The sequence below is a fragment of the Miscanthus floridulus genome, chromosome 14 (genome assembly GCF_019320115.1).
Source record: "Miscanthus floridulus cultivar M001 chromosome 14, ASM1932011v1, whole genome shotgun sequence".
Lineage (NCBI taxonomy): Eukaryota > Viridiplantae > Streptophyta > Magnoliopsida > Poales > Poaceae > Miscanthus > Miscanthus floridulus.
Genome location: NC_089593.1, coordinates 20845109 through 20917197, shown reverse-complemented (window position 1 = coordinate 20917197; position 72089 = coordinate 20845109). Strand labels below are relative to the sequence as shown.

General features: G+C 45.9%; 3 protein-coding genes and 1 pseudogene across 3 annotated transcripts; 1 reads left to right on the top strand and 3 right to left on the bottom strand.

Moving 5' to 3' along the window:
- Positions 1 to 381: 381 nt before the first annotated feature.
- Positions 382 to 1221, bottom strand: LOC136503161 (uncharacterized). The gene has a single exon (XM_066498327.1). It carries the CDS (start codon positions 1219 to 1221, stop codon positions 382 to 384), a length of 840 nt encoding a protein of 279 aa, XP_066354424.1.
- A 12377-nt stretch (positions 1222 to 13598) lies between these two features.
- LOC136505093 (uncharacterized) lies at positions 13599 to 17587 on the top strand. The gene is made up of 8 exons (XM_066500190.1): positions 13599 to 13755; positions 13851 to 13953; positions 14040 to 14147; positions 14441 to 14526; positions 14912 to 15150; positions 16232 to 16421; positions 16753 to 16936; positions 17052 to 17587. Exons 1-8 carry the CDS (start codon positions 13694 to 13696, stop codon positions 17355 to 17357), a joined length of 1278 nt encoding a protein of 425 aa, XP_066356287.1. The 5' UTR covers positions 13599 to 13693; the 3' UTR covers positions 17358 to 17587.
- A 2055-nt stretch (positions 17588 to 19642) lies between these two features.
- LOC136503160 (uncharacterized) lies at positions 19643 to 26682 on the bottom strand (annotated as a pseudogene).
- A 31757-nt stretch (positions 26683 to 58439) lies between these two features.
- On the bottom strand, positions 58440 to 58793 carry LOC136503159 (extensin-like). Its single transcript, XM_066498326.1, has one exon. It carries the CDS (start codon positions 58791 to 58793, stop codon positions 58440 to 58442), a length of 354 nt encoding a protein of 117 aa, XP_066354423.1.
- Positions 58794 to 72089: the final 13296 nt, after the last annotated feature.

Sequence of the window (72089 nt, the reverse complement as noted above, 5' to 3'; positions counted from 1 at the left end):
ATTCACCGAGAATGATTTTGCCATCGAGACCTCTCATCTGCTTGCCTTCAAATATCATAGTTAAACCAAGTAAAGGACAGTCAGGTATTGAATTCCTATGCAGTAAAGTCAGCTACAGTTGAAAGCAGAGCACTTCAATGAGCTTTGAATTACATGACAATTTTACCAGACAGACATGTCGGAACTATGGTTTATCGAGAAAATTCCTTCGTTGCCCCCTTAAAACTATAACCATCCCTTTCGTTACCATCCAAAAATATATTATCCTTGCCATCCATTTAGATTTTTTCTTCCCTTGGTTACCATTCCCGTCCATTCATACGTAACAACGTCAACTACTCGGTCAATCGGCTGTAGGCACCACCATTAGTCCCCGACCCCTCACAAATCGGAGCCGACGGTAGGGAAATCTGCGCCCGCAGCATCGCGCGGAGGCTCCTGACAACGAGGGCGGCAAAGGGCTCGCCGGACTCCCACACACGCATCGAGATCTGCCCACAGCTGCGGCGAGCCAGCATGGCAATGCGCTAGAAAAGCCCCTTGGCCGCAGTAAGTCCGCCTAGGCTGCTCCGAGCCACCACAGTCACCGCCGGCGACGTCGCGGCCGCCGCCGCCCGTGTCCTCACCCGCGTCCGACGCCCCGCGGTTGCAGGGGCCTTGGCCGCCGCCGTCGACGCCGCGGCCACCACCGTCTGCGTCCTCATCGTGGGTCCGTAGACGCTCGCTCGTGGGAAGATGCATGCCGCCTCGCCGTCGACCACAGGAGCTCCCAGCACCGCCTCTGCTGGCCGCGAGCACCGCGCAGCCACCCCTCGTGCCGTCCCGGCCCAGCCCGCCGTCGCCCTTCTGCAGCTTGTACCTCCCCTCGGGTGTCGCCTCCGCGCGTCCTTGTGTGCCGCCGCGCTGGCCACCGTGGCCCGTCGCCTCCGCGCCAGCCTGCGCGATCTTGCACCTGTACGCGCGATCCGGCGCCTGCAGCCCACGTTCGCGTGGCCAACTCCCGTTGTCCCCGCACGCCCTGCTGCAGCCACCTGCGCCGAAGAATCGTGCGCCACCGCCGCGGCCCTGGGCTCCGTGCGCCTCCGCGTCTCCACGCTCTGGGCCATCCCTGCCCTCGCCGGTGAACGCGGCAGGGAGCGCAGCACGACCTCCACTCCGGTCGCTTTGAGATGCCACGGCCGCGCGCCGAGGCGAGCTCAGCCTCCGCTGCGGCGGGCACATAGCCACCACACAAAGGAGGGGAAGGTGAGAAGATGGTGGGAGGAAGGGGATGATCGTGTGGGCCCGCATGTCATTGAGTGGGGGAGAGGGAATTTGACACCGTGATCTAGAAATTTGATAGAATGGCAACCAGGGGAAGCAGAAACGTAAACGAATGGCAATGAAGGAAAGAGGTATTTTTGGATGGCAATTAAAGGATTGCTATAAGTTACAGTGGCAACCAAGGAATTTTCTCATGGTTTATCAGTATCCGAGTGGCGATTGCTTCCTTCGTCTGAGCTTGTTTGGCTAATAAGCCATGGCTGAAAGTACTGTTGACTGATTTGGTGTGAGAGAAAAATAATGTTCGTTGACTGAAAAGTACGGTTTATAAGCCAAACAAGCCCAAGCGAACAGGGTGAATATATATACATAGTACATATAACTGTATATATAAATCACCGAAAATGTGAAACATCTGCAGTGCAGATTGTTTGAAAAATGCCATCAACATGTTAATTCAGACTTCAGTACTTGATAAATATAGCCACAAATTACAGTTTATCAACATCTTTGGATTATGCTATTCTGTTCGCTGTGTCTTAGGATAACTATTTTTTTTCGAGAACATGCGTTGCACATGTTTCATTAAGAAGAAGTTAGAAGGTTTACACGCCCAACATCACATCACGGCAAGATGCCATGAGCGAAAGGGTTGAACACGAACACAAGCGCTGGGCGGTGGAGCACACGCTGTTGTAACTAAGAAACTAAAGGTGCGACCTAAGAGCTTGCAACGTTGAGGGAACCTGTGGTCAAGACGCCTGCGTCGCCGCCTGCCTCCTGCGAGCACCATGCATGGGGAAGAGTTCTCGCATTGCGGCGCGCTTGAATGAAGACAGCGGGTCTTGGAACGTCTCGTGGTAACGAATGGCGATGGAGGCGTCGAGTGTCACTGGCGACGGGGGCTGCCACTTGTTTAGGAGGACCCGCTTGACCTGCTTCTCTGGGTTGGGGTCACGGTAGACAGACTTCGCCGCAAGCCTATCACTGTGACGTGGAATGAGGTTCTCCACCGGAACGCGTGAGACACGGAGGCGCGGCGACGACTGGATCAGAGGCTATTCAAGCGGCAGCTTGAGTCCGACAATGAACTCCTGGACAGTGATAAATGCACTGTGGACGAACCGACAATAGCAGGCGACATGCGGACTTGGGCATCGGCCGGAGTCGCCGACGCTGGGCTGTCCCCATGAGGCTGAGAATCCTGCACTCTGTGGGCTTGGTTGTCGCACAGGCCCAGATCGAGTACAACGGAGCCCGTAATGTGGTCCGGTTCCCACTGCAGTGCCCCACTCTGTGTTAGCCCATGTCTAGGTTGCATGCTCAATTGGACCATGGTGGGGCTAGCCGAAAGGTCGTCGGACCGGGGGCACGACATATCTGCGGCGGCGACCATAGGAGCCCCGCGCGCAAATGGTAGGAGGAGTGGCGGGCCATGCCGTGATGTCATGGTCTTCAGCCACCAAATGAGCTGTGTCGGGGACCAAATACTGGGGTACCCAAAGAGGAGAAGCTAATAACCATCAAACGTTGATGCTTCCGAACAGACAAGAACGCAACTACACTTCTTGCCCAACGACCAAAGGTTGGCTCCGCCTCGCCCGACCCCTGAGGGCTGGCTCCGCCTCACCCGACCCCCGAGGGCTGGACTCCGCCTCGCCCAATGTCTATGGGCAAACTCTGCCTCGCCCGACGTACGTGGGCTGGCTCCGCCTAGCCCGACCCCCGAGGGCTGGACTCCGCCTCGCCTAACGACTAAGGACTGGCTCCGCCTCGCCCGACGTCCAGGGGCCAACTCCGCCTCGCCCGACGTCTCAGGGCAGACTCCGCCTCGCCCGACATCTGGGGGCAGACTCTGCCTCGCCCGACGTCCGAGGGCTAGCTCCACCTTGCCTGACCCTCGGAGACTGGCTCCGCCTCGCCCGACGTCTGAGGGTAGGCTTTGCCTCCCTGACGTCTAGGGGTAGGCTCCGCCTCGCCCGACGTTTGAGGGCTGGCTCTGCCTCGCCCGACGTCTAGGGGCAGACTCCATCTCGCCCGACATCTCAGGGCAGACTCCGCCTCGCCCAACGTCTATGCGCTACTCCTTCATAACTACACGTGAAGATAAGGCGGGGCACTCAAGTCAACCGCAATACCGAGGACCATACCCTACACGCCTGTAGGAAAGTACCATTAGGATATGACCAGACGGGCGCTTTAAGCCCTTTCAGGCATGTCAGAGCCCAAACAGTGTTGTGGGCATCGATATTTGTCCTACAGTATTATGGGCGCCGGCATTTGCCCTCGGACACGAATCCTGATGGAAACATTCGACAACCACTACGGTCCAGGAGGAAACTCATGTCATCTACAGTAACGACCGTGGGGCCTCTACACCGTCTGCTCTCCGTAGGGTCATGACTCGGCACCCTAGTGCGTCGCACCGCCTGCCGGGGCGGGATGGGACGTGACCACTTACTAAACAAAGCCAGAGCACGGCCCTATTAGGATCACCGAATGTGCTATCCTTGGCACCGTCTGCCGTGTCAGCAGGGCAGGCTCAAAGGAAAAAGGAAGACCCAACACCTTCGAAGGACCTTCTTTGCCTCTAGTTTTTCTTCTTTCTTCCATCTCTAATCCCCGCTCCCCTTGATATATAAAAGGGAGGGCAGGGCACCCCACTAAAAGGACGGATCGATTCAACACACCACGCATCACATAACACATAGTTGAGTAGCAACCAAGCTCTTAGCACCCTTTCAACATTTCCATCAGAGACTTGGGGCATGTCCCTCTCTCGATCGTTTGTACCCCCTACTACAAACCTTTCAGTGCTAATAACACGAGCAACAACAACAAACTGGACGTAGGGACATTCTACCTGAACTAGTATAAACATTGTGTCTTTTAGCACACCATTCGGGCCCAACGCGCAACAAATACAAATTTACTAGTTGGTGTTTACTCAAAACACCGACAAGCTACCCATGATGTCTACGAATGGCCACTTTGCAACACAATTTTCGGTTGCGCTCTCAAAAGCACATCCAAGCAGGACACTGGATTTGGCAATGCACCCTTGTTGCTCAAGGCACCTAGCTAGTCAATGACGCAGAGCATTGGATCTAGCTTGAACGGCCGATCTCTGGAGGCTTTGCGATTTGAATTTCGAAATCATGGAATCCCTCTGGCGACTGGTTGTTGGAAGAAGACACCGGACCTGATGTCTGCAGCTGACGATCCCTACACCTTAGCTGTTGGGGCCCATAGGACCGTAGACCGGTGGCCGAAAGCAACGGGCTGGGAATCTCACCCACGACAACACGTGGCGCCTGCTGGAACATTAGGCCCCACCTGACCCCTAGCTATGGATCACCACCCTCGTCGGAGTCCTAGCTGGCACCACCGTCGAAACCATGGTTGCCTCGAGCAGCACGAGGTTGACTGCGCCTTGGAGGCTCTCACACCCGGTCTAAGTAGAGGCGCTGGGGCGAGCGACCGTGCTTGTAATTCCTTGCCCAGTGCTCCGTGCTAAGGTAGAAAAGGCAGCAAGATGGGAAGGTGCAACGGGCGTCGATGTGGTCCCCAGCTAGATAGTTGAAGCAGAGACCGACGAGCGAAGGCGTACCGGCCGCTGGCAACGACGTTGAGGCGGGGAGTGGCGGCGCCTGTGCCGATGGCTTTGAACAAGCATGGAGCCCTCGGCGTCGACAAGCGTGGCCGCTAGAGGGACATGGTGTCGAGGAAGCACATATGGAGGATGGACGCGCGGCAGCATCGAAGGTCGCCTGGTGTTTGACATGAACCCAGGGCTTGGCACACGACAACGACGACAACGGCCGCCAGGTGCCGATAGCCTACGCCACAAGTCGAGGCATTGGTGCACGGGCACACGCATGACCGGTTGTGGGGCGAGCCGGTGGTGCAGTGGGCACCCTAGTGTCCTAGCAAGGGGACGCCGCTGGAGGATAGTCAGTGTACCTAGTCCTCGCTCGACGCTGGTGGCGCCGCCTCTTGTTGGTGAAGATGACCGGATGCAAGGCAGAGCTTTCCCCCTCGCACGGTGCTACAGGAATGGGGGAGGTCGTCACCTCGATGGCTCAGCGAGCGGCTTCTAGGTATGGCGATTAGGCGGCAGAGGAAGCTAGACAAAATCAGAGTCACCGGAATCCTCCATCCACCGGAGAGCCTTGGATCTGCCTGCAAACTGCTTCGTTGGGAAGATGGGTGTGGCAAGAGGCGACAGGGAGGAGCTCCTACCCATGGAGATCACACCCATCTCGACTCTGGCGTCCACGCAGAGGGAGGTGCTCATAGCTATGGGACCCAGCATCTACGGTGCCGGCAACAGGGAGGAAGCCTGTGCAGCAGTCGTTGGAGCCGCTTCGTCGCCATCGTCTTCGTCCTTGTCCTAGTCTTCCGAGATATCCTCGACAACAACAGCGACCTATCCTCCAGTTGCTGCGTCACCATTGAAAGGATCAAGATGCCCAAGAGGGGGGGTGAATTGAGCTAATTCTAATTTTTTTGCAATAATTAAACCCTACAGTTAGCCCAACTTCACCCCTTGTGCCTAGAAAGTGTTTCTAATGTTCTACCGCACAAAAAGTCTAGCAACCTAAGTTCCAATCCTACTCTAGCATGGCAATTCTATGAATGTAAAGACAAGAATTGAATTGCTCAAAGTAAAGAGAGAAGGAGAAACGCGGCGATGTTTTGCCGAGGTATCGGAGAGTCGCCACTCCCCACTAGTCCTCGTTGGAGCACCTGCACAAGGGTGTAGCTCCCCCTTGATCCGCGCAAGGATCAAGTGATCTCTAAGGGTTGATTCTTTGATACTCCGTCGTGGTGAATCGCCCACAACAGCTCACAACTTGAGTTGGACCATCCACAAGCTTTGCCGGATGATCACCAAGCTCCCAATCACCACAAGTCATCTAGGTGATGGCGATCACTAAGAGTAACAAGCATGAACTCTCACTTGACCACGACAAGCCTAATGAGAAGGGTGGATGCACACTTTGCTACTCTTGCTTTCACTAATGAGGGCTCTCTCTTGGATTCTCAAATCTCAATCACCTCACTAGGACTTTACTCTTCTTGGCACTCTCAAGGATGTTTCTCAGCTGTTGGAATGAGCAAAAAGTACCCCCTCACATGAATAGAGGAAGTATTTATACACCCATGTTCAAAACGAACCGTTATGTGCCTCTGCGGGGTGACCGGACGCTCCGGTCATGTTGACCGGACGCTTTGGTCAGTTCTCCCCGAAACCCAATGATTAAGTTGTGACCGGACGCGTCCGGTCATAATTTTCCCTTTCTGGAACCTTACTGGAGTCGACCGAACGTTGGCACCAGACAAAATCACCTTGATCAAATGAACTGACCGGACTTTGCGCCAGCGTCCGATCACACCGAAACCAGCGTCCGATCAGTATTTGACCCTCCATTCACTTCCAACTCTCAAACATATGTGAATGAAGTTTGCTCCAATTGATCTAAGGGCTTTTTAGGAGCTACCTAGTGCTAGATTTAGCAAGTGTGCACCACACCTAACCCACTAGACTCACCTAGGTCAAGCTACCCGTACATACCCCCTTAACAGTACGGCCAAAGGAAAAACAAAGTCCTAAACTACTCTAAGTGTCTCTTCAACTCCAATCGACACTTAGAACCAGTCCATCCTTAACCTTGTCGCCCATCCTTGGAAAAGCAAAACGATTTCCATCGTAGGGGCATGACAACCATTATTGCCCAATTGATCTCTATTACCATAACCTAACTTAATTGCCTCTGCAAAACATACGTTAGTCATAGTAATCATGTATTGTCATTAATCACCGAAACCCAACTAGAGGCCTAGATGCTTTCAACCGTCTTGGGCGCGGCCTCCTCGCAGTGGTCGAGGTGCGTCGAGACAGATCTAGGCCGAGTCTAGTGGTGGGGCGAGGCTGATGAGGGCACCTGCGCGGGTGGTAGTGGCGGGGCAGGTGAGGGCGCCGCCATCGCTAGGGACGGGGGCCGCGGGATCTCCTGCTCGTGGCGAGCGCGGGAGAGGAGGAGGTGATGGGGGAGCGGATCTGGGAGGGGAGAGGGGCAGGGAGGAGGGGGCCGCACTGTGGTGGCAGCCGGCAACGTCGTCCACTGGTGCCTAGGGGGCGTCGAGGGAGAGGTCCCCAGATCTGGCCTCGCGTGGGAAAGGAGTGGAGGTGGGAGCAGGCTCATGGTTGGGAGGGGAGGAGGAGGAGGATGGGGAGGAGGGGGTGGGCGGTGGGGATGGCGCTGGCACCGAGGCGGCGGCGGTGAGGGAGCCAAGGGCTAGGGTTTGGTTGCGGGCATCTGCGATTGGCGTCTAAGCAAGTGCTTCACACTATGTGTGTGCTCCTCTTAGGATAATTATTGTCTTAGTACATTTTGTGGTACCCTAATCAATATATTGTCATTACTTAGAAACCTAGCAATCTATAAGCTCTCCACTTCATGCAATATTTATAAAGCTCTGTTCTGTGCATCTCTGGCAGCAGTCATGCATTGGCTTATACCACTAGCACTTAAGTTGGCATCTGTCCTAGAAAATGTATATGGATCACCGGGAAGATGAGACATCTACATTGCAAGACTTGAGTGAACCGTGACATCAACATATTAATTGGGAATTCAAGGCTTGATAGATATATAGCTACAAACAACAGTCCATAAATGTTTTTGAAACTTGTGATAGCTTAACGATTTCTCTATTGTTTGTTGTGTCTTAGGAAACCTTTTCTTACATCTTACTCCATCCATCCACAAAAGAATGCAACTCTCACATTTTGATAAGTCAAACAGTTTACAATTTGACTAAAATTATATGAAAAAGTACTAACACTCATGAGACAAAATAAATATCATTAGATTAGTTATAGAATATATTTTATAATAAATTTATTTGAAAATATAAATACTAATACTATTTACTATAAACTTAGTCAAAGTTGAGCTAGTTTAACTCACACGTTTTTCATAATTATATTATTTTATGGGCGGTACCATAAAATTCATATTTCGGCATCACCAAAAAGTTCCACAAATTTTGAAGCCCTCCACCACTCAACTAAGAATCACTTCCACATTTAAGGTCTGTGCATCTCGGCCAGCACACTGTGAGTCCGATGCTAGCGCTTAAGTTGGCATCTTTCCTCAAAATGGGCAACGGCCTTTATGAGGCCAGAGCTGTAAAGACCGGTATCAAAAAAAAAGAAAAAAAAAGAAAGGAAGAAGAGGCTGTTTAAATCTTTGACCAGAAAGGTTGAATTAGGGGGTGTTTGGATCCGGTGACTAAAATTTAGGAGGTGTCATGTGAGGGTGTCGTATGAGCTGTTCGGATGCTAATTAAAAAATAAATTACAGAATCTGTCAGTACTCCACGAGACGAATTTCTTAAGCCTAATTAATCTGTCATTAGCACATATTTACTGTAGTACTATATTGTCAAATTATAGACTAATTAGTCTTAAAAGATTCGTTTCGTAAATTAGTCGCAATCTGTGTAATTAGTTTCATAATTAGTTTATATTTAATACTCCATGCCATGCATGTGTCCAAATATCCTATAAAACAACGACTAAAGTTTAGGAGGAGAAACCAAGCACCCCTTAATCCAGCACGCAGTACTGCCGTGGGTGATCAAATCGCATTGCTATCGTCTCTCCAACCCAAGTACAAAGAACTCAAGGAAATAAGGAGTACTGTTGTCCATGAAAACAATCAATACAAGATGGAACATATGCCCCTTAGGGCCTGTTTAGAATCCAAAAATTTTTGCACAGTAACCGTCACATCGAATCTTGCGACATATGCATAGAGTATTAAATGTAGACGAAAAAAAAAACTAATTACACAGTTGGTCGAGAAATCGCGAGACGAAACTTTTGAACCTAATTAGTCCATAATTAGACACTAATTACCAAATACAAACGAAATACTACAGTGAGCCAAAATCCAAAATTTTTTGGATCTAAACGGGGCCTTAAGATATGTACTACAGTGTAATAAACATGAAGGAAACTCTGGCACTTTATTTCTTGTGAAATTACTCTTCTGATAAATGTGTACCACAGACAGCTGAGCTTGTGCAAGATGAGTAGTATGTATAACCACATGGCAATGTCCTTGAACGAAGAAATCCATTTATTTTATAATTCGTCTTTTTAGCTTGTTTTTTTAGCCGGAATAATGTTTTTCGTTCACAACAAATTAGCCAGAACAGTGTTTCGGCTTGTTTTTGCAGCGAAGCGAACGGAGCCTAGTCAGAATCAATATCTAGAAGATTAGAACCCAATGCAAGAATATTTGCATTAAGAAACAGATAAATACAGCAGCAATCATTTGCAGTACACAATCAAGATAGCTGGAAAAAATTAATTTTGCTAATACCTTGACTCTGGCATGAACGAAGAGGCCAAGAACGTTCAGTGGAAGGAGATCCTGGAGCTGTAGGTGATCGATGGCTTGCGGTCCCATGCATCCGAGTATCGGGCAGATATCTGGACCACAGATGCGGGGTCGTCAGGCACCGGCGGCGTCTCCGCGTCTGCTGCTGGCCTCCAGGCTCAGTCCCTGTGGAGGGCAGACACCCCTGGTCGAAACGGGAACAGGCACAAACACGATCGAGTTAACGAGGCCTTGTTTAAATTCAATGCGAAAAGTTTCGATGTGTCACACCAGGTGTCACATAGGTGTTGCATGTAATGTTCAGATACTAATAAAAAAATAAATTACAGAATCTGTCAATAATCCGCTAAATGAATTTATTAAGTCTAATTAATTCGTCATTGTCAAATTATGGACTAATTAGGCTTAAAATATTTATCTCGTAAATTAGTCGCAAACTATGTAATTAGTTATTTTTAGTATATATTTAATACTCCGTACATGTATTCAAACATTTGATGGGTTATGCAGTAAATTTTAGGAGGAGGAACTAAACAAGGCCTGAGTTAGACATCGTCTGGCTCAAATTCGTAACGAGTTAGAATCAAAAATATTTGTGCTCCGAACACACAGATCAATCCTTCAGCTTTAGAAGATCGGAGCGATTAGCGTCCGGATGTCCGGCGCGAGACCCGCGCGTTTGTACGCTGCTCTTACGCACCGTGCTTGCTCCGTTTCGCACGCCCCACCTGCTTGGATTCTGCGCCGCTCGAACGACTCGCCCCATCCACGCCGTACGTCCTCACACGGGCCCACGTCATCCAAACATCACCGGCATCGAGAAGAGGAGACACCGAGGCGAGACAGCAGAAGGCGAGGAGGGAGATGCAACACATGCTCTACTTTTTAAACATCTAAATGAAACATTTTCAATATACGTTCAAAAACAGTTGAAACACTTGCAACATACGTCTGAAACACTTATAAAAACACCTAAAACGCTTGAAAAACTATTGCAAAATATATACAACATCCAGATAAAACATATGCAACATTTAGATAAACACACTTGCAACATACGCTGAAAAACAACTGAAACATTGGGAACAAAAGCTTGCAACATACGTGTATAACGATTGCAACATATGCAACATCCCGATCTACTTTTGCAACATCCACATGATATAATTGCAACATCTAGATGAAACATGTTAAACACTTGAAACATACTCTTGCAACACGCGTTTCCAGCTCGCAATGTCACCTTGCTGCTTGGATGAATCATGGAGCTCGACGTCGCCGCGTCGCATGGAGCTTGCTGTTGTGCCTCTAGGTGAGGACCTGCTCGGCGACCTAGGTGAGCAACTGCGCGAGGCGCGCGAGTACCCTGGGCGAGCACCTAATCCACGCCCAGGGTTAGCGCACCCTGGGCGCGGCGGAGGACGGGCTTGGCGCGGCGGGGTTTGGAGGCACAGCGGGGGATGGCTGCGTGCGGCGGCCCGCGCGGAGTGGCCTGGTAGGGTCAGCGGCTAAGCGTTGCGCCTTGGAGACGGTCGCGTGCCGCGCCTAGCTGGGCCAGCAGTCGAGCACGGAAGGTAGCAGGCGAGCAGATAGGAATGAGTAGGTGGATGAATTAGTTTTTTTTATTTAGAAACGAAGGAGCGGGTCCGGCCGCTCGAGATCCCAATCGCACCAACAGCTATGTATTGCAGCAGGATCAAGCGGTAGGCATACCGACGCTAAGATGTCGGCAGAGCCCGACGAACACCTTAGATCTCGGAGACGGCGTGGCACCAGCCAATCTGTAGCAGGATTCCGGCTTTCCCTAATTTCTCGTCGCTTGTGCTCAGGCGTGTCATGTTCATGGATCGGCCCCGGAGAAGGAAGGCTGTTACTGAAACTGAAGGAATGGATAGCAATATCAGTGTTTGATAGGCGATAGGCTCCACCGTCTAGTTTCATTGATGTGAAAAGATTGATGAGAGCTTGCACTGTTTTGCCTAAAGTATTTGTGGTGCAGCTGAAATTTCATTCCTAAATTGAAGTAATTTCTTTTATACGCCAAAAAGTTGGAATAAAAGAGAAACAGATTGGGTTTGGCTGTTTAAGTCTGCTGTTCTCATGCATATGCATGTTATACTGACTGTATTGTTTGTTTTGCGTGATGTGTTGCAGATGGATTGATTTCTTCACAGGTTAAAAGTAAGGGCTTACTCTGCCAACAAGACGATAGTTGTCAGATTGAAACAAATGGTTATTCAGGGCCATTCCTTCCAATGGTATGTCAAAAGGTTATATTGCAAGTAAAAATATTACTGGCTGCTTGACCTGCACAATTTGTCGACCCATAAACCCATATACCATATTATAGCTAAAAAAAATGTAATGTGAACTGAGCTCTTAATCCTGCCATCTCCTACTTCTCCCTCCATTTTTTTTTGACGCTGATTAGTTCAGTTTTGAGCTGACCGATGTCAAACAAATGAGAATGGTGGTAGTGCATTATGCTTTGGTTTATTCCCACTGTTTCCAATCCTCCAGAATAATACTGTGTCAAGTAAAAACATACATCAGTTTGACACGAGCAGTCCTTCGAGAGTTACAAAGAGATACAACTGAGACTATTATACTTGGGAGGATCAAAGCCTTAGTTATAGTTTTAATACCTCTCATTACCTCTAAGGACAGTACAAAGCTCTTTGGAAAAAAAAACTATTTAGGGCCTCTTTGGACCACTAGCACTAAAAAACAATTAGCTAATAGCTAATAGCTAGCTACTCCATAATTATTATCAGGGGTCTATTTGGATCCACATCCACATCCACATACTAATATGTTGCTATTTGTTAATAGGTAGTTGGCACCTATTAACACCTATTAGCAGCCCCAAAACTGATAGTTAGCAGTCCCTTAGCTAAGTTAGTTGGTGTATTAGCAGGTCTGTTTGGATCCACTGGTACTAAATTTGGTATTTAACCATTAGCACTAGTGGATCTAAACATACCCTTATTATGCTTGATATGCATGTTCGAGGTTACATTTCAGCACTCTTAGACTATCTGAAACATGGTGCACTTTGTGGAATCACAAGCATTTTTACAGTTCTGATTCTGCACTTATCTCGCATACTTGTGCATGCAGGACATCTGTCATATACATTCTCTAATGCCATTGCGATATGCGTCTAGTGCAATTGTTAGGTCAGTATCAATGGAGTTTTATTAGGGTTTCATGGACATTTGGCGAAATATTATGAAGAGAGATATGATAAAAATTTATGGGATGAAATAAGTTTCATATAGATAAAACTTGTCTACACTGTTTTTGAAAGTCTTGGAAACAGTGACATGAAACGACCTTATGGCTATTACAAATTTAGCGGTAGCTAGTTTTTAAAGATGTAAGTGGATATTAAATATGTATTCCCTCACTCCCGAAAATAAAGACTTTTAACCCATGGTTTATGGTTTGTTTTATTTTATGCGTTTTGCCGAGGTGAAAACAAATTACCAAGAAAACATTACCGACGAGGATTCCCAATATAAAAAATGTATGCATTTCTTCGCAGATGAACTATATAGTTGGCTACTTAATAATGTGCTCAGGAAATATTATCGCCTTATCGGATATCGCGATGTCTGGCCCGATAGGAATAGAATATACATGGCAGCGCAATTTTCGCAGCAACGCATGGTATTTGCAAATTCCGTGCCAAAAAATATATATTGGAAAGAAACAAATAAAAAACACTAAAATATGGGCCGTCTTAACTATTTGGACTGGGCTACCAGAACTTGGGCCTCCACGTTTTAAAGGGTGAAAAGCGAGAAAGCGAAAAGCCCATCAAGCGAACACGTCCCTTGGTGGCGCGAGGGGTGTCCAGTAGTGACGCAAGGGTGCTTTTTTGCTCAAAAAAAAAAGTAGTGACGCAAGGAAAAAGTGAAAAAATATCGCAGAGAGTTCAATTGGCAGTTGCTGAGCCTGAGCGCGCTCGCCGTCGCCGACAAGCCGTGACCCCGCCTCCGCCGGCGGCGATGGGCAACTCGCAGGCTTCGCCGGCGTCCGCCTCCAGCTCCCGCTTCGTCATGGCCTCGAGGTACCACCCCACTAACAGCTGCCTCGGCACCTCCCTCGCTGCCGCGATTCGCAAGCCTTGTCTGGTGATCTCACCACTGGTACGCTTCGTCGCAGGGCCTTCTCGAAGCAGGAGCTGGACGGCCTCCGCGGCCTATTCACCTCCCTCGCAGCGCAGTCGCAGACCAGCGGCCGCGCCATCTCACGCCCCGTCTTCCTCGTGAGCACCGCAAGCACATTCGCTCCTTTGAATTGGGCCTGGATCTGGATTTACGATTTCTAACGGGTTTGGCTCTATTTGCGCAGGATTACTATGGGGTCGGGGGGCCATTAGGCGACAGGCTGTTCCAGTTGGTGGCTAAGGAGAGTGGCGGGAGCGATGGGGTCACGTTCGAGGATTTGATCATCTCCAAAGTCAGTGCTCGACTCAGTTCGATCCACTCTGTTGTTCGTTTAGTTGTCGAGAGCTAGGGTAGAGTGATGTGTTGGTGCCTGGTGGAATTGATTGAAGTTAAGATCGAGACATGGTCACATGGGTGCAATATTGCTCAGTAGATTAGGCTTGGGCTGTTGGGTTTTCTGACAAGAATGGCTATACCACTAGTGCTTTGATCCAATGAGATGCTTCACTGTGAGCTTTTAAGATTTTGTATGTAGTACTTTGTATGTATTCTATAGTTTGACACATTTTTCTTTGTTGCATGTAGGCAACATATGGAAGGGGAACTCGAGATGAGGTTGATGAATTCATTTATCAACTATGTGATGTCACAGGAGATGGTTCCTTAACAAGGTATTGCTTGAGAGAAATTATTTTCTTCTGATACATTGGTGTGTCATGTGTGAATCGTGTCCTTTGCTAAGCTGATTCAATAGTTGATATTGAGTGCTTCAAATTTGAAAATTACCTCAAATAAAGGCATTAAAAAGCGCAGGTGATATGAATGAGGGGTAGGGGTTTATGGTTACCATTGGGCCTTATGCATTTTGGTCACATGTTTTAGGTAGTTTTTTCGCTGGTTGATATTGGCCGAGACAAATTTGTTTGCATTTAGAAGAATCCATACTTTGTGTTTAACAACGCTTATGATTTATTTTTTGTTTGGGATTTTTTTATTCAGGAGTTTAGGCATTAATTGGTATTTACTCTTGCATCTACCTCTCACGTGCACTGCCAGGTCTGATTTGGAATCTGTCTTGGCATCCGTTCATGAAACTGTATTTGCAGTAAAGAAGGAAGTTGGTGAAGGTTCCAACAACAGACCATTTGAAGCATTCATCAACTCTGCAGTATTTTCAAAGGATGCTGAAGGGGTCTCAGAGAAGTCTATGTCATTACCAGACTTTAGGAACTGGTGCATTCTCTTGCCATCATTGAGGAAGTTCCTTGGAAATTTGTTGATGCCCCCTGATTCAGGTCTGTCTTATCCGTGCCATTCTATTAGTATTCCTAAGCAGCATCTCCATCATTTTTGAAACAAAATAATCAGACCCATCTGATGCTGTAGGAGTTGGACTGATATTTTCCATCAGGTCGTTCCTCATTTGTCTTAACATCTAGGAATTCACACCATGATATCCGAGTGATGTTTTTGCACTACTCTCTCAAAAAAGTTTATGCACTTACTCTATAGCCGGAGTGTTAGGAAAAGCTCATAAGCCTGTACAAAAGGATGTAGATGTGATCTTACATCTAAGAAGTTTGTCATGCACATAACTATGTGAAAAATACAAAGACATACAATTGAAGAACTTATACTATTTTCTTGAAAAATGGGACGCCATACTATATTAAGATTATTTAATTCCTCTAAAACTTGTACCAGAAGTAGTAGAGGTAGAAGTTATTATGGAACCATTGCTTTCTAAGTCTCAAAACCATATCGAATCAAATGGTCTTGAGGAATACTGTTTTCGCCTCCTACAAACATTTGAGTCCTCTTTCTCAAGCATGCCTCATTCTAAACCATATTTTTATGCCTGGATTAATGGCAGATACAGATAGATGTTTTCCTGAGTTTCAGAAAGATTCCAGTATGTCTTATTAAGTCATAAATAATGTAATTTAATATATAAATCAATTAAGTAAATGTGCTAACTTTAGTGAATTTGATATTTTCTTACTAGAATCCACAACAGGACACCAATTAGAACTAATATCTTATTTGGTTAAGTGTTTTTATGTGTTTCCTAGATTCAGTTATTAGGACATTTCCTAGATATGGTGCTTGTGCTGCAGGAGTGCCAACATTTGCTTCCTGTTCATTTATTTGATTTGAACCATGAAACATAATTCTTGTCTTACAACACTTTGTCACTTGTGTCATTTCACACTCTTGCCTATTCATTCTGAAACAACTTGAATTGGTTCTGCACATGCTGTCTTTAGTTGTATGCTTATACATCTAGTATGTTTATTAGCATTTGAGCAGTTTAAATGAAATATAATGTACATGATGTATCATGTCATGCTTTTGCTGACTTCATTTCATTTGTAGGTAGACCAGGGTTTGAAGTACCACTGCTTCATTATCCTGAAAACATCTCCGCTGATTTGCTGCTTCTAAATAAAGAGTATGCCTGGCATATTGGAGGAGGCTTTTCCCGACAAGAGGTGCAAGAGTGGAGGCTTTTATATCACAGTTCTCTTCATGGACAAAGCTTCAACACTTTCTTAGGAAAAGTAACGTGAGTACTCTTCAATTTTGTAGATCTGCTGGAGTGAAAGCCACATTTTTTAAAACTTTATTCATAATTATAAAGACATGTTATTATATATAGAAATGGCATAATGAAACTAAGTTCCATCCTCATGATATGATTTCAATTACTTTTCTGTCTGCTTAGCGGCCACATTGATGCCATTGTCATTGCTAATAATGGGCACAAACATGACAATTTTACAACCTATCCTCATGATTCAGGAGAGTCCTTATGCTTGCCCTATCACTGTTCATACTTTCCATTTCTAATAATTTTGGACCTACATATTTCCTTGGATATGTTTCTTGTTTTATAGGGATGGAGATGCTCAGACTGTTCTAATTGTTAAAGATACAGAAGGATCAATTTATGGTGGATATGCATCACAGCCTTGGGAAAGGCACAGTGATTTTTATGGTGACATGAAGACATTCCTCTTCAAATTATATCCTCAAGCATCCATTTTCCGCCCTACTGGAGCAAACAAGAATTTGCAATGGGTATGTTCTGCTCTGTATGACGTATCCGCTTTTTAAATTTTCTTCACTGTTTGTGTTGCTACTAATCATCTCCAGAATATAAAGGGTAGTTTACATCATTAGCTTATTTTGGCAGTGTGCTATAAACTTCAGCTCTGAGAACATACCCAATGGTATTGGATTTGGAGGGCAGCCACATCATTTCGGACTCTTTTTATCTGCAAATTTCGATCAAGGGCACTCATTTACTTGTAGCACGTTTACCAGCCCTCCCCTTTCCAAGACAAATAGGTTCAGGCCAGAAGTTATTGAATGTTGGGGTATACAAATGAGAGGAGCACAAGATGAAAAACTGGAGCTAGTCAAGGGGACAGTCCTCGAGAGATTCAAGGAGGACCGGAATATGCTGAAGATGGTTGGTTTGGCAAATGCGAGTGATTAAGTGACAGAGGATCCCAATGATGTACATGTACATGTTGGAGAGCCTGTACAGCACATGCTCATAAAAACAATCCATCCTGAGACCATGTCTATGTTCTACTGTTCGTATATTGCTTTTGTTGAATTTGTCACTCAAAATATTCGTTTGATCCACACTTTGTAACAAATGACCTACTTTTGCCCCAGTCGTGAAGGGCAGACGAGCTAATGGTGTGTTTAACCTCAGGAATGACGTCATCCAAGATGCGATGGTCTATCATGAGTTCATCTCATTAACTATTAGCATGTTCGGTTGGCTGGTTCGTTTCGTTACTGGTTCGTGAAGAAGTACTGTTGGCTGGTTTGTGTGAGAGAAAAATACTGTTTTGGCTAAAAATTTACGATCATTTACGACAAGCCACAGCCAAATGAACAGGCTGTATAGTGGGATGACTTATCCCTTTTGTCGTACTAATGTGCTTGTGAGGATGAAGTAACGATGGATCAACCCAAGCTATTATTCAGACCAAACTAAAATATGACAATTGATAAGGTAATGGATGATTTTATTCTTCAAACTAAACACCACGTAATCCATGCTCCTTAATTTTGCTTGACATCCGTGTGGTGTGCTTAAAAACCCTAATGAGGAATAATAACTTGTAATCCATGTCATAATGCTCCCAAATTTTGCTTGACATTCTTGTGATGTGCTTTAAAACCCTAGTGAGGAATAATAACAACTTGAGTGACTCGAGAATGACATTTGAGGAGTTTGGTGTTTTCTCTTGCAAAGTTTTCAAAACCTCTGAAAATAAATTTTGAAAAGAGAAGAAATTGAATTGGGAAATATTGTAAACTTAGCCATAATTCTCTTATCCGTAAGTGACCATAGGTTGGATGATACAATGGTAGAACCAACACATGTCTGTATACATATTGTGCCACAGTTTATTAGGGTCATTGCTAAAAAATAATTATAATGAACAAAATGTTAGGCTTCATAACTATTCCATTACAGACTAGAATTATAGTGCACTGAACATCATTTACCAAAAATGACGGAAGCTAGGGTTAGGTGCTATCAATCAAGAAACTCTGTTATTTCACTCCAATGGTTTTGACAAAAGTGTTGTGTAAGCTGCAGGAAGAAGGGATATGCTAATACAATGCACACTTCACATCTCAAATTGCATGGCTAAAGCTCGGGTCTTGCTAAGCCATAAACCACTACAGACCTCTTACAAAATTGGCAACATCAAAACATGGGTAATGCCTAATTCTTTTTTTAGAATTACACAGTACAACATAGACGTCCACAACACACACGCACACTCATCCTTATGAACATATGTACGCAAACTCTATCCCTATAAGCACCTCCGAAGGACTGAGCCGACAGATCTCGAGATTCACGAAGTCACTACTGACGTCTCGTTGTCGATGGAGACGTCGTCTACCATTAAAAGCACAGCGCCTTTAAATAATGAAAAATACGAGCAGCCGTGCCAAGTCAAGGACTTATTCCACCACAGGAAAACTAACCAACTGATCTATGATATTCTTGCTGATGCATTAAAAGAAGATTTTTTTTTTTGGGGGTGGGGGGGGGGGGGGGGGGGGCAGAAACTAATGTTTGGTTTGTGACCGAGGAAATCCAAAACTTATATGAATTATATGAACATAGCTAAAGTTTGCCATAAATAGGCATGGTCTCCGGTCTGTTGGATGGGCGCCACTTATGGTGCTGCGAAACACTTAGTACTTCCTCCATCTACGAAAGAATATAATTATGAGAAACATGCCGGTCAACGTAGCTTAAGTTTGACTAAGTTTAGAATAAAGCATTAATGTCTCTAAATAAATTTATTATAAAATATATTCTATAACTAATCTAATGATATTTATTTTGTTTCACGAGTGTTAATACTTTTTATATAATTTTAGTCAAAGTTTAAACTATTTGACTACTCAAAACGTGAAAATTGCATTATCTTGTGGATGGAGGGAGTGTGACTTTGTAGTAAATGACAGAAAAAAATAATTTACTCTCAATCTAAATTGGTCATTGCCTCGCTGCAGTCTGCACACACTGGTCTTTCTATGTAGAGCGGTTGATGTCATGTCAAAGCACATCTGATTCAAAACAAGACTGTCATGTTTCAAGTTTGCCAAGTAACGTCTGCAACGAATAACACCGCGTGTCCGCTATCCGCCACTGTAAATCAAGCAAAAAGATCCTACTGATCACCAAATCAGCAGAAGAGTGCGCGACAGAACGTCCCTGAACAAGCAATGTAAGAGCTTGCCATTTCAATTCTTTGCCAAAATTTGAAAAGAAGATGGTGTTCAGTTTCCACCTAAACATCCAACTTTACCGATAGAGGGGTACTAATAAATCTGTAAAGATCCACATTACAACAATTTAGTGGTGCCAGAATGCAGCACATCAATATAGATTTGTAAGGAACAATAGTAACATAATACGACAAGGTACTGTGAAAGTCATATAGCATAAGCAATGATAATCTTTGTCAACAACTAGGAATCTCATATCCTTTTGATACTGCTATGGTATGCTGGTATAAACTGGTAGCCAGGTGTTGGTTTGGTTTAAGCCTGGATAAGGGGTATGAGAAGAACATTGTGTTAAATGCATGATTATACCCATTGAATCAATACTGTGACAGAAAGCACAAACATAGTACTTCATGCCATTAATAAAAAAATATAAGCTGGTTCAAGGATTACTTCTAGTTTTGACCATTTTAATGTAAACCAATTATGTAGATTTGCAGCATGCCACCAGTGTCATGAAAAAAAAAATTCCCAAATCCCAACACATAGTTACTTTGGTCGAAACTACATAAACGTATAAATCACTAGTCAGAGTGTCAGCAAAAAGAAAATAAACTCTGATCTAAACAGATTGCATTGCATGATATTATCCTTAGTGCTCGTTCAAACCCAGCAGGCCGGGAGCTCACCACGTGGAAGACAGCCAACAGTGTGTTAAACTAGCTACTTAATCACTGACAACCATTCACCCTGCCGAACTCAACTTGCTACCACTGCATGTTCAACCAAACCAGCATACGGGTGAAGCAGGCCAACGAAGAGAGCTTGGGAAAGGCAGCAACAATATGGCATACAGGGATACGGTGCAGTTGGATATAATGTGAGTAGTGCTGTGCCTCTGTGTTGAATACAGTTATCCAAGGGTATCCAAATGTGAACGATTGTTTCAGGATAATGAGAAAAGGGGGCACTTGATAATTGGTTATTCTGGGACAACCCATGGCTGGGCAGGCCATTGCGCACATGAACCTTACACTAAACTAAGGCATCCACCTCTACTATGGTAGGCTGGTAGCACATAAACAGTAGGTAATGAGGCAAATGGGCAAAATCTATATGTAGGAAGCGCCTTACAACATCACAATAGCATCTTATTAATTTTGTAACCATTCTGCATTCAGTAAGAAAGTCAAGGGTTGAAAGCTCCCATACAAAGTGAGGTCTGGTGAAGGAAATGTCTAGGCAAATGCAGTAATGCACATTATAAAGGCTTGTTTGGAAGAGGGGTTATATAATGCTGCAGTATAATTGTATAAATGACATAAATTTCAACTAAAAGATCTGAAAGTAACATAATGTGACATTAAAAAAAGGGAACGAAACAGTTAATTGGTTGTGCGAATTGGATTTGCATACAAAACAAGGGCTTGCGAGTAGCATAAGAACTGGCATGTAGGATTAAAATAAAGAGGGTATTGGCGAACTAAGCACAGCTCAGCTGGTTGGGTTTCTTGTGGTAGAACCTGCCCATCCAGGTTAAAGTACACTTGAGCAGTGGCAGATTTTCAAGGGGATTCAAGGAGGGGCCAATAGTTTCAAGTTATCTCTGTGTGTAAATCTCTAATACTTCTTGGTGGGGGGGGGGGGGGGGGCACTCTGGCCTCTACATAGCTCCGTCACTGCACACAATTGCTCACATTTTCCTAGATTTATTTCAAGATTTAACAACCTTGTTCTTTCAGTGGTAGCCAACATACTCATTGATTGCGAGGCTCATGTCGTGACTTTGTCAATCTCGAGACATGGGGGTAGGATGTGTATGCGTGCATTCATAGGGGTGAGTGTACGTACATGTATGAGTGTCTACGTTGTGCTGTGATTTAAAAAAATAATAATAAAGAGGGTATTGGCGATTTCTAGTCCAAGATTGGTGAACCATGTGTTGGTATAGAAAACAAGGGATGAAGGACTAGCCTCATTATTGAACTTGGTCTTCATCTTACACAAACCATCCATCAGCATCCCTTGCTCTTCTGAATAGTAGTCCTCGGTTCCTACAAGCACATAATGGAACCATCTTCTAGGTAGCCCAAAACAAAACAAGTAATGGTAGGGAGAGACAGTGCAGAAAGAAAATAAACTAAATACACTTACATACCACAGATCACGAGTGCAGCAGCTGAAGATATAGTGGACGAGGCTACTTGGTCGGTGCACAGCCATACAGGCTACAATTATCAATTGCTGGTGTCAAACTGCCACTACTGAGGTGGTACTGTGCAAGATAGGGTCGTCTTGAACGCTTGTAGACAACATTGTCACCCTTGACTGTAGGCAGGATCTTAGAGGAGACACTTAGGTTCCTTTCTCCAAGAAACAAGGTATTATCTCCAATGTTGGGATAAACCTTTGTAGCACAAGGTCTGCGAGTTTGCAAACTAAAATTTGTGACGCTAAAAGGTCGTTTTGTCCAAGCACCAAGATCTCTGTGCCACATTGTACCTAACCATCAGGATGGATGAGTTTGCCTGTGGGGATTGTGGCAATCAACTTTGGTGGTTGTAGTTGAGGATCTGCACCAGCCCCATCCTGCCCAGGAGGGTCAATAATCTGGAAGACCTGGTGCATACTTTCCCATATTCTGGGAGTACCCACTACGTATAGCTTGCCTTGAAACGACAATGGTGCATAGAGCATTGGGCATCGCCAGCTTGACAGGGTCCATTGCCTATCCTGGGAGGTAGCATAGGCTACACGCCATACGTCATGAAGTGCAAGCATGATGGTCATGGCTCTAGCTTTGAAGGAAACAGAAGCACAAACGAACCTTGCAAGTCTTCTTATCCTGTATGGTGTAGGGCCGTTGGGAATACAAGAGTCCACCTGTGGCTGTGGGAGGAGGGTCCCTAGGGGTGGGAGCTCAGTGATGTCGCCGGTGAAAGGGTGGAGAAGGCGAACGGTGCCTTACTGGTTCAAGTCCCGCAACAGCAGCAGGAGGCCGTCAACTGAGTCAATAGCGCAGTGTCAAGGTCCCTGTGTCGAGGTTGAGGAAGCGGACATACCCATGCAGGTTGGGGTGGCCTGGGTACAGGTAGTGGCCCTCGGGAAGCAACATCCAGCGGCGCGGGTGGAAGTGTGGGTCAGTGACCCCGCGGCCACTCGGGGAGGTGGTGTTGGACCGCCAGCTCGTGCAGACGTCTCGGAAGCGAACGTAGTCCAGAAAGTCACTATCAAGCAGGCGCAACGCCACCATACGAATAAGATCTTCAGGCAGTGATGCCCAGCAAGATCCAGGTCCCAAGGTGCGGCGGCACTTTCATGTGCTGCCCCCAGCCGCCTGAGATGATGACATCTTGAGTGATTGCAGCCCTCGCTCAGCGATCTGATCCACCAAGACAGCAGTCAGAATAGAAAGGTATAAGATTGAAATTCTTGCATACACGACCTGAATACCGAATCAAGCCTCAAACATTGGTGACTGATAGTGGCGGAACTAGAATTTTAACGTAGGGTAGTCCTATGCAATGTTTCATATGCAATTCAGCATAATCTATATTCACAACTCGTTATACAAGTATAAATTTGCCAATTCAGTATGATCCATATTAAAAAAGCACAAGGTGTGGACTTTAAAAGGTCTCAAGTTCAATTCTGACAACAGTACCCATAAAATGACAACAGTATTTTCAATTTTTCATTGTTCCTTAAAAGCAATAATCCATATTCGTAAAGAGCACTGTAATACTTCCAATTTTCCATTCTTTATACCTCGACTATCTGACAACAGTAACATAAAATGGAATTGTAAGGAATTGAACTAAATGCTTCAACTGTAAATGGCAGTGGCTAAGTAGCAGAAGTTTAAAATTGCACCTCACCACTTCATCAATGACCAGATGAGATGAGACCAAGAGCAGTGGAGAGTTGCACTGTTTTTGCCTGACAACTGCAGACTGCAGTCCTTCCGAAGGGCTGTCGGGGCTTAGGGCTGAGGTAGTGAGGAGCCGAGGGGGTAGCGGCCGTGTGCTCGAGGCGCGGCGGCCGGAGACGCGTATCAACAAGCGGCGATGGATCTGTCTTGGACGGAACCCTAGCAGGGTGTGACGGTGGATGGCGGGCACCGGAAGGCGGTTACCGACTGCGAAATGGACCGTGGACTTGACGCAGGGGCGGATCCATTGGACAGACGGGGCCCAGAGCCCTAGAGCACGCGCCGGAGCTGGCGGTAGCGGCGGGAGGCGAGTGAGGATGGAGCAGAGCGGCCGAACAGTCGCGCGCGCGAGAGAGGCCCCGTTGGTGTTGGTGAATCTTACCTCTCAAAAATACTCATTCGGCCTGATCGGTTGTGAGAGAAAAACACTATTTTAATAGAAAAAAATAAGCTAAACAAGTTAAATATGAGATAAGCCGAACGAAACCAGAATTGGGAGTCGATGACCCTAAAAACAAGAGAAAGCAAAAATTATCTTTTTATCATTTTTTTTGCATCATCTTTTTTATCATTATGAAAAACGACACCTATCAAATATCATTCTTAACATTGCCTTTACAAAATTGTCATGATATAGAAGTTTAAAAAAAACATTTGCTATTTTTGCGCATGTGGCGCGTCACGTCCGCTTACCACCGTGGAGTCCAGTCAACGTGTGCACACAAAATGACTCCTTTGCCCCTCATTACTCCAGACGACAGGGTGGAACTAGACCTGAGCATTTTAGGGGGCTGGGATGAAAAAACCAGGCAAAAAAAATCCCGTCCATGACCTTCCCGTCGGACTCAAATTTTTGGGACAAGCTCGAGCCAGGCCTAGGCCTCGATGGGCCACCCGTATAGTTTTACTATAAAATAGCTAAAATAAATATTTTAGAGCGGGCTTGAGAGCTAAAATAAATATTGTATGTTTGAACATGTTGTATTGAGGTTAAATATTCATCTCATATTTATGTATGGATTGCATAAAAAATAGGAGAAATTTTGCCAAATTTTTCTGCCTAAAGTACATATTAATCAGCGTCATTAGTTTTTCTGGTTCATTAAGTAATCAATTTATTTTTTTGTTATGAGTATGCATGTATGCCTCTCGGCCTACCGCATTGGTTGAGATTATCTTTTCTTTCATACAAAAGAACCGAACATGATTATGTACCACATTGGTTGAGATTTTCTTTTCTTTCCTTCCATTTTAGGCAAAAAAGCTGAACGTGATTACGTACATTGCATGCGTGTGAGCCAATCTTGCATGCGAGTGCCCAAGCACTAAGCCACTGAGCAGCAGCGAAGTAGACTAGCGGGCAGGTACGTTTATGTCATCATCTCTAACTGCAGTTAGTAAAATAATGTAGCATCTACAGTGATTTGTCATGTCACCGTCGAATAGACTTTTCAGTGTCCTTCAAAATAGTGATTGAAGTCTGAAATCAAATAGGCTTTTCAGTCATGAAATCTAGGCTCTCTAGTGTCCTACGATGTAGGGTTTTCCAGTGATTCTGAGTAGACTTTTCGGGAGCATTTACAACACAATACAACGGCTAGCAAACCTACCTCCGCCTATATATATGTATTCGAGGATGCATTGCTAACCAAAAGAAAAACCAAATTAGTATTCGGTTTCGTTGGAGTAGGAATATCTGGAGGGTCATCTAGAGGAAAGGGTTTCTGGAGTGGGAGAAGAGGGGGGGGGGGGCGAAGGGAACTCCCATTATGTGGGAGGGGTCTCTGGGGCCCGATTTCTTTGAGAAACTAGTGTATCAGTTTCCCCCCGAGAGCAAGAGTGATTTCACTAAAGAGTGCCCTCTTAGAGGATACGATAACTAGAAGGAAGATTGACAAAATGCATGCATGGTGAGGACTGCTTAGTGTAGATGTTCACCGAGGGGATCGACGGAGGTCATCACTTCTTCAAATGTCCACGAGTATGGGTAATTGCTATTACATTTTGTTTGTTAAATATGTTTCTCAAATACCCTTACAACTCATAGGACGTACTTATTGTAGTCTTCTGAGTCTGAATAAAACTATGGGTTCACTAGGTGGGTCGATTCTCGATCAATTTATCCGCATCAGCAGTACATCTACTACCTGCAGGACCAAATCTTCGATCTACAAAGGGAAGTTAGCAGTAGGTACAAGGAAGACGAAGACGACGACAACAACAATGGTGCAAGTTCATAGGAGGCACTCTGCAAATGATCAATATTGCATCTACCCTAATCACAAGAACAAGGGGCCTTCGCTGTCACCCCCGCTACCACACCACCAACAATGAGAGGCTACTGTGAAGAAGGTGCAACATAATTTGCTATGTGGCTACACTACTAGGATGGCCCTATCTTATTCACATGGTGCATCCATGTGTTTGTTGTTTGGTTTAATTACCTAAGGCATGTTAGGTTTAGTTGAAGGAACTATGTACCCTTGTTTGGTGCATGTTCTCACATGCCATTTCGTGTGCTTGTTGTTGGCTTCAATTACCTAAGGCATGTTAGATTTAGTTCAGGACCTCTGTACCCTAGTTTGGTACATGTTCTCACATGCCATTTCATGTGTTTTGTGTGTTGAATTATATAATGTCCTATTTCGTTAGGTTTTGTTTGCAGCACGTGATCACATTTCACTACGTCCGCAATATTAAACTGAATATTATGACCACAAATAATAAAAATAACTATATAATGAAAAGTCCAATACTATGACACATTAAACAACATAATAATACTAGAAGTACGTGCCGACAAACTAAATAACGTAGTACATGACCTAAGCATTCCCATACTTAAAGTGCATTACATGACAACACAATGAAAAGTTAAACAGTAGACAACATTGTTTATGAATAAACCATAGAACTAGCAAGTAATGAAGACTACTGAGTGCAACGAGGCTACTTTCCCTTCCTCAGGGCATCGAGATTCTCCTCCATCGCTATTTTTCACTCGATGTGCACCCTCAAGCTTCTTCTCCCTCTCCTCCCTGTACGCAGCAACACGCCTCCTTTCCTCCTCTTCCTTGTGCTCCTTTTCTGCAGCCTCCTCTTTGTGTCTCTTCTCCATCATCTCCTTGTCCTCTACCTCCCACCGCAACAGTTCTGCATCTATTTCTTATCTTCAGGCTCGATCTCAGTGTCGATCCACTACTCAAAATTACAGAGCGGTGGAGGGGTCTGCAACAAATGTAATTGTTACAAAACAAAAAAAATCATGTAAGATGTCATATGACACAAAATAATTATTACACAACATCAATTCCTCACCATCTTGTTAATGCGGCGCTGACGAAGTATAGGCTCAAACGCAAAATTGAAACACATCCAATACCTCTGCCTATACGGGTCCTCTTCATCGGACTTGGCTACCTTGTAAGGATCGCCGTAAAAGCACATGGGCACTGGAACACTACTAGGCATTTCCGGTCATCCGGCCATAACTATAATTTAGCCATTTTCATTCTAAGAACCGAAAGCAATTAATATTAAACCCTACACCTAGGGTTTCCCATTTGATCCACAATAATGAACCCATAACATAACAACGTACGCTAAGGTTACCTTGATTTGTTAGCTTTTCCATGCCTTGGCATCCTACGGTTGTATAATATAAATATTAAAATTGTATGAAACCCTAAGTAATGACGATTCTTAAGTTAAAAAATCTGACTAATATATATTGAATCGATGTGAAAAAACTAGAAGGGAGCGAGGATACCTTGCTCTCAAAGATCTATAGATCAAATCAAAGTTTCCAAGGTCCAATATGCCGATTCATGAGGTAGGGCAAAGTAGGGAGAGAAAAAATCCAAGAGGAGGAGAAAGAAGAGGAAGAAGGCCCGGGCAGAAAGGTTGGGCACCGGGTTAAAACACCACCTCGGCACTATAGATCTTGGCATCGAGAACGACGCCAATAACCACGGCGTCAATAACCCCGGCGCCGTGCTGCCTGCCAGGTCAGCCTCCACGCCACCAACGTGGCCCCGACCTAGGCGCCAAATCCTTTGGCGCCGAAACTTGTAAGCTCGGCGCCACTAACGATGGTGCCGAGCTAAGGGTCTAGATTTTAAAAGCATACCTCCAGAGGCATATTTGTAAAAAACTATTAAAAAAGGGCAAAAAAAAAAACAAAAAAGTGGGGTGGGTGTCGTGCCTCATGCTTAGCAATATTACGTAACACTGAGTATTTGATCTGTTTTCAAACATGGGAACTTCGTGTTATTCATATAGGAATTAACAATTTCTTGTTAAGCTTAAAGTATTCAAGCGAAATTTCTTGTTAAGCGATATATGTAAGTGTTACTGTGTTGGAGGGGTTCGTGTATTAATTTGGGCAGCAGCTCCCTATTTTCTCTCTTTTATATCGTATACATATACATGTTTAATATATATTTAGTTAAGACATAGGATTAAGTGAATAATTTAGAAGGATATACATTGGAGAGTAGGTTGATTTTTTTTCCTAATAATAGTAGTAGCAGTTAATTTATATGCAAATATAGAGAATTACTTTAGATTACTTTGAATTCCTATAATAATGAGAAGGTGGTACTTTAGATGCAAATTGAGGGGCATACTATATCGTTTTTTCATAATGACATAGGTGAGTACAACAACAACAACAAAGCCTTTAAGTCCTAAACAAGTTGGGGTAGGCTAGAGTTGAAACCCAGCAGAAGCAATCAAGGTTCAGGCATGTGAATAGCTGTCTTTCAAGCATTCCTATCTAAGGCTAAGTCTTTAGGTATATTCCATCCTTTTAAGTCTCATTTTATTGCCTCTACCCAAGTCAACTTTGGTCTTCCTCTGCCTCTCTTCACGTTATTATCCTAGCTTAGGATTCCACTACGCATCGGTGCCTCTGGAGGTCTCCGTTGGACATGTCTAAACCATCTCAACCGGTGTTGGACAAGCTTTTCTTCAATTGGTGCTACCTTTAATCTATCACGCATATCATCGTTCCGAACTCGATCCCTTCTTGTATGACCGTAAATCCAACGCAACATATGCATTTCCGCGACACTTATCTGTTGAACATGTCGTCTTTTCGTAGGCCAACATTCTACACCATACAACATAGCAGGTCTAATCGCCGTCCTATAAAACTTGCCTTTTAGCTTCTATTGGGTTCATAAACCCGGGGTCCTTCGGGGACCGGCTTCCACGCCAGGGCTCGGCCTAGGAGGATGGCCTTTTTTTCTTCTAGACCGACCCGAGAGTCTAAATTCAACAGACCGGAGCACTTGCTTTAGGCCCTAGTCGCCTTCGGCCCATCTTTCCGACCGGAGCACTAGCTTAGGCTCAGGCCACATGTACCAGGTGAACATGGTAAAGCCATGCCTCTAGTCAGCGAGACAACATTTTTGCAGGTACCGACATCCTCCAGTCTTGAAGAAAGCAGCTCAACCTCCCACATGTACCTGACATTTTGCAATGACATCAATAGTATTGTGGGCACCCACCATTGTCCCGTTCCCGTCGGCGTGGGCAACAAGGCTTAGAAACGTCTATACTCTCTCTCCCTCTCACTTGTAAAGCCATCCCCTTCTTCTATAAAAGGGGATGTGCTCCCTCCAAACATAGACGGTTAACCCAAGTTGACTTCTTCAAGTTTAGGTTCATTAGATCGATAGCTCGCAACCCCTCAAGCACACGCTTGGACACTTCGTTCATAGCATAGCTCCCGTCGATCTCGGCCCTTCCGACTGGACCGACCGGATACCCCATCTCTCTCTCTCATTTGTAACCCCACTACAGACTTCGAGCACCTAGGCTCGGGAATAAAGTCACTGACCGACCCACACTGGACGTAGGGCACGTTGCCTGAACCAGTATAAATTCCGTGTCATTGAGTGCTAGGCCACCTCTGATCACAACGTGCAGCAAAACTACAAATATTTACTAGTTGGTCACTTTCTGTACCGATAGCTTCTATGGTACCCTTTTGTCACATAGGACACCAGATGCCTGCCGCCACTTCATCCACCATGCTTTGATTATATGGCTAACATCTTCATCAATATCCTCGTCTCTCTGTAGCATTGATCCTAAATATCGAAAGGTATCCTTCCTAGGCACTACTTGACCTTCCAAACTAATATCTTTCTCGTCCCAAATAGTAGTGCCGAAGTCACATCTCATATACTCAGTTTTAGTTCTACTGAGTCTAAAACCTTTGGACTCCAAAGTCTCCCACCATAACTCCAGTTTTCTGATTAACTCCTGTTCGACTTTCATCAACTAGCACTACATCGTCCGCGAAAAACATACACCAAGGGATGTCCCCTTGTATGTCCCTTGTGACCTCATCCATCACATAGGTGAGTAATTTATATAAAATAATTAGGATTTTTGTGGAAAAGCTATATAATTAATCATAATGGAAAAGCTATATAATTTGTGGAAAAAACAGAAAATACCTAATGTTATTATTATAAATTATGTTTAGAGTATACTGAATTAATAGCAAGACGCTTCGTTTTGTTTAGAATGTTTATGATTTACCTTTTTTAGTGTGTCTCGTGAGAAATAATGTAGAGAGATTGTAACAGTAAGCTTGTGTTGGGCATAAATTTTGTTTGAAATATTACTGTTTGTTTGAACCGTGTTGTGTTATATATTGATTAATATGAAGAACATTGAACTCATCGACTGTTTCTGTCTTGAACCTGAGTGAAGACCTTTCCGGTGAATCACGCGGTATATTAACTGAAACAGCAACATGCCTAAAGCAGGTACATGCCCGAATAAAGTTAAAAGAAATTACACAACATGGTGTTTTAGAGAGTGACGAAATTATTAATACTCATTTGTTAAACGTGAAGTTTCGGAATCCAATTCATTTCCATACATGAAGCTCCAGAATCACTACACTGAGAGCTAAAAGTCTAAAACTTGTACTCGCACAACAAGAACTCATGAACTATACTCCTATACATGATCTCTCCGTAGTTATGTAAGGAAAACACTCCCTTAATTCTAAATTATAAACTGTTGCTACGCATATAGATATGCATTATATCGAGATACAAAATAAAAATAGATGTATATAAAAAGTAATGATTTATAATTTGAAATAGAGGGCTATGTACTTCTGAAAACGTGACTGGGTTGCATTGTCGTCACAGGCGTCGACGTGACTGCGTTGACCGAGCACGTTGCCTGAGGCAACTGGGCCGTGCAATTGAACTTGCAAAGTTGGTCTGCGCTGGGCTGGGCTGTGGAAACTGGTAGGTGGGGCTTACATATGTCCACCTTTGAACTGGGCTGTGTGGATGAATCATGGTCAGGACCGAAACGACGAACGAGCGCTCAAACACCAATCGATAGGGTGCAACGACGTACAAGACCCAGGGGCTCCCCTACCGGTGCACATAAGCCCAGCTCTGAAGACAGAACACCTATATTACTGAAATATTCTAAATCCTGTCCTTCTATGTCCTATCTGCTGCCTCAGTGTTCTTCAATCCTCGCTCCTTCTTCCTTCCCAAGGCACCGATTGCTCACACCTTTTCCTGGACTGATGCCAATTGGAACTGTCACCTCCGGCTTCCTGGCTGATCTGTACAACTAAAAAAGACCCAAATATCATCGTCATCGCCCCGTTAATCGCCCCCTTCTGTGATTAACTGCGCTAATCACCCCCACCAAAAAAAATTAACGATTCGCCCACGCCCCCGCCCCGCTCGGCTCTCCACAGAACCGCAGTCTGCCCCGTTCTCTCTACCGTGGAACTGCTGCCCGCGCACGATGCCCACCTCCGCAGCGCGCTGCTAATCATCCCCGCCATCGTCGATGACGACGAAGAAAGCCAGGACCAGGAGACCCCAGCCACCTCCGCCGATAGTCTCGAGCAGAGGAGGACCAAAAGAGAAGACGAGGACGCCGGATCTTGGGCCTGCCCCCACCATCGCCTGCTGTTGCCTGTGCTGTCGTTCGTCGCTGCCTTTTCTTCTCCACTACAGTGCGCCTGCTGCTCTCTCTCGTGGCGACGACTGGGCGGCCGCACTACACCAGGTGCCCATGTCTTCATTAGGCCCTGGATCTTAACCTTAGACTTTTCCGACGAGGAGAACCACCAGGTGTGCCAACCCCTTCTCTTCCTGCTGTGCAAAACGGAGCACCCAAACCCTCTATTTTATTCGGATCTGATCTAATTACATATAGGTGTACATGTATGATGCCTGTTAACTTCGAACTCTTTCAAAGATTATCATGTGTACATGTGCACACCCATGCCCTTTTACTGGATCTGCGCAGAGATGTGTGCTTTGCACTGAATGTTCCTAGCCATTCTGCTCTTCATCCTCCCCACCTTGGTGGTTATCTTTCTTTTAATATTTCTTTCATGTGCACTATGTTGCAGGTTAAGCAAACAACAACTACTGTTGGGGCTTCAGTTACTGTTAGCCAAGTTGAAAGCCGTCCACCAAGCACAACAGCACTCGTTATCATATTCCACCAGCATCAAGAATGTCGAAAAGGAGATGGCAAACAAGATTTACGACCTTTGCGGTACGTCAACATTGGGATAATTTGGTTATAGATCTAGGGATATATGTATGAATTGTAGGAGCCCAGTGCAATTACACATTGGTGCAGTGAGTTAAATTTATCTGATATGTAAATTTGTTGAATTCTAGTCATCAAAGAGTCAGATACTGGACTGCCTCCATCAAGCCAATGTGATCTTGTGCTAGACAACCAGATGATGCATTAGGAGCAACCATTGCAGGTAAATCACTATATTGGAATGCACTGCAGGCGATTAGTAGTTGTATTGTGCCCTGCTCTTATGCTTTCTTGATGTTATTCTATCAATATGTTTTGCATCAAGGCCCCCACAACAGTTTGAAGGAGTGGTGAGGAGGATCCATCCAAAGGGTGACCTTCAGCTGCCACTGCCAAGGGAGAGGGAGGGGCGACCTCCTGTTGCCACCACAGCAGATCAAGGAGAAATGAATGAGGAGCCATACCCTAACCAATCATGGCAGACCCTATCCCCTATCATGCTGGATTGGCTCCTTGCATGAGTGCTCGTGGCGGCCTAGTGTGGAGGAGACTGGCAGCAGGGTTTTGAATTTGCAGCTACGCCCAACTGGTTGCTGGCTTTGCAGGTAAACAAAGCAAGTTTAAACATTCCCCATGGTGAAAATTGTAGGCGTCATAGCAATCTCACTGGTTACTCACCGCATCTCTGATCCTGGTGTGTTCAATTAGATAATGACATATCTTTCTATAGATTATTTGCTGCAAGTTGAGGTTCATCAAGATCTCATTATTGTGGCAAACATGAGGTATTAGGGCCTTGTAATCACCAAAAATCACAGAAGCAAAACTTCCAATATTTATGTGACAGATCATCAGAAAGTATCAATGCCTCATTTGTTCGTTGCTTCTTTACAGTTAAAACAGTGACAGGCAACAATTCCACTCTTTTTTGTTGCAACCAAACCATTTTTCCATTTCAAGTAGAAATATAAATTGAGCACCTTATGGTCAATAATACAACTCTCATCCTTAGAAATATAAGCAACTACTCATGAGAACGATCCACCTCATTGTTGAGTGCCTTTGCTTTGGAAGACCATAAGTACTTGACCACATGATATTATGTAGGATTTTTGTAGGGTCAGAAATAAATAGGAAATGAAGTCCAATTGTTGCTCATTAGGACTCTACTGGTTTGGCTTCTAGGTGATCTGCATAGAAAAGGATACAACCCAAAATGGAGTTTCTGCTTGGCATCTATGTTAGGCATAGTTGAAGTTCAGGCCATGCAGATTGTTAGCACAGTTCATATTGGCAAAGTTCAGTTCATGGAGAATCAAAAATCTTACATTAGAACTTGTTTGTGGTTTATGTCAGTTGTGCTTCTTTATTTGGTAAAAAGAAAACTTTCTAATTTGGTCTCGTGCTTGTGGTTTATGCATATCTGTTGTTTGAAAATTCTTAATTGGTTTACCAGATGAAGTGTCATGAGGAGCCACACATATACAAGACACTATGATTCCTCTCTGTTTGCTATTTTTTATGCAACTGTTTGCTGTTTTTAGATGGAGCAGAATGTTTACTTTCCATAAACTAGTGCCAAGTTTGAATACTGATAAATTTGAGTAATTCCGTACTTAGTTCTTTTTTTTTTCCATCATACTTATGGAATTGCTCTATACATCCTTCCGGATCTGGGAGCCTGTTCATTTAGTGCCTTCATAAAAAGTCTTCAGCCTCAAAATTTGGTTGATGAGTGCTGATGGAACATAAGTCCAAGGCTTCACTGCAACAATGGGTAATTGGGTCAATTAGATGCTTAATGATTCTTGAAGGCCAGATCCTAATGGCATTTTTGCATGTGTATTTCTGAACTTCATGGTTCCTGTGTGTGTGGCATGAGGTTTCTGTAGCACTACATAATCTCGACTATTTAACAGGTAAAATAATTTCGTATAAGCTTTTTTTTCTTTTAATACAAATTTTATTTTCTTTTCTTTTAATAATTAAGTTGCCACTTGTTAGAGTAATGATAGGTCTTTGATATATTATGTGTGGAAATTCTCAAATAGTAAGGCATTAGGAAAGTAGTTATGTACTACATTATTAACGTACATGCATAATTGTTTTTTTGCATACATGAATTTCCTATCTTAATGTGATAATTGCAACAATTCAATCTCTCTTTTTGTAGTGGGTAGACTGCAAGAAAGGAACCTACTTTGGTAAACCTTGAAGAGTACTGTAGACCACAACTATGGGACCTTGGCTTTGCTTTTGGCAAATTGAAGATGAAGTTGTAGGATGGGGCAAGGTGCTGAAGGGTGATAAGATGTGCAGGGCTGGTATTTCCTAGATAGTATGAGGTAAAAAATTGCTGTTACATAATGTTTGCTCTTTTATAGACCATAATATAAGGAGATTTTGTCATATATACTAAGGTTGTGCCCATTTAGTTGCTTAGCATAATTGGTCAGAAAAAATGGATATATTGATGTTATTTTTCAACCAAACCGGATTTCAGAGCATTGCTTAAGCAAAAGATGTGCTAGGTTGATTTCATGTGAGCTCTCGCTTTTTAGTAACATTCATCTGGTGTCTCTCCTACCAACAAATTATGGCAAATGCATTTGCACTTTGCAGACGACAGTGGTTTCCTCAACCTCCCACAAGCATTTTGCTTGGTGGTCGAAGCAAGTTAAGATGAGCACTAAACCAATTTGGTTTTTCTTGAACTGAGTAGATAATCTCTTTGTGATCACCACTGCTATGGTTTTATGCATCCTAAGTCAACTATATGTTCCGTTTCAAAAGTAGCTACATAGAAATCTCTTGAGCTCTTGTAACCTAATCACATACTAATCTAATAATCTATCATTTTGACAATTTTGTTTGAGCCTCTTAGTTATATTGCCTTGTTCTATTTTTTTCCCGTAGCAACGCACGAGCACTCAACTAGTGCCTAATTGCATGCCTATGATGACAGTACATCGACGATCTATTCCAACATTCCATCGTCCAATCCGTTTGACGTGTCGCCACCTGTTGCATGCATCTCCATGCTGTCCTAGCTGTTAGTTCGGTGATTGATGTACAGTGTACACACACCAGACTACTACAGAATCGATTTTTAGGGGCGGCTCGTAACCATTTGTAGGGGCGGTTTGCCCAACCGCCTCTACGCAAGGGTCTCTACAAATCATGCATTTGTAGGGGCGGTTCCCAGGCCGCCCCTACAAATCGATTTGTAAGGGCGGCTTGTATTACCAGCTGCCCCTATAAATTGATTTGTAGGGGCGGCTGTAGTACCAGCCGTTCCTACAAACAGGTATTTATAGGGGCGGTTCAATCTAGAACCGCCTCTACAGTACGTTTTCCCGCAAAAAAAATTCAAATTTACAATTCAAAATCGCGTTGCCGAGCGTCCGGCGACCAACGTTCCGAATCGCGTTCGCGTTGGCGAACGCCCGCGACCAACATTCTGAACCACGTTCGCGTTGCCGAACGCCCCGCGACCAACGTTCCGAACCGCGTTCGTGTTGCCGAACGCCCCGCGACCGCGACTACAAGCACAAGAGTATTCTATAAACTATAATTACAAGTCCAATTCACAAGAATATATACAATCCATCATTAAATATATAAATTCCATATACATTGTTATCAACGTCCTAGAGCTAGTCTTTCAGTCTCCCGAAGGTGTTGGTACTGAGGATTTGTACCTAACTCAGACTCTCGGTCATGGTAGGCGCCTCTGACTGTACAATCTGGTCCAATATGAAGTTGCAAAGGTCGCTGACGAGCTCTAAGAGTTGGTCATCCTTGTATGGGTCTCTTTTTATTCCTTTCTCTTCTCTCCACTACAAGAGAACAAGTTTCAGTTTAGTATTTCATACCATGTACGAAGTTTTTATACTACGGGTGAAGAGGTTCAAACTTACCCTTAAGGGGTGTCTCCTGTAGGCACCGGTGTTACTCATCATAGAACATATATAATATCCACAATGTACACTCCTAGGCTTCTGCTTGGGGCACTGTGTGTTTTGCATATAAAAATATTAAGTAATGCTTTTGACAGCCATGTAACGGAGTACCGAAGAAGTAAGTTACACTTACCGCACATAGTATTTTTATAGCCAGCTTTTCCTTTCTTGCTGGATCATGCCTTCCATGATGATTAGTGACATAGAACCTAAATGCCCTGTTCGAATTATTTTAGTAAATACAACTTGTTAGTATCCAAAAGTGAACGTTACAAGTATGTATACAAACATATAAGCTAATGAGGATTATCGATATGTATACGTCTTGAGAATCTATATGAAGTCTTTGTATGTCACCGTGTCCTTATCTAATGAATCAAAGACCCATGCCATGCTCCCCCGACATCGACGGCTATACAAATACAGTGGTTGCTGCATGGATTTAATCATAGAACTAGATAAGCTCTTTTGTATCGAATAAAATATATCGAACAAAGCTTTAAGTATAGAGTTGAACTTACTCGAAGTTGTATGGTAGCCATATAGTAGAGTGTTGTTGGAGATTTTTGAAAGCCAGGGCAATGTATGCCGCAACCTTAAGGGACTCTTTCCTTAGTTTCGCCGTACAGATGTGCTCTTTCTCCCGAAGGGTTTTTCCAGCAGCTAGCTCTTTGGCATCTAGTGTCCACCGTTTAGGGTAATTAAAATTTGTTTGGGCTATAGGTTGAGGGTCTACATACCCGGCTTTTACACTTGGCATTTGTTTGAAAATGTGCACTTGCATTCTACAAATCACGGTGTGGGTTAGTTACAACAAAATTCAAAGATTACATTCATATCATATCGGGAGGACAAGGACTTACATGCCCATGTACGAATTAGATTCATCTCCATTTCTCCTAGGTGAAAGCATGTTTGCATGTCATTGAAGTCAAAGACAATTTTCCTGGCTGGGCTTCCAAATGTGCCAGTGGGGAAGCATGCTTGTATGATATCTATGCTCATTGGGAGAATACGCAAGTACCAATCATGGAACCTTCTCATTCCAAGTGGTCGGCGCTGGATGTCCCAGTTTGGTAGGAAGGGCTTGTCTCTTTCATATGTTTTCGGGCAATCCTTTGACCATTTGATGGCATCGACATTTGGATACTGCTTTGCAATTTGGTGGAGTTTGCTAGTGACGGCCTCCTCAGAACCCCATGATGGGACTTTTTTTTAACTTGGTTCTTAGGCTTCAACTGGTCATGGGAATACCACTTGGACACCGACGAGACGTCTTTGATTGGAACATAAACTGGCCTTATGGTGATTGGATGCTTCTTTTGAAGTTCCCATTCAGGCACGTCCTCATCTTCTTATGCTGCAGCTTCTTTAGGAGGCACTCGTTGTTCATGTATCGGCTGTGCTTGTTGAGAAGACTGTGGTATCTCATAATGCACTTGCTCGGTACGAGCTAGAGAAGGTTGTGGCATCTCATCAGGCACATGCTCGCTAGGAGGCGGGGAAGAATGTGGCATCTCAGGAATGTGGGGGTTATGAGACGGTGAAAATATCTCCCTGACCTCAACAACTCGCTCCAAATTTGGGAGAGGGGGAGGCGGCGAAGAAGCAGTCAATATAATGTCTCGTTTATGCCAGAGGATGAACTGCCCCATAACGTCTCTAAGTAACACCAGTCCCTTGGAAGTTGCGTAGTCTATCCTCCATTGCATGAACTCAGGCTTCACTATATGCACCTCGACCCTAGTGTAGTCCGGTAGTATCTTATTATTGTGGTGTAAGCCACCGGGAGGACGTGCCACACCCATTGCCACCTCCATCACAGTGTTCTGTCGGCCGCTGAGAAACACCAAGGTGCAACTAGTTGGTTCCTGTATGCGATCGACTAGGGTTGTGGCTGCAGTGGAACCTTGGCTGCTAGGAACTTTCGAAGGGCTGCCAACTAATGCCAGTTCTCCCAGCGGCATCACTAATATCCATGGCTCTGTAGACAGTCCTTGCTCCTCTAGCACCTTTGCAACTAGAGCCTTCACTTGGAGCTCAAGACTAGTCTCCCGGTCTCGGCCATGTTTCTTGTACATGTGCCTGTCCTCTTCGAATCCTTGCTTCTAGGTCATCCTTTTCCCTAGCCCCCTAGTGCGGCCTGTGTGCTCCTTGTTTCCCAAGCCAAGGCTAAGCTCGTCCCTCTCTCTGGAAGGATTGAATGAGCCCTTCTCCTTGTCTTCAGCATATTTCAGTATCCTTGATACCACCTCTTGGGTCTTCGGCTTATCAAACTTAAGATTATTGCCGGATAATTCTATACTCCTCGCATATATCCAGTTCCTTGAGCGTACCTTTAAATTTATCACATCGATATTCCCAGCAGTTGCGGCCTCTTCATCCATCTTCCTAAACTATTCTTCCTTAGCATAGTAGCCACCGGGGCCTAGATGATGGTGGTGTTTGTTCCTCTTCGCCAGCTTAGTGTTATGAGCACTAAGCTCCAATGCCTCTGGTGAAGTCTTCTGAGCCACAAGCTCCTCCCATTGACTAGGAGTTATTTTGCTGAACTCGTTGAGGGAGTTAATCCCTTTTGGATATACTTTGTGTTGAGCTCCGACCTCCAATGTCGGAATGACTCTCCCATCATCCTAATAGCATTTTTTACCAATTCGTGCTTACCCTTCGGAAATCTAAAATTAAGCTTCAACTGCCTATCCCATAGTTCATTCTTTTTGTTCTCTGGTACCTCTTTCCAGTTAGGGATTGCTAGGTTTAATTTATCTCTTACTAGGGCCCCGATCGCATTACGAAATCAACCTCTTAATTCCTTCGGCTCAATGATCTCCCCTGCTGGCCTGACCTCCGTTATCACATAGCATGCCTTATCTAGATATAGATTTCCTTTTCTATCCCCTCGTTTCCTCTTAGGCTTGGTAGTCGAGGTTGTGTCTTGAGGTTGTGGAGCAGAGGCATCATGATCCATCTCTGTGGCTATTGCTTCTGCTCTCCTTTCCTCTACTCTATCCTGTCCAGCGAGATGTCATGGACGTCGACGTCGTCTTTTCCGAGTTTTAGGAGGGACCTGTATACACGATAGGTCAAAGTGTTAGCAGAGGTAACATAGCCAAAGCATTAGCAAAATTTACAAGCTAAGGCTTTTTCCCTACCTCCTCGTTTGGGTCAAAATCCTTGTCCAAATCTGACTCTGTTGGCCTCCTTCTAGCTTCACGTGGGAAAGGATCCTCGGGACTTTCATATCCCTCTTCTGAGTCATCATCATCCTCTTCTTCTTCGCCTTCAGCAGCCTCTCCTTCGGGGCCTTCCTCCTCGTCACACTGCTCCTGAGTAAGTATCACTTCTAGATCCTTTTCTACCTCGTTATCGAACTGTTCCTGAGTAAGCTAGTCCTCTAGTGCTTGCTCCTCAAGGGTTGGCTACTCATCATGCTCGGGGCATCGGACTGCACTGTCTGGTGTCCGCGACATTATTTTGCACTTTGTTCTAATAGATGCAAGAAAGTGTGCTTTAGGTACGCGAGAAGGTATAAGAAATAAAAAAGGTCTATAAAACAAAGTAGTCCTATAAAATAACAATATGTCAAAAAATGAGAAGTAGCAGTAGTAGAGGCCTCAGAAACATGTCAATCATCATCTGATCTTGAACTTGGAGCATCAAAGCATCATAACAGAGAAGAGAGGAGAAGGTAATGTAGGGGTGGCTGCTAATGATGCCAAGTTCCTCACAAGTTCTTGATCATCAGCTCATATTCCATATAATGTATGGACTTGGACAATTTCATCATCGACAAAACAAAGAAGAGGAGAGGGGAGATTTGGCAAAAAAAAGCAACAGCTGCTTAACAAACATATTGCAGCAGCTGATGGCAAAAGACAGGACAACAAGTCCTGGGCGAGTCCTGGGAGATTTGGCAAAAAAGCAACAGCAGCCAACAGTTAGTAGCTAGAAGTAGCAAGTAGTAGTAGTAAGTAGAAAGTAGTAGAGTAGAGTAAGTGTAGCAGTAGAGTGGTAGCAGTAGAGTAAGAGCAGCAGCCACTTAGGAGTAGCAAGTAGTAAGAGGAGTAGTAGGAGTAGTAAGAGGAGTAGTAGTAGGAGTAGTAAGAGGAGGAGGAGTAGGAGTAGTAAAAGAGGTGAGGAGAATAGAGAAGAGAGGTGAGTAGAAGGGAGAAGAGAGAAGAGAAATATAGTAATAATAGAAACTAATCAAAGATTATTTCATCATATATAGAAGGCTAGGAGGTTGGAGCTGAAAGAAAGCTTCTTTAGATGTACTATATTATACCACATACAGTGTATGAAGAAGTATGATTGATTATATCAGAAACGAACAAGGAAATAGTCCGTGGCCACACTTTGATTATATCATAAACGAACATACAGTGCCTGCTATATACTTTGAACTTTGAGCAGCCTGCTATATACTTTGAACTATAGTGGGTACTTTGAACTTTGAGCAGCCTGTCATTATTTAAAATAACTCAAAGTAATCTCCACTTATACCCCAAAAATTGCATATAAATTACACACATCCACCGTTATGGAAAATAACCTAAAGTAACAACCTAAATATACATCTAAACTACCTACCATTTGCTCATAGCCCTGCAAGCACCCAAGGAGGTGCTAGATGAAATTGACAATAAGAGGAAACAATTTATGTGGGCCGGTTCTAAATGCAAATTTAATTGGAGCCGTGCAAGAAGGCCAATGTGTTCTGGAGGCCTGGGGATCCTACACTTCGGAAGGTTCACTATGGCGCTTAGGCTTCGATGGCTGTGGCATGAATGGAAGTCAAGCGATAAGCCTTGGGTGGGGGTCAGAAATCCCCTGCAACAGAACTGACCGCCTCTTGTTTGTAGCTACAACAAAGATTACCATTGGGGATGGCAAGAAAACTTCCTTTTGGTATGGGGCCTGGAGTCAAGTACAAAGGCTAAAAGATATTGCGCCAAACCTCTTCAAAATTTCTAAAAGAAAAAATAGATCCCTTTATGTTGCCACACAAAATCAAAACTGGATCAAGGATCTTAACTTGCAGCACTGTGGCTTCAATGCACAACACTTTATCGAGTACTTGGCAATATGGCGTGTGGCAATATTGCAGCACCGCTGATGGTGAATATTCTACAAACTCAGCTTACAGAGCCCAATTCTTAGGGTCAACAACAACCAATTTGGAATGAAAGAAATGCACGAATATTCAATCACAAAGAGTTACCTCATAATCAGCTACTTTAGAAAATAAAAGATGAAAGCAGGATGTGGATTATGGCAGGAGCAAAACATCTAGCAATTTTGATAGGCAGACACTGAGAGTTTTTCTTTTAGCAGCAAGTGGGAAAGGTCCTGGAGAGGGCTCAGGCTCATGCATGCATGCACGGTGTGTGGCTTTAATTTGCCGAAAGAGAAAGAGATAGAGGGCCTGGAGAGGGCTCAGACCCCACCTATGTTATTATAAAGTAACAACCTAAATATACATCTAAACTACCTACATAAGTCATAATAGAAAACATTTCAAAGTACTTGTATATATATGATCCCAAATTATCCACTTCAGCCATTGTTAATATGAAAAAATAACTCAAGGTATGCATCATGTGTGTTACCATTCGTACTATATATACAAGTATGCAAGAAATGATTATCATATCTAGTTTCTCATCAAACACTTACAGAGCTTAAGTTATGTGGTTTCAGCTAAACACATAGCCTAAGTTCTAGGGATTGCAACAAATGCAAGCTGCCTTTTAGTGATGGTGAGTCATGTTATTTCTGACTAATTTATAAAGGTTTCTTTCTTTCCTAAAAAAAGCTTTAGATGATTTTGTTTGCACTATATACCAAGTATATTTTTAAATTCTATTCTTTTAGATAATGAATAAAATATCCGGCTTCGTCCCATATAACCTAGGTGTCGGTGTTTCGTACGAGCACCGGCAAGTAAATTTATAGTAATGCGCGTTAGGCACGGATGGTGCGCTAAAGGACACAAGATTTATACTGGTTCGGGCCGAATGTCCCTACGTCCAGTTTATTGCTGCTCGTGTTATTAGCACCGTAAACGGTCTGTAGTAAGGGGTACAAATGATTGAGAGAGGGACTGGTCCCAAGTCTCTGATGGAAGGGTCAAAAGGAGGTCAAGAGCTTCGTAGCCGCTTGACTATGTGTATGTGTGTGTTCTTGTATTGTTCAGTCCAAAAGTCCCCTTCCTTATGAGAGAAACGCATCCCCTTTTATAGATGAAGGGGTTGGCTTTACAAGGATGAGGGCTTTACCTAATCTTGTGGCCCACGTCTACCCGGCCTCGTTCTTCATCCTGATGAGTGTGAAGGAAGATAAGTGCCTACAATACTGTCGATGTCTGTGTAGAATGTCAGGTTGATTACAGAACGCGGCCCTACGCAGGGTATGGGCTGTAGTATAGTGGTTTTGACTTATTAGCCTCTCCGGCCTTGCTCCGCACGCCTTCTAGTTTCTGTGAGTCTTTGTCGGAGGGACGAGGGGTCGGGGTCCGGCATAATGTCGTGGTCAAGGCCTTCTGACTTGGCGGACCTGAGGAGTCGGGAAGCGGGCACCGCTCCCTCGGGTCCATAGCATGGTGATGGAATATCCGTCGTTCATGGAGATAGCAAATCCTTCTCTGGAGCGTAGTGGTTGTCGTATATCTTCATCGGGTTCTGTGTCCCAGGGCTAAAGGCGGCACCTACAATTCTACAGGGCGAGGAGCATGCACCTGTACAACCTTTCGGGCTCTGCGATGCCTGGAAGGGTCTAAAGCACCTGTCTTGTCATCCCCTGACAGTACTTTTCTTGCCAGAGTGCAGGGTATGGTCCTTGGAACCATAGTTGACCCGAACATCTTGTCTCGCCTTGTACCTATCATCTTGAGGGAACGGGGAAAAGTTGTCAGGTAAGATGAATCCAGTCTTTAGATATGGAGCAGGGTGAGGCTCATTCCTTGCCGTCGGGCGAAATGGAGACCAATCCCTATCTCTTGGGCGAGACCGACCCTGCCCCTCTGGGGTCGGGCGAGGCGGAATCTATCCCTCAGCCCTCGGGTGAGACTGAGCCCGCCCTAAAGGCGTTGGGCGAGACGGAGATTAGCCCTAAGCCCTTGGGCAAGGCAGAGCCAACTCAAAGGCATCGGGCGAGACGGAGTCTATCCCTCAGCCCTCGAGCGAGACTGAGCCCGCCCCAAAGGCATCGGGCGAGACGGAGACTAACCCTGAGCCCTCGGGCGAGGAAGAGCTATCTCAAAAGGCGTCGGGCAAGGCGGAACCAAACTCCTGTTATTCGAACAAGGGATGAAACGATGCTCTTATGCATCCAGAAGTTTTTAACGTTCGGTGGTTATTGGTTCCACCTTCTAGGGTACCCCGGTATTAGGTCCCCGACAATAGCCCCCGAGCCTCTAGGTGATTCGAGTAGAACCGCCTGGAGGGTGTTTTTTTTACTTCATCGAAGTTACTTTGCCAGAGGGTGCGCGCGAGCGCACCCGATGGGTGTAGCCCCCGGGTGATTCGAGTAGAGTCGCCTAGGGGGTTGTATCGGTCCCTTCGCGGGTAAGGCTGAAGGACTTAGTTTTTCGTCAACTGGATGTTTTTCTGAGAGGGTCGTGGCATCCCGTTCGCGGGGAACTCATTTAGGGCTGACCTAACTGGTGCTTGTGCCCTTGATTTTGGATCGTTCATGGACCCTTCCTTAGTTGGATCGGCCGTCGAGCTTCTAGGCCCTAGGTGGGCCAAAGAGAAAAAGGGCCTTCGTGGCTTGCGTTTCCCAGGTGAGTAGAGAGTCCAGATTCGCCTGGGAAAGGTGAACCGTCCACCGTGATTTTTGGGGTGAGGGGATAGGGACTGTGGGCACGTGTCCCATGACGTGACGCGGTGGCGCGCATGGCAGGCCCGGAGATCGAGGCAGACGGTTGCCCTTCTCGCATCCGTCGCCCCCTATAAAACCACGGGGTTTGCCCCCAAGGTTCCGTATTTTGCTCCCCTACCTTTGCATTCTGAAACATCCACCGCCAATTGCCCCAGCCTCCTGCGCCTGTATCGCCACCATCGACCAGCTTGCGCTTGTGTTGTAGCCACCGTCAAGCTCGCGCCTGCCCTCCTCCCCCATTGCTTTAATGGAGTTGTGGGGTAGATCTAGCATCACCTCTTAGCATTTGGAGGGCCTCGTCCACCGTGGCCTTCTCCGCCCACTGTCCGCCATCCCGGAGTGGCTGCTACCTGGCGACGAGGGTGAGCCGGTGCCGCCCAAAGGGTATGTTGTCTCTTTCGCCATCTTTCATGAGTGGGGATTCACGGTACCCACGCATAGATTCCTTCGGGGGCTGCTGGATTATTACAAGGTGGAGCTACAGCATCTAACTCCCAATGGGATTCAACACATGACAACGTTTGTTGCCCTATGCGAGGGTTTCCTGGGGATCGATCCCCATTTTGATCTGTGGTGATATTTCTTTAACATTAGTTTGTCGAAGAGGAAGATTGGGGGGAAAGATGTGAACGCGCCGATGGGATGTGCCAGCATTCATCTGTGCCATACCCGGTCGAGGGGTTACCCATACATGCGTCTAGTGACATCCAACAAGGGATGGCACTCGCAGTGGTTTTATGTTAGGGATGATGTGAGTGCCACCCTACCGAGGTACACTGGACACCTTATTGTAGATGCTCTGGAGTCATGGAGCTAGGGCATCCAGTCCAAAGACAAGAAACACCTCTCCGATCTTCTCTCCGCCCTCCAAGCCCTGAAGGATTGGGGTGTAAAGGGGATGGGGATTATCGGCGCCTATCATGCGAGGAGGGTGGCGCCACTGATAGCGCACGTGCTTCCCCTACATCAGATGATGCCCGGGATGTCGTTCGAGGGGACGGTGCTTGTTGATGTGGCGCTCCCTTACTCGGAAGTGGCGCAGCGCATTAAGGAGGCGACAGAGCTGACGAAGGATTCTGCAGGCAGGGTCCTCGACATTGTGTATCCGGTGCCTGGACATCCCCCAATGCAGCCGGAGCCTGGGTTCTTTGAATTCGTAAGCCTTCTTCTCTCGTGCTCTTTTCTTTTTTCTGAATCTCTATTTTTTGATACTCGCCTTCGTGGCGTTGGAACCAGCCGAGGGGGCTAGTCTTCAAGGACAGTCCGGTTCCGCTACCTAAGGACAAGGCCATGGCGGCGGCGAATCGACTCATGGCTGAGCAGGACAAGAAAGCAAGAGAGCAGATGAAGAAGGCGAAGCGACTGAAGCAGGAGGCACGGGATCGGGGAGAGGATGTGAGCAGTGAGGATAAAGACGACGACGATGATGATGACGATGAGGTAGCCATCGGCATGGATTGGGGTGTCCTAGAGGATGAGGACACGCTGACGAGTGGCCACCCATCCATGTAGGGACCCTTCCCTTTCCACGCGGAGGGAAGTGAATCGATGAGGTTGGTGGAGGCCGGTGAGTCCGCCGCTTCGCACGGTGTGCCGGCCGAGAACCGGTGGACGGGGGAGGGCGGGCTTGCTACCGCCGACCCTGAGGCGATGATGGAGGGGAGTGGCTCTGGTGCCATGTCCCACGAGATAATGGAGGGGAGCGGCTCTGGTGCCGCGCCCCACGAGACGATGGAGGGGAGCGGCTCTGGTGCCACACCCCATGAGACGATGGAGGGGAGCGGTTTTGGTTCCACGCCCGATGAGGTAAGCCCCCCTACCCCGGAGCAGGGGGCATGCTCAAAACGGTCCTGCCCAGATGAGTCGGGGCAGGGATCTGGGGATCCGTCCCCAAAACGCTTCCGTCGGCTGAGGACGTCAACGTAAGCTGTTGATTCCCCTGTTTTCATCCTTTTTCCATTTCTATTTTAAGCTAATGGTTATTACCTTTGTGTAGGTTCTTGCGGATGGGTCACCCCCTAGGGCTGGCGCCCAAGAAGAGTCTCACCATTCAAGTGGGACAGATGGCATCGCCTGGCGTTGTTTCGGGCGGGAGTGGTGTCGACGTTGGATCTGCGTTGGCCAACCCGACGGCGTTTGTGGTGGCACCCACGCTCGCGGAGGTTACTGAGCAGGTGGCCTCCTCCATGGCGGACATGGAATAGCTGGTCGAGGGCCGCATACCGCCAGTGGAGGTGGTCGTGACCATGCCAAGCCAGGATCAGTCAGGCACGGTCGTGGTGGTGCTCGAGGGCATAGTGCAATCCGCGCCACCAGGGGCCTAGGTGGATCCGCCCGTGGCGCTTGAAGCGGCCTAGATGGAGGAGGGTCCAGTCGGAGGGTCCTCGAGTGTGGCGGTGGTGCTGCATAGGGTCAGGAGGGAGCCGCCCCCGGCACCTTTGTCGGGAGTAAGCTGTTCCCCACGCGAGGGGAGCCACCGCTTCAGTGGATGGCCGCCTAGGACCCGACGTCAGCTCTGTTCTCGCTCGATGATCATTCCAAGAGCATGGAGTGGGAGGGTCTTGACATCGGAATTTCGACCATACTGGAGGCCCTAGACCAGGCCAGAGGAGCCCTGCGTGAAATTGTTGTTCCTACTACCTAGGTATTCGCTTGATTTTCTTCTTTCTCCGCATGTTTTTTGTGTTTTCGCATTTCTGATTCTAGTCTTCTTCTTCTTCAGGTTCTTGTTGCTCGTAGCCGGAATAAATCCCGATTCCTCCACGAGTAGAAGGCGGAGTGGGATCGCCTCTCCGAGGAGGCCCGGCTATGAGCAGACATGGTCACACAGCTTGCTACTGCCCAGGAGCGGGAGGCCCAAGCGCATCAAGACACGGAGGAGGCCCACGGGATGTTCGAGGATTTGTCGGCGAGGTCCAAGCTGGATGGGGAGGAGATCGCCAGGCTCCAAAAGGAGTGAGACGAGCTGCTGCAGAGGAATGCCGCAGCTAATGAGAAGGCCGGCGAAGTCCTGAAGGAGCTGGAGATGGAGCGGGACCTCCGGCGGAAGGCCGAGAGTAGGGCCATAGCCCTTAAGCAGAAGGTGGACGAGGACGTCAAGGTGGTCCGCTCTCTCCGGGCGGAGCTCAGTGACACGGTGAGCCGAAGGTTGAGCGCCGAAAACATCTCCGTCAAGCTGGAAAAAGAGGCTGCCTATGCACGAAGGGCCCTTCAGGTTGAGAGCGATGAGCACGATCTTCTGCAAGCTATGGTCAGGGTGGTCCTTAATGCCCTGAAGGTGACAGAGCCGATGGAGACCAGCCCGCTCGTGGCTCGTGCCGCAGGTATCACGGCTTGGGTGGGCCAGCTTGAGGAGAGTGCCTTTCACGCCGGGATCACCTAGGCCTTCACCATCGCCCATGCTCATTACGAGAAGGAAATCAACCTGAAGGTGATGAGCAAAGGCTTCCCATCCACCTACGAGGATGATGAGCTGGAGGAAATGGAGAAGATGGTTGCTCCCCTTGCAAAAAACCTGGCGGATAATCTGAAAGAGATGGTTCTCCCTTCGTGGGAGTAGTTAGTCGAACAATTTTGAGAACAACTTATATGTAATATGTGGACAAGTGTTAGTATTTTTCGAGTCTGGACGCGGTTTCGTGATTTTGCGTCATAATTTAATTTTGTTTGATTTTTTGCGATCTTACCAATCTGTTCCCTCGAATCATGCCGCTGGTCTTGATGCGAGGAGATTGTTTCGAAAGAAAGAAAGGAGGTAGCCGTACCTTAACCAGCCCTCGAGTAAGGTCCGACCCCCTGCATTTGCTGGGGTCGGGGGCTACTGGAGATCGGAACTGTGGTTTTGGTGATAGTGTCGATGAAGTCCTTGGATGACATTGCAATATTCCCCGCCCTGTCTTCCAACAGAAATCCCCAACTGGGGATTCTATGGGCTCGGCAAGGTGGGGCCTTCGAACCTGTGTCCCTATATTGATTGGCTCGAGCCCCCGGGCCTTGTTGGGGTCTGATAGGGGTTGGCCATAATTTGCGTGTTACCTCGTCCTCGATTTTCGCAATCGGAGGGGCTGAGTAAACGACACTTGCCTCGACGGCTCGAGTATCGCGCTCAATGAGCTCACTAACGGGTATGTTCGTGTGGAATCTGGGTCCATCATTTGTTGATGGGGTTGGCAGAGCCCTCTGGTGGCACTCCACAGCTTCTTAACCCGCCTCCCGACAGATGCCCGAGCCGTTCGATAGGCTCAGGCGACCCGATGGCCTCTCCTCGATGGAGATTCTGTGGGTTTGGCTCGGGGTTAGAATCGAACGAGAAAAGGTTGAGACGTCCCTGTCCGCTTTTGAGCGGGGTCAGGCAGGGCTGCTGGGGCTTGTCTCGGTTATCTCTCCCTGGCTCTGTTCGGCATGAGGCGGCCTCGAGCTCTTCATGGGCTAACCTTCGAACCTCGGCCTGTGGTCGCCTATATCGAATGAGGCGACGGCCGTTTCATGATGCGACACGAAGCGTTGGGATGTTTTGCATACGTATAATATAATCGAAATGAAGGCAGGGTCGGTAACGTTACCTTGGCGGTATGAGTGACGAAAAGCTCCTATCAGATGTGTCCGTGCGGGGTTCAGACCCTGATGTTCATGATGAGGTTGGAGTAACCTACATAAGAATCGCTATTCTTTGTTTTTCGTATCTCGGTGGCGGTCCGAGCCATTTAATTAACTTGGGCAACCTGACAGCTTCTCCTTTGGGGGAGGTTCTATAGGCGGACCCCTCTAAACCCTTCTTGAGAAGGCAGACATCGAAGCTGGAGACACAAGGGGCGTTGAGCATGATTTTTCTGGTGAACAGAAACACCATAGCTACCGAGGCGTAGGGTCTGCTAGTTCGTCCAGTTTTACTCAAAGTTTTATAGCCGTATTTCACGTCCTTAGTTTCAAGCGTACGGAGGGGGTAGGGTGAGGAGGATGTCTAGACTGGTAGACATCCTCGGCAGCCCCCGAGTGATGTTCGTGTTCCCGCCATTTGACAGGGTCGGAAGCTCGAGAATGAATTTTAACGCGTAAAGTAAGAAGGCGGAGATGCTTATCTTCCTTTGGATGTTCGTTCGTCGTCTCTTTTGGGCCGAATGGCCAGCCTAGGAGATCCGAAAGGTCCTGTTGTCGGATCATTCATGGTCCTGCATGGGGAGGCGAAGGGTTATCTGCCTATGTGGGTGCCTTAATTGCCGCGTCCAGAGTGGGTCAGTGGCGGGCCATACCTAGGCAGTGTTTAGTTTGACCAAGGAGGGACGCCTCGTCGACCGGGGTGCGTCCCGTCAGTTCTGGCACGTCCCCTCAGGTATCAATGAGCATTGATTCCATATTTAAATAGGGGAAGGGAGATGGTTTTTCGTCCAACCTTTTGCCTTTCCTTAGCTACAGCACCTCCTCTTTAAATAGGGAGGGGGAGGGGAGTTCTCATCCCATCTCCTCTTCTGCCTCTGAGCCGCTATTTCTCCTTCTTCCTTTTCGCCGAATGCGTCCACGCGTCGCGGCGGTTCCTGAGTGAGGAAGAGTAATGCTAGAGAGAGAGAGAGAGAAAACTCACAAATTCGCTCATGAGTCTGGAGCATGATGTCGAGCTAGAGGTTTTCCAATGTAGATGAGATGGTGTGTGCTGCCCTTGCTGAGGAGTCGCTGCCACCGAAGGAGAAGAGGCGCCGGTGGGCGTCGTACGTCATCGACCGTGCCGTCGTTCGCTATGCTCCTCCTTCGGCGGGAGGCATTTCCTGCCTTTACGCCATTGTCAGGGTGGTGGCTAGTGATGATGGCGTAGTCCCCAGACGCCCTGGTGGAGGCGTCGCTATCGGGGTTGCGGCTGACGATGATGGTGTAGTCTCCGGACGCCCTGGCGGAAGCGTCACTGTCGGGGTCTTCGAGGATCCTACGAAGTGGTGGGATGTCGCCGATGGAGAGTGTAACACGGCGGCCGCAGTAGACGAACTGACCTGTGTACATGCTCCAGGCGTTACCGATGGAAAGTGTGGCGCGGCGACTGTAGTAGTACTTGTAGTAGAGCTAAGCAGAGACTGTAATTGAATAACTTTGTGGGGAAGCCCCTGAGTAAACAGTCCTCTGATTTTACAAGTATATTGTTCCTTTTTGTAATGAAATCGCTTTGTAAGTGACAAATTTGTGCAAAAAATGAACAAATTTACATCTTTTGCTTATTGCAAGCAATTTTTTATCTTCCTCTTTTTTGTAGAAAAGATTTTAGTGCTTTCCGACCCCTCTCACGGTCTAAGTCATAATAAACTAGGAATGTGGGCGAACTAATTCTGATTGAGCTAGTGAGCAAAGAGGTTGTAGCCGCTGGGGCGTGGGTGTCCCGTAGTCCTACCAGTCATATTCAGAATTGGTTCCCAAAATCTTAGCCCTTAGGACTCGTTTATGAGAGGAATGGAAAAGTTAGAGAATGTTTATAAATATAACATAGGAGGTTTTTGCAAGCGCAATACTTGTATTATATATGTCACATGTTATGATCACATGCCAGCCCCCGAGTGAGGTCTGACCCCTCACGACTTGCAGGGGTCGGAAGTCACTAAGGATCGGGGTTTTGTTATGACAAAATCTAATAAGGAAGAGCGTATGCTTATTTTAAGGATAGAAACGACGTAGCTGCTCAATGTTCCAGGCGTTGGTGAAGACCTCGCTGTTGATGGTTTTCAACTGGTAGGCGCCTGAGCGAAGTACTTCCATGACGACGTAGGGCCCTTCCCAGGGCGGGGAGAGTTTGTGGCGGTCCTTGTTGCTCTGCATAAGACGGAGGATGAGGTCTTCGACGTTGAACGCTCGACCCCGCACCTGTCGGTTATGGTACCGTCGCAACGCCTGCTGGTACTTAGCCGAACGGAGGAGGGCGACATCGCGGGCTTCTTCTAGCTGGACCATGGCGTCTTAGTGGGTGCCTCGGTCCCTTGTTCATCGTATGCTCTGATTCTTGGCGCTCCATAGTCAAGGTCCGTTGGAAGAATGGCCTTGGAACCGTAGACCATGAAGAAAGGTGTGTAGCCGGTGGCCCGGCTAGGAGTTGTCCTTAGACTCTAGAGCATGGCCGGGAGCTCAGCGAGCCAGTGCGCGCCGAACTTGTTCAACCGGTTGAAAATTCTAGGTTTGAGGCCTTGAAGGAGCATGCCGTTTGCGCGCTCGACCTGCCCATTCGTCTGGGGGTGTGCGATGGCTGCCCAATCGATTCGGACATGTTCATCACAGAATCGAATGAATTTCCTACTAGTGAACTGCGTGCCGTTGTCTGTGATAATAGAGTTCGGTACTCCAAAGCAATGGATGATGTCGAGGAAGAAAAGCACAGCTTGCTCGGATTTGATCATGGATATCGGTCGAGCTTCAATCCATTTTGTAAACTTGTCTATGGTGACAAGCAGGTGGGTGAAGCCCTCGGGCGCCTTTTTGAGTGGCCCAACCAGGTCGAGCCCCCAGACCATGAAGGCCACGTGATGGGGATCATCTAGAGAGCTTGGGCTGGGAGGTGCGTTTGCCGAGCGTAGTACTGGCACCCTTCGCAGGTGCGTACAATTTGCTCGGCATCGGCTACTATGGTGGGCCAGTAGAAACCTTGTCGGAATGTATTCCCAACCAAAGTTCTTGGTGCGGCATGATGACCGCAGACTCCACCGTGGATGTCGCCCAGCAGGAGTTTTCCCTATTCGCTAGGGATACAGAGTTGCAGAATCCCGATGTGACTCCGTTTGTAGAGTTTGCCTTCTACAAGAACGAAGGACTTGGCGCATCGTGCAAGCCGTCGAGCTTCCGTCTTGTTTGTTGGTAGTATGTCGTGGAGGAGGTAGTCGAGGTAAAGCGTTCTCCAGTCATTAGGAGGGTCAGACTCCACTGCTGGGTCCTCTTCAAGCTCCATGACCTCAGGGTCGAGCGGAGCAGTTGGAGGATCAGCCCCTAGGGTCGGACTGGGTGGGCCATCGTTGGCTTGTTCCGACCCCGTGTAGCGTACCGAGGGTTTGTGTTGGTCACTGGCAAAGATGCCTGCTGGGACTGTCTCTCAGCCGAATGCTGCTTTCACAAGCATGTCAGCTGCTTCGTTGAGGTGCCTTGGAATGTTATTGAGTTTGAGGCCATTGAACTTGTCCTCCAGCCATCGGACTTCTTGGCAGTATGCCTCCATTTTGGCATCGTGGCAGCATGACTCTTTCATGACCTGGTTGATGACCAGCTAAGAGTCGCCCCTGACATTGAGGCGTTGGATGCCTAGCTCGATGGCGATTCGTAGGCCGTTGATGAGCGCTTCGTATTCTGTAGTATTATTTGACGAGGGGAAATGGAGCCGAACCATGTACCTCATGTGGACCCCGAGGGGAGATACAAAAACTAGTCCTGCTCCGGCGCCCTTCTTCATCAGCGATCCGTCAAAGTACATTGTCCAGTACTCTTGATCGACGGCTGCTGGTGGCATCTAGACGTCGGTCCACTCCGCGATGAAGTCAGCCAGTACCTGAGATTTGATCGCTGTTCGGGGGGGCATAAGAAATGCCCGAATCCATCAGCTCGAGTGCCCACTTTGCGGTTCTTCCTGTAGCGTCATGGCTACGGACGACCTCGCCGAGAGGGAATGATGTCACTACTATCACGGGGTGTGACTCGAAGTAGTGGCGTAGCTTCCTTTTGGTGATAAGGATGGTGTAGAGGAGTTTCTGGATTTGGGAGTAGCGGGTTTTGGAGTCGGATAACACCTCACTGATGAAATATATAGGGTGCTACACCTTGAAGGCGTGCCCCTCTTCCTCTCGCTCTACTACTAAGGCGGAGCTAACCACTTGGGTGGTGGCCGATATATATAGCAGGAGGGATTCTCCGTTGCATGGAGGTACTAGGACTGGAGGTTTAGTTAAAAATGCTTAACCATGTTAAGCCCTCCTGAGGCTCGGCTGTCCACTCAAAGCGGTCAGATTTCTTCAGGAGTCGATAAAGGGGGAGTCCTCGTTTGCCGAGGCATGAAATGAATTGGCTGAGAGCGGCAAGGCATCCTGTGATCCGCTAAACCCCCTTTATGTTTTGGATCGGGCCCATCCTTGTGATGGCTGATATTTTCTCCGGGTTGGCTTCGATGCCACATTCGGAGACGATGAAGCCGAGCAAGCATGCCCCTCGGGACCCCAAAAACACATTTTTCGGGATTGAGTTTGATGCCATTTGCCTGAAGTTTTGCAAAGGTTTGCTCAAGGTCGGCAACAAGGTGGTCAGCTCGTTTGGATTTGACTACGATGTCATCGACATAGGCCTCAACGGTTCGCCCGATGAGGTCACCGAAGCAATTGAGCATACAGCGCTGGTACATTGCCCCAACATTCTTCAGACCGAAAGGCATCGAAATGTAGCAAAATGATCCAAAGGGGGGTGATAAAAGATGTCACGAGCTAGTCGGACCCTTTCATCGTGATTTGGTGGTAACCGGAGTACGCGTCAAGGAAGCAGAGGGTTTCGCACCCCGAGGTGGAATCGACTATTTGGTCTATTCGTGGCAAAGGAAATGGATCCTTTGGACACGCTTTGTTGAGGCTGGTATAATCGACACACATTCTCCATTTCCCGCTCTTTTTTCGCACAAGAACGGGATTCGCCAACCTCTCTAGGTGGTATACTTCCTTAATGAATCCTGTGGTCAGTAGTTTGGCTATCTCCTCGTCGATGGCCCTACATTTCTCCTCATCGAAGCGGCGTAGGCGTTGCTTTACCAGCTTGGAGCCCGAGAGGATCTGGAGAGTATGCTCGGCGACCTCCCTCGGGATGCCCGGCAAATCCGAGGGTTTCCACGCAAAGATGTCTTTGTTGTCGCAGAGGAAGTCGACGAGCGTGCTTTCCTATTCAGAGGAGAGTGCGGTCCTGATATGGACTTTTTTGCCCTCGGAGCTGCTGGGGTCCAAGAGGACCTCCCTGGAGCCTTCTGCTGATTCGAACGACTCGGTTGATTTCTTCGCATCGGGTGCCTCTTCATCGACCTCTTCCCTAAGGGTGGTGAGTTCTTCGGAGGCGATGACTGCGGATGCGTGTCCACAGCATTCGACCTCGCACTCATAAGCGCACTGGAAGGAGGTGCCGATGGTGATGACCCTGTGGGGGTCGGCATCTTCAATTTAAGGTACGTATAATTGGGGACGGCCATGAACTTCGCGTAGCATGGTCATCCCAGAATGGCGTGGAAAGTCCCTGGGAACCCCCACTACGTCGAAGGTGAGGGTCTCAGTCTGGTAATTGGACCGATCCCCGAAAGTGATGGGCAGGTCGATCTGCCCCAGTGCCACGGCTTGCCTACTAGGCACAACACCATGGAAAGGCGCTCGGATGGGGCAGAGGTTCGTTCGATCGACGCCCATCTCGTCGAGAGTCTTGGTGTACATGATGTTGAGGCCGCTGCCTCTGTGCATCAGTACTTTTGTGAGCCGCTTTGGTCCGACGATCGGATCAACGACAAGCGGGTACCTTCCTGGATGTGGGTTATGGCGGATTCTGACCACCGAAGGAAGGCTAGCATGGCCGGTCTGGCTATATAGACTTTGCGGCACGTGAGCTTCTGGCGACGCTTGGAGTCGTAGACCGTCGATCCTCCAAAGATCATGAGGGTGCCGGTCGGCGTTGGGAAGGCGTTGTCCTTCTCCTCTGCGTCGTCTATGGTGGGAACAGGCTCCTTCCCCTGCTCCCCTTTGTAAAGGCCCCCGGCCAAGTATTTGCGCATGAGGCTACAATCCATATATAGATGCTTGGCCGGGAAGGCGTGGTTTGGGCATGGCCCCTCAAGCATTTTCTCGAAGTGGTTCAGAGTGCCCTCCGTGGGCTTCTGGACACCTTTGCGGTTAGCAGCGGCAACGATCAAGTTGTTGCACCGTTGCTTCTTATTTTTCCTTTTTGCAGGTCGGTTGGAGGCGCCTTCGCCGACGTCCTCATCCCGCCTCATCTTTCTGTTGGAGCGATCAAAGATGGCTCCGACCGCCTCCTCTCCAGAGGCGTGACTGGTGGTGATGTCCAATAGTTCCTTGGTAGTCTGCGGTCCCCTATGTCCTAGCTTGTGGACCAGGGATTCGTAGGTTGTTCCGGACAGAAAGGCTCCTATTACGTTGGCATTGGCGACGTTAGGGAGCTCATTGCACTGCCGAGAGAAGCGCCGAATGTACCCGCGAAGGGTTTCATCAGCCTTCTAGCGGCAGTTCTTGAGGTCCCATGGGTTTCTAGGGTGTTTGTACATGCCCTAGAAGTTGCCCACGAAGATCTCCATCAGATCCGCCCAACTCTGAATAGCATTGGACGGTAGGTGCTCCAGCCATGCTCACGTCGAATCAGCCAAGAACAGCAGGAGATTGCGAATAATGAAATTGTCATCACTCGCACCACCAGCCTGACATGCAAGCCGATAATCTTCAAGCCAAAGCCCGAGATTTGTTTCACCAGAATATTTAGGGATGTTGGTAGGTGGTCGATACCTTAGGGGGAATACGGCGTTGAGGATGTGCTGACCGAAGGCCTAAGGACCTGGCAGGCCGGGGCTCGGGCTTCGGTCTTCGTTGCTGTCATAGTGTCCACCACATCAGGGATGGTAGCCACGGCGTGCTGCTTCTCCATCATCACCATGGGCGTGTTTTCGAGCATCGATGATGTTGCGTACGTCGTGGCCATGGCCGAGGCGTTGATGTACTAGGACGGTGGAGGGCTGCCTGGCGGCTGGTGGTGTTTGGTGAACGGACGCGTCCCCGGCGGGACGCACTGAGGGCGTGCACTGGCTGGTGTCGGGTTTGCGTCGTCGAGACAACAAACTTTCCGCCTGCTGCGCCGCCACACGCTCGAGCAACGTGTGAATTTCTCGGCGGGCGCGACGATCCTCGGATGTCATGGCCTCCGGAAGGCCATGCAGCAAGGTGGTTGCTGCGGCGATGTTCTGGCTGGCTTGGGCAAAGTGAGGAAGGGTCCCATCGTTGGTGAGGATCCTTTGGTGTACGGTGCGGGCCGTGGCACGTGCGCGCCCCCCATCTTTGCGGCGTTCAATCTCACGATTGATGTTCGCGTACTCCTGGATGAGCCCTTGCCCGGCCTCATCGATCTCTTGCTGATGGGCCCTCAGCTACTCCATCCTTAGGTGAGATGGGGCTGCCGTCTCTTCCCTGGATCTACTGTTAGGGTTGTTTGTAGGGGTGACCTCTTCCCTAGAGACACTTTTGACATGACCCTCGGGGGTCTGCGCCATGAAGCATTCCCGGGAAGGGTGGTGGCTCCCCCTATTGGAATCCGAGCTAGAGAACGATCCTGGCTCCTCGTTGAGGAGCTCATAGAGGGTCTCCATATCATGCTCAATTGCCCCCATGAACTCGATGTTCGTGGGTGATTGAACCATACGTAGCACCAGAAGGTGGCCAGCGGTCGCCGCAGCGTTGTGGAGACCGAACGGAAATGCTATCGGGGCGCTCCATACGGGCCCTTCTGGACATAGGGTGACATTGTGAGAGGCCTCCCTTGATGACTGGGGTCCAAGGGAGTTGCCCGGTGGGCCCTCAAGCCTAAGACAACTAAGGTCGATGGAAGAGAGAGATGGGGCGGCTGTGTGAGTCAGCGCTAGCTCTCCTCCTAGTGTGATGATGAAATCTAGGTCACCAAAACGCATGTGTGCGCCTGGGGCCCAGCTGATTGCGTGGGTGGCCATCCAAGGCCTTTTCTAGAACGCGCAAGCCCCTACCTGGCGCGCCAACTGTCGGTGTTTCGTATGAGCACCAGCAAGTAAATTTATAGTAATGCGCGTTAGGCTCGGATGGTGCGCTAAAGGACACAAGATTTATACTGGTTCAGGCCGAATGTCCCTACGTCCAGTTTGTTGCTGCTCATGTTATTAGCACCGTAAACGGTCTATAGTAAGGGGTACAAACGATCGAGAGAGGGACTGGTCCCAAGTCTTTGATGGAAGGGTCGAAAGGAGGTTAAGAGCTTCATAGCCGCTTGACTGTGTGTATGTGTGTGTTCTTGTATTGTTTGGTCCAAAAGTCCCCTTCCTTATGGGAGAAACGCATCCCCTTTTATAGATGAAGGGGCTGGCTTTACAAGGATGAGGGCTTTACCTAATCTTGTGGCCCACGTCTACCCGACCTCGTTCTTCATCTTGATGAGTGTGAAGGAAGATAAGTGCCTACAATACTGTCGATGTCTCTGTAGAATGTCAGGTTGATTACAGAACGCTGCCCTACGCAGGGTATGGGCTGTAGTATAGTGGTTTTGACTTATTAGCCTCTCCGGCCTTGCTCCACACGCCTTCTGGTTTCTGTGAGTCTTTGTCGGAGGGACGAGGGGTCGGGGTCTGGCATAATGCCGTGGTCAAGGCCTTCTGACTTGGTGGACCTGAGGGGTTAGGAAGCGGGCACCGCTCCCTTGGGTCCATAGCAAGGTGATGGAATATCCGTCGTTCGTGGAGATAGCAAATCCTTCTCTGGAGCGTAGTGGTTGTCATATATCTTCGTTGGGTTCCATGTCCCAGGGCTAAAGGCGCGCCTACAACTCTACAAGGCGAGGAGCACGCACCTGTACAACCTTTCGGGCTCTGCGGCGCCTGGAAGGGTCTAAAGCACCTGTCTCGTCATCCCCTAGCAGTACTTTTCCTGCTAGGGTGTAGGGTATGGTCCTTGGAACCATGGTTGACCCGAACGTCTTGTCTCGCCTTGTACCTATCATCTTGAGGGAACGGGGAAAAGTTGTCAGGTAAGATGAATCCAGTCTTTAGATATGGAGCAGGGTGAGGCGCATGCCTTGCTGTCGAGCGAAACGGAGACCAATCCCTGTCTCTTGGGTTAGACCGACCCTGCCCCTCTGGGGTCGGGCGAGGCGAAATCTATCCCTCAACCCTCGGGCGAGACCGAGCCCGCCCTAAAGGCGTCGGGTGAGACGGAGATTAGCCCTGAGCCCTCAGGCAAGGCAGAGCCACCTCAAAGGCGTCGGGCGAGACGAAGTCTATCCCTCGGCCCTCGGGCAAGACCGAGCCCGCCCCAAAGGCATCGGGCGAGACGGAGACTAACCCTGAGCCCTCGGGCGAGGCAGAGCTATCTCAAAAGGCGTCGGGAGAGGCGGAACCAAACTCCTGTTATTCGAACAAGGGATGAAATGGTGCTCTTATGTGTCCAGAAGTTTTTAACGTTCAGTGGTTATTGGTTCCATCTTCTGGGGTACCCCGGTATTAGGTCCCCGACACTAGGAAATCAGACCAAATATTGCATAAGTCTAAAGCATATATGCAGTGTCTACTTTTTTTTGCTCAACTGATTCAAGTCAACTCAGTTTCGCTCACTAACCATTCATCCTACTAGAGGCATTCTTGTATGCACGCAATAGAGAAGAGGGAGAGAAAGGGTGAGGAAAATGAGCACCTGGCGGGAGTCGTACGTCAGATTGGGTAGATGTGATCTAGGCGGGGAGTTCATCACCGGCGGGCTCAGCTCCTCTAGCAGATCGAGATGTGGCGGGGACTAGTGGAGGCTGGAGACGAGGTGCCGATGACGTGCACAGGTTGAAGACGGCCGTCAACCACCGATGCGTCGTCGGCGTGCGGGGGCAGGACGGCGGGGGCCGGGTGCGGGGCGCCGGGAGCCTGCGTCGTCGACGCGCGGGGGCAGGGGCCGGGTGTGGGACTGCTAGAGGCTGAAGGCTCCTCGCTCGCCGGCAGCATCGCCGCTCCTCTAGAAACCCTAGGGCGGGTGCGCGGGAGGGGGCGTGGGAGGGGGCGAGGGGGCGCGGGTGCGGGGAGGTGGCGCGGAGATGGGGCGCGTGGGTGCGGGGAAGGGGCGCGGGCCGGCATCGGCGGGGCAGCCTGACGGCGTTGGAGGAGAAGAGAGCGCCCAAATGAAGACAACACCCGTGCGCCCTTAGTTTTATAGACGGGATGATTTGTAGGGGCGGTTCCTGATCCAGCCGCCCCTACAAATGCATTTGTAGGGGCAGTTCCTGATCCAACCGCCCCTAGAAATATATTTTTATTTTTTTAAATTGTTAATTCTGTATTATAAAAATAATTATGTATATATAAAACAATTGTGACCAAAATAAAAGTAATATAAAAACAATTGTGTATATGCACAAATATAATATTTTGTATTATTCTATATGTGAAGAAATATATATATAAACAATTGTACTCAAAACAATCTAGAAAACAAAAAATCAAAAATTAAAAATTTGAATTTTAAAACTTCGACTACAATTTTATGACATTAAATGAAATAAAATGAAAATGTTATAAACATAAAAGTTGTATAACTCATCAACATGTACAACTTTTATTTTGGTCATCTTGTCATGTGACTCTGTTTGAACGATTCAAATTTTGAAATTCAAACAATTTCAACTTGAAACAATATTTTGAAAGAGTAAATGATTTCAGATGAAAAACTCATGAATACCAAAGTTGTAGAACTCATCAATATGTACAACTTTTATTTTCATCATATTTTCATTTGACCAAATTTGAATAGTTGAAATTTTGAATTTTAATAATTGGCAACTTCAAACAAGATTTTGAAATCTTAAATGATTTCAACAATAAAAGTCGTGAACATAAAAGTTGTTGAACTCATCACTATCTATAACTCGTCAAGATCTCCTACTTTTATTTTAGTCATTTCTTCATTTCATAAAGTGTTAAGTGATTTCATAAAGTTTTAGTAGTAATAGAGTGGATGTTCAAATAGAGTCATCTGGATGTTGCAAAGGGTAGTCTCACACACATGCATAAATGTAGTCCCACACACATACAAAAATATATAGTCTTACACATGTACATAAATATATAGTCTCACACGCATCCATAAATGAAGTCTTACAAACACATATTTACATAAACACTCCACGTTCAACAACTAGCTAGCCCGCTATAACGACTTTCCCCTTGACACCTTTTCGTTCCCATGGCAATATGTCTTTGGGGAGGTTCTTTTTCACAACACTGATCTTCTTAGGAAAGTCTGTGAATAGCGGCATCTCATCGTAGTTATTGTAAGCTTCAACATCGTCTACGCCATCAACTCCAATAATGTGCTGTTTCCCGGAGGCAACCATATGATTTATCTTCTTCTTTGGGGGGAGGTTACTTTGTGGGTCAGACATATAAAAAACTTGTGCGACACATGAAGCGAGCACCCAAGGGTCATCTTGGTAGCCTAGATTCTTGAGGTCTAGGACTCTTAATCTGATCTCATTCAGTTAGTATTGTTTGATCCAGTGGCATCGAAACAGGGCCACCGTTATATCCCTTCCATAGTCAAGTTCCCATATCTCTTCAATAATGCCAAAGTATTGGATCTTTTGTCCTAATCCATCGAGAGTCTCTATTCGAACGCCGCTGTTTTGGTTTACATATTTACTATCCTTTGCGTGGGTATAGTACGTATACCCATTGATGTCATAAGCATTCCAAGATGTCACTTGTCTCGATGGCCCCTCCGCTAACCTACTGATGGTAATAGAGTCTATGGTTTCTCCAGGCGGTATGTTTTGGTCCTTAAACCATGTAGTTAGTCGTTGCTTGTGTTGTTTCATGACCCAATCATTCGAACGGTTATTTCTCTCCGCCATAATAATAGCTAAGTGTTCATCAATGTACGGCTGCATCAGTTGTGTACTCTGCAAGACACTGTAATGCGCCCGACTCACCTCTTTGTAATCATGGTCGTGAACACTATTCTACCACTAGTGCCCTTCCCAGCCAGCCTACCCTTGTGATGAGAATCGGGTTTACCAATCCCTTTCTGTACTTTTAGGTACTCTTGACAACACTCAACGACTTCTTCAGTACTGTAACCCTCTATCATAGAGCCCTCTGGGTATGCTCAATTATGCACGTATCGACTTAGAACTGACATGAACTGCTCATAGGACCATATTTCATGCAAGTAGCAAGGGCGCCTGTATCTGATGAACCATGTGAATCATGAGATGTGGCATTATATCAAAAAAAGCAGGAGGTAAACACATCTCCAGTTGATTTTGTGTCTCCACCACAAATTCATGTAGGTCACTCAGCTCTTGCTTGTCAATCGTCTTCTGTGAGATCTTCGAAAAGAAGTAGCACATGCGGGTGATGGCTATTTTCAAGAAGTCTGGCTTTATAGCCCTGATTGCAATAGGTAGAAACACTATCAGCATCACATGGCAATCGTGAGCCTTGCAGTGTGTTATTGACAAGTCCTTCATCGACACTAGCTTCTTCACATTTGCTGAAAACCCAGTTGGGACTTTGATCCCCCTCAGGAAAGTGCATATAGCTCTCTTCTCGTCTGGTGTTAGGTTGAAGCACACCGCGGGCAGAGTGTATTTTTCATTAGCCTCGGGTACCGGGTGAAGCTGTGGCATCACATTTAGTTGCACCATGTCTTTCTATGCTTTCAGACCATCCTTTGACTTGCCTGTGTCCATCAAGGTAGCAATGAGACTCTCAAAGACATTCTTCTGCACGTGCATAGCATCAATGGCATGGGGACCTCCAAGTTTGGCCAATAAGGCAGATACTAAAAGAAGATCGATTGTTTCTTGAAAGGTACGCCTTCAACAGGAGGTGTGCTTCTATCTCTGTTCGTCTCATCTGGATTCTTCTTTCCATAGACGACGCGTATGTTTTTTACCATTCTATACACGTGTTCTCCATTATGACGTCTCTCCGGAGGGGGTTCAATCTCCAGAGCGTTGTCATAAAATCTAAAGAACAATTTGCTACGATACTTGTGACTTGTCTTTAAGAAGCGTCGGTTCCTTAGGTAAACTATCTTCTTAGATGCATCTAGGTACACCCAAGTAGTATCATCCAAGCAAACCAAGCATCCCGTCTTCCCTTTGATCTGTCCAGACAAAGCAAACAGCATGGGGTAATCATTGGTAGTAACAAATATTATTGCTCTACATATGAAGTTCTCCTTTTGGAATGCATCGTACATCTGCTCCCCATGCCTCAATAGCCTCTCCATTTCTTGCATCAAAGGCTCGAGGAACACGTCTATATCAATGCCTGATTGTTTAGAGCCAGAAATAAGAATAGTGAGGAGAAGGTACTTTCTCTTCTGACACAACCATGTTGGGATGTTGTACATGGTCAAGATCACTGGCCATGTGCTATGATCGCTCATCCTCTCATTGAAGGGATTCATTCCATCGGTGCTCAAGCCAAACCATACATTCCTTGGGTCATCGCTGAATTCTTTGTGCTTCTCATCAAACCTTTGCCACTGACTATAATCAGTCGGGTGTGCAATCTTATCATCATCCACCTTGTGCTCATTATCCCACCATGTCATGAGTGCGGCTACTTTAGGGTTTAGGAAGATACATCTCAAGCAGTCGGTCACTGGCAGGTACCACATTACCAAGGCAGAAATTCTTCTCTACTTTGCATCGTTGCCTAATGGAGTGTCCTCTGGGGGCTGAGATTTTTGTACCCTTCTTATTCCTCTTTTTTCCTATGGAGGCTTCGTCCCCACCGTAAAGGTTATTGTTCTTGTACCGGCTGGCCCCACACCGGGGACATTTATCCAGTGACTTGAATGTTTTGCCACGAAAAAGTATACAGTGGTTGGGGCATGCATGGATTTTTTCAACCCCCGTTGTCAATGGACTTATGACCTTCTTCGCTTGGTATGTGTTGGCAGGAACTGAGTTTGGTTGTGGCAGCACCCATGACAGGAGATGCAATAGATCATTGAAACTATAGTCTGACCAGCCGTACTTAGCCTTCAGGATGAGCAGCTCAAGCACAAAACGCAGCAATGTCCAATATGTCGGACAACCCTTTTCAACACCATACACAGTCTCCTTCGATGCTTTTGTCACCCTTTCCAAATTTTCTAGACCTTTTGGGCTATTTAGTAAAATCTCTGGTCCAAGGGCTCGAATCATGTCCTCCAAATCATCTTCATCCCCGACACGTGCTCCACCATCATTATTGGCACCACCTTCGTCATTACCATCCCAACCACCAGCATCACCACCTTGTTCATTGCCAAACTCGAAATCCATTCGTGCATTAAGCTCTGCTGAATATTGGGACAGGGATTCTATGGTTTCGTCGTCGTATTCCTTCTCATCCTCGTCGTTAACAATAACCGTTTCACCATGATGAATCCACACTATGTAGTCCTCAACAAATCCTCGTATAATCAAATGTGATCTGATGATAGTCACATCTGTCCATGCCATACGGTTCTTACAATCTTTACGGGGACAAATAATTGTATCCTTATTCTCTTTCAATGTCGTTGCATGCTTCTTTGCGGCTTCAATAAATTTATCCACCTCTTCACGAAAACCGACTTTGAACCTTAACGAACCATACATCCAAGAGTTCCTGTACTCCATCTTTTACAACAACAAAACAAACATTAAAGGGCTACTTTTTCAGATATATATAAAAATGAATCAAATTAATAATTACTTGAGAATAATTGTATATACTTCAGATATATATGAATATAAATCTAATATAATTACATGAAGCATACAAACACACCATGGTAGAGGAAAATTAATTAATGGCCCATTTATCCATAATTAATTAAAATACATATTTATTGATTATAATAAATAATTTTAAAGACAACAATTAGCAATAATTATACTTTACCCAATATCTTTCATACAAACCTTAGTCCAAAATTACAAAAACAAAATTAATAAAAAAATCAAACCCTAGATCTAGATCTACATGCACATGAAACATGCATAAAACTAACTAATTGTTCACTAAAATCAAAAAACATGGACCAAATAAGGGTATGATCTTATTCCCCTCCCTAATTTACCATAGTACATTTGAAACTTGGGTCTAATTTACTTCATAAGTAGCTCAAGCACCATAGAAGAGAGAGAAAAACAAAACTTTAATTACTCACTAACCAACCATTAAAACTACAAAAAAGTGTGGAATAGCATTTTCTTACCTTCTACAACCTCTCCACCAAAGGATTTGAGACCAAAACCTTCCCCCCTAGAAAAGCAATTTTTAGGAGGTGCCCAAGGCCTCCCCACCTTTCTTGCACGGGTTAGAGTGAGTGACTCAGGAGGAAGAAGGTGCTACAGTTGTTTTATATGTGAGTCATTTGTAGGGGCGGCTGGTGATTGAGCCGCCCCTACAAATCGGAGCTATTTATACGGGGCCATTTGTAGGGGCGGCTGGTGATTGAGTCGCCCCTACAAATCGGAGCTATTTATACGGGGGGTCATTTGTAGGGGCGGCTCAATCACTAGCCGCCCCTACAAATAGAAACGCTGGGGGCGGCTGGTGAGTGAGCCGCCCCTACAAATCAGACCTATTTGTAGGGGCGGCTCATATCACTAGCCGCCCCTGCTGTTTCATTTGTAGGGGTGGCTGGTGTCTGGGCACCCGAGCACGGCACTGTAGGGACGGCTCCATCACCAGCCGCCCCTACAAAAAATTCGACCCGTTGCTAAAAATCATTTTTTACGTAGTGACTACTACTGTATATCCAGCATGCATATGCATCATGTATACTATTACAGTTATGGGAGTGTGGATGTAATTTAAGTTTTATATTTAAGGCAATAGTAGTATACAGCTCAAGTGAAGGACAGGTGGTTTGAGATGATGGCATTGCTTGCGGCAGTGATTGGTGATGATCGTCAGTAATAGCAAAAAAAAAAAACGATACCTTTAAGATGTAAATAGCAAATACATGTAAGTCAAGCTAACGTATGATGCTCAAATTAGGATTAAAAAACATGGCTGGCAACAATAAAAGCATCTGAGAAGCTGACTAGCACTGAGATCTTTACCTAGCAAATCTCTTTGTTCTTTTTGGTAAAAGAAAGAAAGGTAGCAAGTCATTTGAGTAGTCAAGTATAAACAATTACTGGATCTTGAGACCCTATGGCTGCAGCCAAACTCTAAAATTCAGGAAATTATCTGAGTAGGCAGTGCCTACTTTAAAAATATGTGAACATATGTGCAGAAATGCAGCATAGTCGAATGTGTTAAGAGTGATGTAGTGCAGAACAACAAAATTTTGGGAAGTACATTGACTGATCCAACATACAAGTTCTCAAATTTAAGAAAAAAATACCATTACATAGATTTCTTGATCTGCCAAAGGTGTTCATAATCCAAGAAGATTAAATAACTAAAAGAACTTTACATGGCAAGAGTGCTCCACGCATCAAAAGTTTCAGTAACCAACATTTCACTAACAGTCCAAGAACTTGACACTTCATGAGACCCAAGGTGGAAGGATCTCAATGAGCCAGTGCCATTGAGATTCCATATGTGGATGTTGGTTCCTTTGAGAACGTTGAAAGCAATGGTAGTAACTGGTGTGTAATGATGGAGTGTCCCTTAGATCTCAATTGTTACCTGCACGGACATAATTTATTTGCACGAGTCTAAAGTTAGTTCCAATAGTAGTTTTCTTAATTTTACTCAGAAAATTGCATGTCTCTTCTCTCAGTTTGCTCTTTATTGGCAGATAACTGAATGAAGTACAAACATCTTATTCAGATCATGGGGGAAAATAACATAGTCCATGAAGAGTAAATTCAATGCGTGAATGATTAAAAAGCATATGACGTTGATACGACTCGAACGTACAGAACAGAAGAATTGTAGAATAGAAATTTTTATACATACCTACTACCAGGAACATCAAATGCTCTGAGCTCCTGCAAGTGTGATGTTTTGCAGGATCTAAAGACTTGCAAAATCTTTTCAACGCGGTATATATAAAATTGGAGAGATATCCATCTGCAAGCATATGATGATAAAAATAAAATTATAGAATCATGATAGTATAGTAGTGTGCTCACAACGTTAGATTAAACCATTTGTAGTATTTCCTTGTATACAATATTCTTAGTGATTTTTCCACATGTTCCATCCTGATTTTCTATCAATATTTTTAATCCATTTCTATTTCTCACTCGTGATATTGCGACGTACAGCTGTCCATGTGTAAATACTGTTTTTTAAGTATACTCCTACATTTGATAAAGTTTGTCCTTGGCTTTTATTTATAGTCATAGAATAACAAACTTTTATGAGGAATTAGCGTCGACATAATGTAAATGGCCAGTGACTTCCTCGTGTTGTTAAATTTATTCTCGGTATATATGTTGTTTCTCCATTATGTGTCCCTGTTATTATCTTAGCTTCTATAACATTGTCTCCTAAATTAGTAATTATCAACCTTGTTCCTTTACATAGGCCTATACTTTGATTAAGATTTCTCAAGAACATTATAGGAACACCGACTTTGAGTTTTAATCTATGTCATGGAAAATTATTTGCATTTAAAGTATTGAGATATTCAGTAGAGTATAATGGCATCATTACAAGTGTCTGTACATTGTGATATAGTATCTGCACTAAAGTATTCCTTTTCTATAGTTGGTACTAAGTTTAGCATGTAAGCATTGATTTCATCAACAATTTCATTAGTTGTTGCTAGAATTGCTCTATCCTTAAGATACTCTGGTTGGTTAAACTTTGTTTTGAAATCTGGATATAAATTAAAGCTTCAATTTTGTTCCCTGCTGTATTTATTAATAAATCCTTGTGGCACTTCGACTATAATGGAGTCAGGATCTGAGTTTTCGTCAGTACTATATCCATGTGTAATAGTTCCATTTCCAATTTCAAGTATCCAATTGTTGAAATAATTTAATTCTCTATATTCTAAACTATGTGGTTCCATTTTTTTGTAAACGCATATTTTCATGTAGATACAATCTCTTAACATGGTTCCAAAGGTATGATCTAACTAACGAAGCACTTATGATTTGCGACTTCGATGCATTTTCAATAACAGGTAGTATCTGTTTTGGATCTCCTCCAAGAACGACAACTTTTCCTCCAAATGGTATATAAGAAGCTTTTGTGTCGTTTTCGAATAGTATATCTCATAGTGATCTATCAAGAGCTTCAAAGCATTGTCCATTCGTCATCAATGCTTCATCCCATATAATCAGAGCAGTTTCTGTAAGTAGTTCAGCAAGTTTTGTGCCACGTTTTATATCACATATTGACAATTCATCTATATCGATTGGAATCCGGAATCTTGAATGGCAGTGCGTCCACTTGGGAGCAACAAAGAAGCGACACCTGATGATGCAACTGTTAGAACAATTTTTCTCTGTGCTCTTAGGCATGAGATGATTGTGTTCCACAAAAATGTTTTGCCAGTTCCTCCATGCCTGGATATGAAAAAGAAATTAGGTTCTTTATTTAAAACACTATTGACTATGTAGTGGAAAGCATCTTTCTGTTCCTTATTTAGTTGTAGGTACAATTTATTTGCTTCTTCTTCTAAAGTGTTTACATTATAATTTAATTCTTCTTGAATAAGCAGATTGTTCTTAGTTGATATGCATTGCATTGATTTTTTAGGTAGGTTATAGTTGTTTATGGTAACCCCATCTTACTCAAGATTTGTTCTAATTCTGCAAGTAATAAATCTTGTAATTCTATTTCTGTAGGAGAATATTTGATTGGATGGTACCTCAAAATTAGTTTTTTCTCAATGTCATCTATCATTTTCCTCCAATTTGTGTCATAAAATATTCTTTCATCTTGTAAATTGCAGTATACTAGTATCGTTGTGAATAAGTATCGTAATTGTAAAGCAGTTGCCCAATTTACAGCTTCGTCAAATGTTTTGTACCATTCATTGTCATTGTTTAATAAGCCACGTGCAGCACATGCTTCTTTAAAAGTTTGATAAACAGTACCATTGTATGTTCTTATATCTTTGTAATCCTTCGCTCCTTTTCACAATCATTAGTAACATGCGAAGATAAAAACGTTCTCCTTCTATTGGGTTTACATAATATAAGCGTCCAATTTGAAATCCATGTTTTCGTTTGATCCATTTTTTATTTTTTGCTATCCCATCTCCAGTATTGGGGGAATTCACAATATGTAAGGTCTCTGGCTTCTTGATAATTCTTATTAGTTTCAAACCATTCTGTAAGCATTGTTTTTCTATTTTTAGGATCTTCAATAATGCTCCGCAGTTTTGTATTTTTGGTAAGCTTCACTATATTCATTAAAGGTATATGAACCGGTAGTCTCTCAACTAGAGGCCAATGATAATGCATATCAAACCCAAATAGTCTCCATAACGCATCTTGCTCACATAGATATCTACGGTCTAGATATTCTTTTATCTCATCTATATCGTTGGTTTCTTCATTTGTAGGTGGATCTTCACATTTTCTTATACGTTCAAAGATAATCTTTGCTTTATCTGGTCCTTTATTGACATATTTGCAAAGGTATTTTAAGAGTTTACTCTTGTTTACATATTCAACATTTATATGTGCTTCGTATTTTTTAAGGAGGAATAAATTATGCGGCACAACCCATTTGTCAACTACAGAAATGAAGATTAAATCCAATGTGAATAGTTGGGAAAGTTTGATAAATATGATTGGCATTTCTCTACGTCTGAATTATTAGTAACACTTAGAAATTTTCCTACTAAAATTTAAAGCATATATAGGTACAGGAAAAAAAAAGAATTACTGAATAGTTGGGAGGAGATTTCACAAGGCTGACGACAATCCTACGAATGGGATAGGGATTAGGAATAATAGCTTACGAATCTCATATATCTGATTCATTAATTAGTCTGCTACAATCTAGGAAACTGAAATATTGGATTCTATTCAAGTCGCTCAGATCAGATTGATTTGGTTTGAAAAACTGAGAACCGATTCATGCATACCTGTTTAGCCTGACCCTTTAGGCAACACCGCACGAGGAAGAGGAGACCTGGGGAGGGGGGGGAGGGAGGCGCTCCCGGGCAGTGTTTATGTGGTGGTCGCAGCGCACAACAGAGGACTTGGGACACGAAGGCAGCCCCGAGCGGTGCCGAGATGCGGTGTCGGCGGCGCACGGCGGAGGGTCAAGCAGAAGGGGAGCAGCGTGGCTATGGATCGATTGTGAGGCGCGGCAAAGCTCGTGGTGGTTGCACTGCGCTAGGGAATCTGCAAGCTGAGATAGAGGATTGGCAAGACCGGAAGAGACGTTCTGGAAGAAATAAGCCTGCGGGCACGAGGATGGTAGCCTGTTGGAAGCTCGTGGACATACCTAGCCCAAGCTGTTGTACGACGTCCGATTGATATCCAATGGCCGAGAAATTCCTGCTGACGTGGCCAGAGCTTGGCCCTGCTTCCGTCATTTAGAGAATGATGCGACTGTGCATGTGCAGAAACTTGACTGCATGCATCTGATGGCCATCCACCTTGTCGATCTTCAGTCTCAAGATCTTATATACAGTGTGTTGCCAGCCGTCGTAAACCTCTTCAATTCTTCATCATTCTTGCATATCAACCGCCGTCACCTTGGCATTGCCCTCTCTGACGACTGAATGACCAGGTCTGATATGTAGTACTGTATGTACGTCCTAGCTAATCCCGTGGCCGTGGTTGCCTTTGTCATTCTCACCGCCTCTGACCTCCTCTCATTCTTGCCTTCGATCTGGCCGGAGTAGTGGTAGCCTTGTATATATTATTAACTATTAACTCGTCCTAACTGATTATAATAATGCAAAAATAAGGAGGAATAGACCAGCAGTGTGCTAGTGTGACAGCTAGTCCGTTGGCTAGCTGTTGCTGCTGCCTGCTGTGCACGCACAAGATCTGAAGATCATACATCTGTCTGTCTGCAGAGAAAGAAAGAAAGAAAGAAAGAAGAAAAAGTGCCCCTCTGAAAGATACGGGCTATAGCTAGCGAGCTCTGTACAACTGTGTGTCCCGTTCGTGTCTGACTATTCATTCGCATGGATCAGTTGTGGGTGGAGCCTGGCTGCAATCTAGACCCTGGACACAGCATGCAATGCCATGCAAGTTGACAGTACAAATGCAGCAGCAGGCCGGTCGACAAGCTAGCTAGCTCCTGGGTTGTGCAGTTCCAACCATGCAAAAGCCTGTCTGTCTGATTGCAAGGCCCGCAGCCTAATCATTTGGGCGGGGATATATAGCGGGTGATTGCTGTCAGCTGCTGGTCCCGCTGCATGCCCTGGACCATGCATGCATGCATTCGCGCGCGCAAAAGATGATCGGCTGCTTGCGGCGGTGGATGGCTGATGGCTCCAGCCTCCAGCTCAAAAACCCTTGTGGGGCTCCATCTATCTGCTACTAGCTAGAAGTTCCGATCCCTAGCTCATGGTCAGTAGTAGATAGACCATCAATTTTATGGGATGCTTTTAATTTGCTGCCGCTTCCACATGAGGTTGGAGGACGTTGGAGCTCCAGCCTCAAATTGCACTAATTGTATACTATTTGTAACCTGTCAATCTATTGCTCTTCATATATCTTCTCCCTTTGAATTCTGATGAACACTTTCCCTTGATCCCTTCTACTGCAAATCATGCATCATATATATATCTGTGAGGTGTGTACACTGATGGTTGATCGCTCTCCATCAACTAGCATCACTCTTGGATCGATCAGTGTACATGCATGATTTGTTAGCTGTCCATCCAGAGAAGAAGCTAACGCCCAGTTCACTTGAACTTATCAGCCCGGCCACAGGAACCAAACGTGACACACACAATCTAGTAACTGCAGAAAAACGTACGGCCTGATTAGCTAGCTAGCGTGACGACTGGACGGCAGGGTCTCAGCCTCTCATGCCAGAGAGCATTTCTGACTGCACGCATGCATGCAGATATATTGCAGATTGCAGAGCCATGAAATGCAAGGGGCCCGGCGGATCGATCGATCGACTAGAACTGAAGTGAAAGGGTTCTGATGTTCCAACTAACCGATATGATGCCTGTCTGATTCCCAAGACCGACCGACCTAACAATCATTTGGGCAAGATGAAAGTGTGTACTTACGGGCGACCGCTGTTAGCGCGTGTGTCGGTCCCCATCTGTGTCTGGACAACCATCAGCCTCATCACTGAAAAAAAGATGAACGATCGATCGATCGACTCCTGTTGATTGCGGCGCTGGACAGCTACTTAAGCCTTGTGGGCAGGGGTTTCCTAGTCCAACTACTACCTGTAGCTAAATAATAAATGGCCGATCGGTAGCGCATCAGATTTTTAATTAATTAATGTGTTGTTTCAGCATCACTCAGAACAATTAAAAGATGTTGATTTGCTATAGTATAGTGGAAAATCGATGGATGGTTGCTATGTATTGGTTGGTCCTTTAGCTAGCTGATTCCCATGAGATGGATAGAGGTTGCAAGTTTGGAACCATACACTGTACTCATACTACTTTCCTGTGAACAACGACATGCATGAACAGGGATAAATACCTCTGTTTAGGTTGTTAAAAATAGGCCAGATCTTGGAGAATATTTGTCTGCAGCTTTGTTTATTTGCATTGTACCATGATAGCAAAGAATATATGCCCATGCCTCTGCATATATAGCAAATAATCAAAACAAATCCTTCGCCTCTTGCACATGCTTTATTTGTTCAAGATATCCTAGCTAACCGATATTATCCTTTTACCTAAAAATAAAGAGATCATCAATACCACAAACCAGAATTCTTCTCTGTTCTCTCCTAATACCAAAACTTGCAAAACTGTGAAAATATCTTGTGAATCACATGAGCAATGCAAAACTGTGGGCGGTTGCAGCATAGTATATATAGTGTCGCTTTTGGAGAGTAGGCATCAACAATCTGGTCCTAAAATAATGGCGATTAGGTGGAAGATCGGCTTCTGTGGTGGTCCATCACTATATATGCGGCCAAGCCGCTATATATAACAAGATTTCGACGTATCATTTGATGTGGATGGCACTAGTTTACACGCTTTTATTTCGTCTTCACTTTTGACTCACTATATATAAAATTAAGGAAAAATTTTAAATTTATAGGCATGAATCATTAGCTTGGGGTTATATATATAGTAGTAGTTACTATCTAGACACAATCCTATTATTAGGTTGGCGACCCAAAAGTTGTTAGCCTTTTCTCTCCTCTTGCAAATTAATGCTGTCCATGTGAATACGTACATACGAAAAAAGGGTGTTTACATGCACATCTAATGAAAAATGCTACTAAGATAACTATTAGTGTTATTATCTCATTTGGTCCAACTAGTGAGATAGTTGTTATCTAGATCAGTTATAGTTATTTTAT

Coding starts and splice junctions, on each gene's coding strand:
- LOC136503161 (XM_066498327.1), bottom strand. CDS start 1,221: ATGTGCCCGCCGCAGCGGAGGCTGAGCTCGCCTCGGCGCGCGGCCGTG.
- LOC136505093 (XM_066500190.1), top strand. CDS start 13,694: ATGGGCAACTCGCAGGCTTCGCCGGCGTCCGCCTCCAGCTCCCGCTTC. Junction 13,954..14,039: donor TCTCACGCCCCGTCTTCCTC/GTGAGCACCGCA, acceptor CTATTTGCGCAG/GATTACTATGGGGTCGGGGG. Junction 16,422..16,752: donor ACTTTCTTAGGAAAAGTAAC/GTGAGTACTCTT, acceptor CTTGTTTTATAG/GGATGGAGATGCTCAGACTG.
- LOC136503159 (XM_066498326.1), bottom strand. CDS start 58,793: ATGCCGGCCCGCGCCCCTTCCCCGCACCCACGCGCCCCATCTCCGCGC.